This window comes from Sprattus sprattus (assembly GCF_963457725.1).
Source record: "Sprattus sprattus genome assembly, chromosome: 12".
NCBI lineage: Eukaryota > Metazoa > Chordata > Actinopteri > Clupeiformes > Clupeidae > Sprattus > Sprattus sprattus.
Genome location: NC_137910.1, coordinates 18224767 through 18296855, shown reverse-complemented (window position 1 = coordinate 18296855; position 72089 = coordinate 18224767). Strand labels below are relative to the sequence as shown.

The following is a 72089-nucleotide window of genomic DNA, read 5'->3' as shown; positions in this document are numbered from 1 at the left end:
GAAATTTTTTTTTTTGTTTCTTTGTTTTTTTGGGATGCCTCGAGGTTTTGGCTCATACGTAAAAAAAAAAAAGTCTTTAGCTTTATAGACAGTTGGCCTACTTTGTTTCAAAATGTATCTGCAATTTCGAAGGCTTCAGGCTTTCATTAGCCAGTATTTCGTTGCATGGCACACACAACGGCGGGTGCTCACCGTTCTCCACGCAATACGTAAAACCATATTTCAGAAATACCGGGTCACACGCCTGTAAAACTTCCTCTTTGGTTTTTCAGAAGAAGTCGTATCTGAGCTGCAACTCGTTTTACACGAAGTTACTCGGTTGACTTTTTGCCTACACTAGTCGCCTCTAGACATTCTCCGGTCATGTACATTTGAAATATCTTATATGCAAATTTGATTGGCTGAATGTTCGAACATAGAAAGGCCTACATGCAAAACCATTACCGGCTTATGTAGTTTAATGTCAGAACTGGGGGCAGGGATTCCCTTATGGACAGAGGGAGCATGGCTTGAAAAAAAGGTTTTACATTTAGAATTCGTCTCGCGACCTTTTCAGAAACTCTTGCGACCCAAATTTGGGTCGCGACCCAAGGGTTGAGAACCACTGCTCTAGTGGGTCTTAGGAAGAGAAATTAACAAATTTAGATTTAAAATATGGCACAAATAAAAACATATTGAAAACATCTGCTGAGATTTTGTTTTGGATGTGTGTGAAGCAGGAGCACCCTGACCTGGGAGAGAAAGCTTAGGAGCAGCTACTACACTTTGCCTCCTCATATTTATGTGAGGCCTCCTTCTCTGCAATGACTGTGATCAAAACAAAGCAGAGAAACAGACTGTGCCTGGAGAAGAGCTTAATCACAGCAGTTGCCTCCCTTTAAAAAAATAACCTTTTAAATAGTGTCCTCTAGTGGGTTTTAGGAAGAGAAATAAACAAATGTAGATTTAAAATATGGCACAAATAAACATATTGAAGACATCTGCTGAGATAGGTGCTCATTATAGCTAATGTCAGATATCCTCTGTTCAATTTTCAAACTCTCCCTCACTATATGACTTTTTTGATCGAGCAATATTCCATGACACCTGATACGATGTCAACGTAACCGTTTCAGAGTACTTCGTAAATTTCCCAAAAAGCTGAGTCTGTTTCTCTGACTGACGAATCAAAGTATGTACCTTGTGCTTGCCCAGCTCTGTGCCTTTAGGAACACCTGGAGGAAGCATCCGTTTGCCAGGAAAAATAAAATATCAAATCAAATCAAATATAGAAAAAGGCTCAACAATGTACAAGGTTACGTTTGGGAATATGTTGAGGGTGTGTGCAAGCATTCATGGCAACAGAATAGGGAACGGTAGGCTAATAAGTAATAAACAATACATTTAAACTGGGTTTTCTGTATTCATTTGTATTAGGGTAGATGGCTTTCTGCTGCGGATTTGCGCGCGCAGCCTTCAATGTTTGTATACAAGAAACCCATGTATAGGCTCATGAATGAAGTTCCAATATAACAAGTGTCGACATAAGAACAATACCTCAATAAATATATATAGGCTAGAAAAGATCAAATAAAAAACATCACTCAGGGCATAATTGGGCATTATTGAAAAACAACTACAAAAGGGCGCGTTATAAGAAAGTAATCTCTCTCTTTTTAGACACAGTACAATTAGGCAATATAAGTACAGTTACCAAGGAGAGTAGAAATACAAAATAAACAAAAACAAAAAACTCATAGGCTTCTTATGTACAAGTTGAACGGCTTCAGTGCCTTCAGGGAAACAACAGTTGTTAACTCAAAGTTACTCATCTCAGGCACAGGCGCCACCACTGATGAAGCAAGCTGCCCCCCGCGCTCAATGACATATCAATTTCCTAATATTGCAGCATAACTACACAGTCAGAAAAGCCATCTCCTTAGTTCAATAACATATTATTTTGTATAATCTTTAATGTGTCGAGGGGGTTGAAGCGTACGTCATGCGTGACTGTATGAGCTATGAAACTAGCGATTTAAAAAAAGTTTCAATGAAGAACATGGTTGCAAATATATATGTATACAACTGTGTAGGGCACGAAACAACCATCTAGCTAGAAAGCTACCATATAAGCCAATGGAGTGGTGGCATAAGCGCTAATTGTGCCATAAAACTACTGTTTGAAAGCTTCAGTTAAGACCTACATACTCTGCATTGGTCGCGTAGCACATTTCAGATCAAACCGAGTCATTATAAACATATAAAAAGTTGTGTAGATAGCTTTATTAATGTAAAATATTCCTCGCTTCAAGTAGCCATGTTTTTTTTTTTAATTCCCCTTTCTTCCGACAACGGTCGAACGACGCCCCTGGTGGATTAAATCGCTAAGTGTGAAGTTACTACTGGTCCTGACCACACGTAGAATTCTTCTCAACGAAAGATACACTTAAGCTAAGTGCCGCGTCGGGAAACCCGTCTGCAACGTAGGATTCCTCTTACGAACGATTTCAAGTGCTTTTTAGGCTAAGTGCGCGTTCGGGAAACAAGGCCCTGGCTAGTAACTCTCTGAGCCTGGGTGCACACATTAGAATGTTTCATGTTTGATGTTTCATGTTTGGAACATTAACGTTACTTGAAGACATCTCTCAAGATCGAGTGATGACAAAATAATATGCATGAATAAATACCCCATACCCAATAAATACCCCATTCAAATCGGACAGTATTTCCAAATATATTGCGTGCAAAATATGCATTTTAGATGTTTATTTTACAATGTTAAAATTCTGTACAACAAGAGAAAAGTCAGTGAGCACTCGAGCTATCTTCAACCAGAAAGTAATGTGTGCGCATCGGGGCAGAGCTCTGCCCTTGCGCGATACAGAGAGCAGAGGACAATTGTAAACGCGCGATCATCTAGTGACAAAAATAACATGCCGTCGTGCAAATAAGATAAATAACACAAGGCTATTTATTGTGTTTAATAAAAGAACAGGCTATAGACCTGTTGTATAGGAAAGGTATCCTGAAATGACTTCCGTTGTGATCTGGCGCTTTATAGAAAATAAAATTGAGCAAAGTTAACTTGACCTTCGAGGGGGGGCGGGGGGTGCCGTTGGGGGGGCGGAGGCTATTGGGCCATTGTGTGGCGAGAAAGCGTGGGGGGGTAGTGGGCCACAAAGACATTCCAGGGCCATTATGTAAGTGCCATTGTCTTTCTCTGAGGTGTCCCAGGTAACTCATCAATATGCATTTGTAGGGACACACATTTTTGAGAGGCACAGGTCACTCTGCTATTATAAATATGTAGTAGTGAAGCCACACACACTTTCTGAATGCTAAACTCACATATGTATAGCCAACACCTATGTTTACAAGGTTCAGAGTTCAAAAGTCTTGGTCCGAAATCTTTACAATGTTTTTTTTGTACAAATTCTGAGCAGCTCTGAATGAAGGTTTTCGTAAGGGTGATTTTACCTTTGATTTAAATTATTGCTGTCAGTTTAACGCATTATTAATGGCGTTAACGCAAACCCATTTTAACGGCGTTCATTTTTTTATCGCGCGAGTAACGCGTTGTAAAATTAACGTTCTTTTTGGCCTCGCAAATTGTGTTGTAGGCTAACGTTACGGTTTGAGTGATGGTGAGCGCGATACGGCGAAATGGTTGATAAAGAGCTTCTGAATAGAAAGTTTACCTTTAAAAGTTGTGTTGTGCAAAAGAAGCGAGCTTCACTGTTGTCTGAAAATGTCAACAGGCAGCTGGCTGAAAGCACAGAAGTAGTAGGCTTAGGCTACCTTTTATTGGTAACCTAACTGTTACGGTTCATTGTTTTTGAAATAAGAGGTCTGACTTCTATGTTCACAGCAAACTTGAAAAAAAAGAAAATATTAAGCCATGGTTTAACTGCACTATAGGCTGAGTCTGAAATGTGCACTTAATAATCTTATTTTTTTACCGCCCTGTTTGGCAATGTTGTTTTTCAATAAAATAAAACATTGCATAAAGCAAGCCAATCCACTTTTCCATGATAAGAGCATTAAAATAAAATTTGCGATTAATTCATTTGCGATTAATCACGATTAATTTTGAGTTAATTATGACAAAAATGCGATTAATCGCGATTAAATATTTTATTTATTATTTAATTACAGTGAGGTAATAACACTTAGTTCCTATGGCGCGGCATGCTACCGAAGGTAAATGATAGTTACAATGGTGGTACTTGGAAAGCCAAATATTTTCTGAGGTGGTACTCACGGTGAAACGTTTGAGAACCACTGTTCTATAACATAATCATATATGCCACTTGCGCATCAATACTTTTAGCTAGGGGAACATACAAAAACATCAAGGCATGTGAGACTTCCTAAAAAAGTCAAACAGGCTGTCCCTGAAGGGTTAAGATTGGAATTTACGGTAACGTGTGCCGTTGGTACGCTGCAAGAACGTTAGATCCAGTGAAATGATGAATACATAATGGGGGACCAATGCCAGAGCTAACAGGTTTGCTTCAAACGACAGGACGAATATAACTCGATCAACTACTCACATTCCAAGCCAAATTGCTTCGAAAATGTTCGGAACATGGATTTTTTTAATGTGTTTAATTTAACATCACACAAGTGGTTGTGATCACTTTAAACTCAAGACTGCGTTTTATTCGCCTTATTCACACATGCCGCCATTTTGAAACGAAAACGAGGCTTGGTTGGGGAACCCAACCAGAAGTCATTCTCTACGATACGAAGAGTAATGATGGACTGAAAATGGAGCACATATCTTCTGACTTTGCCCCTTATAACCGCGGCATTAATAGATTATTTTTAATTGACCACATATCTTCTGCCCTTGCCCCTTATAACCGCGGCATTAATAGATATTTTTTCGCAACTCACCGTCAGCATCATGTTTATTTACTTGGCTAGCTAGCAAATGGCAGCTAAGTTATACTGTCATAATTGCTAGCACGAATAAGTCAACAATGTGTAAAATGACAGGTGATTCATGGCATCTTTTTGTCTCTAACCGGGATGATCGTAAATAACAATGACTTTGCAGGCAGAAAGAGAGAGAGAGTGACATGGCTAGTGTGAGAGCGAGGGCATTTCCCTCCATGAGAGAATGATATCCCCTACTTGGTCAAGGTAGCTAAGTAAGATGCAACAGATTGGAGGAATTGCTTATTTGCTAAACCTAGCCTAGCGAAACCTGTTGAAATTCGCTAACTTTGACAAACTAGTGAGTCAACGACTTTCCTAACACAGTCAAACATCAAGCAAGTGCAACACAAGATGGCAAATAAGCTACTTCGGCAGACAGTATTAACCGGGAGTCTTAAGGCAAACGTACATAACGTGGTAATATGCCTACGGACCCTGGTATGGCAATAGCACAGAGGCCATTCTCCATATTAAACATCATTGTAGCGCTGTAAGCTGTTATTTTAAGGTTAGATTGCCAATCCTTACCCTTACCCTTAAGAACAATTGCTAAATAGCCTACTATTTGTTAAAGGCAGTTCCTCATGTTCAGAGGCTGTTCAAAGGTTGCTCACTTTCTGAGCTTCTACAGTATTCTGGCACACACATCCCATGTGTTTGGTGCATTTCATAATAGCCAAGTAAATAAACATGATGCTAATGGTGAGTTGCAAAAAATAATCTATTAATGCCGTGGTTATAGGGGGCAAGGGCAGAAGATTTGTGGTCCATTTTCCGTCCATCTTTATTCTTCGTATTGTAGAGATTGAATTCCGGTTGGGTTTACCCAGCCAAGCCTCGTTTTCATTTTCAATATGGCCGCAACGTGAATAAGGCCAATTGGTGAGCTGATTTTGAGAAATAAAACTTAAATTGCAGCTAAAGTTGTGTTTTCCGGTTTAGCTAGCTAAGGACACTTTTACGGATTTAAATGCAAGAGTTCAATTTGCATTAAATAATAGCTAGTTATCTATCTGATGTTATAGTCTCTGCGATTTAACTCATAAAATTATAATGGGGAAAGGTAGAAACCCCTCAGGGTGCTGTCAATGTGCAAGCTGCCAATCAAATGGTAATTTAAGCTACTGTATTGGGTACCGTTTATATTTGTAAATCTGACTGAAAGAGTCAGTGCCTTACCAGCCACGAACTTAACCGCACGTCACTACATACACAGTGGGTTATTTGGCCCAAATATGTTCATGTGCAAAGTAGGGCTGTCAACGAATATTCGAAGTTCGAATTCGAGTTGGAATAGTATCCAAAAACGCGAATTCGAACGTGAAAATTAATATTCGAATGTGAAAAAACACTCCAGCGGTACAAGTGCTCTATCTTTTTAGGCTATAACTTATAACACCAAGCAAGCCGCTCTCCTCCAGCTGTGTAGGGCACATTGTGGACTGAGCATGCAAGCCAATTTCATTACTGCATAGGGTGGGTTAGGTGCAAGTAGGCTATATCTGGAATTCCCCAAACCGATTTATTTGGTAAAGAAATCCTGCGACACACTTAGCAAACAATAAGGAAGTGAGGCGCAGTTGTCCATCTTAGTTAAATTGTCTCACATTCGAAAAGCCCTTTCCCACTCTGCTGATGTCAGGGAAGCAGTGCTGCTTGCGATGATCGTTCTTATAGCCTAATGTTTTTTTTTTCATTGAGAATAACCCAGCAGTTTAGCCACGGTTGCACAATTACAAAATCATATGGCCTACGTTCATAATTTTTATTCCTGGCGATTTCAATTGGTTGTCTGTGCAAGACAACAGACATGGACATTTATTCTTTCTTATTCACAACTGTTCTGAGCTGGACTTACACAGGCTATGCCATTCAATAAGCATCCGAAGTAGAGCTCAGGGGAGCTAGTAGTCTGGTTGGTGAAAGCAGCTGTAACGCAATGTTCTCGGCAAAGTCCAAACAGCTTTTTTTTCATGAATCCGAACGGTGCGTAGTTGTGCTGGCTCTTTTGCTGGCATGGTGGAAGACGTAGGCGACATGCATTTTTTTCTTTATCGATTTTAATAGGCCTACTCGATAAATGGTAAGCAAAGCAAGGAAGGTTACCAGTAGCATACTTTGTAACATTCAGAAGCGGGCGTCTTCTTCAGATTACTATAGTTTGCGCGCTTGCAGGTGTGGTGGTGAAATGCAAGCGATACAAAGTTGTGGCTTTTCATGATTAGGCCTACATGTTACTGGGCTGGCTTGCATGCATGGAGCATTGCCCTGCTGGAAAAAACACTTCTCAGAGTTGGGGAACATTGTCAGAGCAAAAGGAAGCAAGTTTTTCTTCCGGGACAACGTTGTACTTTGCCTGGCTGAGGTTTGTAAAAGACCATAAGGATTGAACCAAAGCGGACTGGAAGGTCTCCTAGTTCGTCTTCTCTGATGAGTCCAATTTTCAGCTTTGCCCAACACATGGTCGTCTGATGGTTAGACGGAGACCTGGAGAGGCCTACAAGCCACAGAGTCTTGCACCTACTGTGAAATTGGACTCATCAGAGAAGACGAACTAGGAGACCCTCCAGTCGGCTTTGGTTCAATCCTTATGGTCTTTTACAAACCTCAGCCAGGCAAAGTACAACGTTGTCCCGGAAGAAAAACTTGCTTCCTTTTGCTCTGACAATGTTCCCCAACTCTGAGAAGTGTTTTTTCCAGCAGGGCAATGCTCCATGCCACACAGCCAGGCCAGTAAAGGTGTGGATGGAGTATCACCAGATCAGGACCCTGTCATGGCCAGCCCAATTTCGAGACCTGAATGCCATAAAAAAAACTCTGAAATGTGATCAAGAGGAAGATGGATGGTCACAAGCCATGAAAAGAAGCCGAGCTGCTTGAATTCTTGCGCCAGGAGTAGCATAAAGTCACCCAACGGCAATGTGAAAGACTGGTGGAGAGCATGCCAAGACACATGAAAGTTGTGATTTTAAATCAAGGTTATTCCACCAAATATTGATTTCTGAACTCTTCCTAAGTTAAAGCATTAGTATTGTGTAGTTTAAAAATGAATATGAGCTTGTTTTCTTTGCATTATTCGAGATCTGAAGACACTGCATCTTTTTTGCTATTTTGACCAATTGTCATTTTTCTGCGAATAAATTATCTAAACAACAATATTTTTATTTGAAATTTGGTAGGAATGTTGCCAGTAGGTTATAGAATAAAACTAAAATGTACATTTTACTTTAACACATACCAATAAATAGTAAAACCAGAGAAACTGATAATTTTGAAGTGGTCTCTTAATTTTTTCCGCGGCTGTATATATATTCCACTAATTTGAACCATGGTTTTGTCGCATTATTGACGTATTGACGGCAACTGTGTAAAATAGGCAACCAGATATTCGAATAGTTCGAATTCGTGTTTTTTTTCCAAACGAACATTCGAATGTCATTTTTGAGCAATTTTGACAGCCCTAGTGCAAAGTAAACAACAATCAATTGTTTATGTTGACAACAACTCATGTTCTACAGGCACACCATATAATTCATACCAGCATACTAGTAATGTTATTAGAAACTTATTAGCAGCTTATCTCCGGACCAACCTCCACTGACGGCTTATTTGTAAATCTCAGCGTTTTCGCGCTTAGATTTTTCAAAAGTTACCGAGAAATAGAGAGTGTACTATCCGATAACACCGTTATTGTAACCAGCAAATATGGTTGATATGATTTGCGAGGCGTCTGTCAGCCAACTGTCTGACATTAGCACGTTAGCCTACGTTAGATAGCACTGGAAGTCCATTTTCCAGGCTCTCGCACACCCCCTTCATTGAGGCAGAGGTTAGGTCTGCCTCCCAACCCTCGCGATTCCCCCCTCTGTTTGAAAAGGACATGCAGTTCTATGCTAAAATTCAGTGATTTTGATTATAAAAATGATTGGAATCATACAAAAATGACATTTAAAGCACAGATAAGTAGATACATATTGATATATATATTTATTTTATCATTATTTGTTTTTTACTTTTAATGATAACTTTTACTTTTCATGAGGCTCTGCCTCCCCTGACCGCACATCCCTATGTGTATGTAATCTGAAGGGCTGACCCGTTTTCTACTGCCGGGCGCTACACTGCAACTGAACAAACTTACCACTCTCCCACTTCAGTTTGTTTTTAGAATGAGAGAATTTAAGGAGGAGGATGCCATTACTGTGGCTCAACTAGAGTCAGGTGCGAATGGGCCTTGTCCTGACAAGCTAGACTCAAAGAGTAATGTAAAGGGTTAAGAATATGTGTTCCCACTGTCACAGTTTTTCAAGAACATGGAGAAGCTAGGCCATGCCCGATGCAGCCTCTGTTGATTTTCTGTTCCAATAGTTGGCCCTTTTTTTTGCTTAATACCTGATGGAGATCTGTGACGTAATGTGCATTGGTGAAGTGGACTGAAGTGGGTGGTCGGGAGGGTATTGGGGTGGGTGGTTGGGTTGGCCTGTGCCCTTGCAACAATCACAGGAATGTTTATGATTAAACTGTTACCAGAGCACAAAATAGTTTACAACAGCACAAAGTTTTCCATAGATCTAACCTCTTAATTTTGTGCACCAGTGCACCAGATTGACGCATGGAACTTTAAAATGTGCAAAATGTTCTTATATATAATATATATACTTTTGACAGTATTTTGAGTGGAAATTTAATGTGCATTTGTACAGGTGTATTCGTGTACGTCGGGCTGGCCCTTGCAGTGGAACGACAGTTTTCAACCGCACCGGTTTATCAATCAATAATAATATTAATGTTATTATATTCGAGATGCAACACAAACGAGTTGAGCTTTCAAAACCAATGCTGTTGTCTGCCTTTCCGAGGCCCCGCGTTCTACTGGTACTCGTTTAAACACGTAGACAAATCAAGTAATAGCCTACACCTGTGTAAGTTCTCAACATAGCAGATATTTTAATAAATTGAAATCCATGAATATTGAAACCGCTGACGGATGAAGTCAGGATGCATCCGCAGGTTGAGTAATTAAGTGATTGGCTCTGTCCATTCGCGCACCTCACAGTTGCGTATAGATCAGACTTATCAACTCGATTACTATTGATCAAAACAGAACGAGAGTTCGGCTGTAGCCTACTTGAAACATACTATTCAGAACACATTCGCTGACGTGCATTGCATACGTGATGAATTGCTCAGAAATCTGCTTAAAACAACTAGTGAAGGTGTTTTAGAATAATATTTATGCCATATACAATAAGTGACTTTATGTAAACACCACTTATTAATGTTAGCTGCCTAATTATTTAGCGCAATGCTAGCATGACTCTACCGTAATTCGATTTTTAACCAAGGTAGCCTATTGTACCTATTGAGCCTGTTGATCGCGACCTGTTTACAAATCTGGTTAAAAAGATAAAGGTGAGCTGTTATTTATAGATACTAAATATTTCCCAGGCATCTAATGGCTTACAGCTACCTGTAAAGCATCTAAACGTACAGAGTAAGGTAGGTTGACTGCTAAATCGGCAGCCACCAGTCTTTGGATAGCTCTCATAAATCAGTTATTGTATATATGGCATTAATATTAGTCTTACCATCACACATAGGATATATATAGGTTCATGCACACACTGCTTAAATAAAACGTAAAGCCTACTATCAAAGTATTGTTTTTTTAAGATAATGTAGGCAACTGCTTGCTAGCTGCTTTATACAAAAAAAAAATCGAATTAAAGTGACTAACGTCTGGGCTGGCAAACTTGGAGACGGGATCTGCTGCTGCTGCTTGAATTCAATGTGAGCGCTTAAAACACCATTAAGCTTAATTGGATGACAGTTTTTTTTTATCGCAGACTTTTTTTTTGCCTTTAGGCGCTCGGGATTTTTCATAGGCGTTCGGGAAAACGGCTTAGCCGCGCGCCTACATTTTCTCTATGCAGGAAAAACCCTGCCTTAGGGGGTTTGCATAGTTGTCACCTTTTGTGAAGCACTGTCATGCTATAATTAAAACGTTTTGTCTTTTTGGTTTCTTGAAGATATCTTCACATATGGGTGAGCATGTAAACCTAACTGTTATAATCTTGTATTTTTTTGTTTACAGATCTTACTTGAGTTTATTGATGACAAACGGGATTTTATGGAATGGGCATGTTCACCAGGATGTAGTCTATCTAATAACACGTAAGAAAAGCAAATGTTTAACGTTAGCTGAATGTGAATCTGAGAATATTACACAATTTAATGTAATTTAATAGATACTGTGTAGAAGATGTACAGTCCAGTCCAGACATACACACGTAAATGTCAACTGTTCATTGGCCCTTTTTGTGAAAGAAAACCCACTAACACTTAAAGGAATCGGGGTGTTCATGTGTTACAATTATCCGAAAAGTGTGCAGCTTTTGCCGTTGCAGTGTATCTTTCTGACTTTTGAACAACAATGTTTTGAGATAGTTGTGGCCTAAAATTCCTGATTTCGCGCGAGCTTTTCCAAAAAGTTGAGATGAAAGTTGCTGTGTTTTTTTGGGGTGTTTGTTGTGATGAAATTTAGGGCCAATAGTTTTCCGCGAAAACGGAAAACGGACGGAATAGGCGGAATGGACCATCTGAAACGGAATGGACCATTGAAAACGGAATTGCAACTTTTCAAACGGGAACATCATTTTGTGCATCAAAATCGCCCAAAACCCCCTGCATTTTACCCTGTAAGACTGATTTTCTTTCAAATAAACACAACAACGATTGCAACAATGAACAAACATTAATTAAAGAACAAAAGCAGTCAGAAAATGTCACGTCTGCGCTGAACTCTGCTCCGGTCACGCCCCCCTTTTCAACGGTGGTCACGTTCATTTGCTCATCTTCCCAATCGCATTAAAAACAAGAAATGTTAAGTCTTCTGTTCTGTTGAATTGCTGGCAAACAATAATCTAAGAAGGGCACGTATTATTCACTGAGTTACCAAAGCAGTCTTTTTTATGGGGACTAATTAGCACTGCACTGAATTACATTAACATGAGTTATTGCTACACAATAACAATTACACAACTAATATTACTAGATACATATAAAAGTGGACATTACACCACGGCAACATTGATCTCATTCATATCTCATCCAGTCGAAATCTTAACAGGATTGAACCCATCTTTATTACAGCGTATCAACACAAGAACAGAACATAGCTAAATCTCCGCTTAGCATGCATGCTAACATTAGGTAGCCCAAAATGTGGTATTTAATACACAATCTATCACAGTAGCAACTTCATGAAAACCCTTACTTTCATTGGGTATGCACAAAATGCCTCACATACAGGTCGAACAATGATGATTTAAGCATTGGAAATGTATAAGGCACAGTACGGTCAACTACTTGGCGACAAACTGAACTCTTACTATCTTAACTGAGAGAGCTGCAGGCACGCAGACAGCGTTGCTAGGCAACATCACTATCAACAGAGTTTTTCATACAGTTAACGTGCAGAAAGGCATTTTACGGCTGTTTTTTTTTTTTACGCGGAAACACGGAATCGTGTCATGGAATTTGCTTTTTTTTGACGCGGAAAACTATTGGCCCTAGAAATTGCGGGAGGCAACATGTGGCCTTGACGTTTTTATCCAGTTTGAAGTCCTTTCATATCATCCTTTACAGAAAACTGATGTCTAATTGCGAAACCATTGGCTGTCGTTACCTTTTAGTCCAGAGAATGCTGATTGCTTTCTTGCCCTGCAATCAGTGCCGCTTGCTCTTTTTGCTTCCATCCATGTTTCCTGTTTCATGTGGCATGTTGGCTGCTGATGGACTGATGACACAGTTGTAGTTCATAGATCATTCCTCTGTCATACCAAATTCTGATTGTAGGAACCCTTTTCATAGTCAGCCCTTCTGAAGTGCTCACAAGGAAGGCTCCCTTTGCCGGTGCTGATTAAGGTAGGGTGGGAGATTCCGGCGAGAAACCCACAAGAGTATTTACTTTAGGAGAGTGAAAGAACAGCGTTGGTCATGATGACATCCATGGTTCTGTACCCTATTTGTATTTGTAGCTCATGGTTAATATGGCATGAAGGTTCTTGGAAAGAGGACTGACTGCTTTATGTAGTGCTGCCCCCTAGTGGTCTTCCTGGTGGTCTTCATTCTTGTCTTGGACATTATTAGTTGTTAAGTTGTGTATGGGCCATTCTACCGAATTGGTGCAAAGTCAGGTCGGAAATATTTAGATTTTTTTAATGTTTTATTCCCAAAACTTTGTCTGTATGTATATCATATCTAAAGAACACATATCTAGTAAAAGAACAGTCAATTTTGATATTGTATTTTCAGAATGTGTTGGAATGTTTTTCCTCTTCCAAAAATTGTCACTACCGAAACATCACATTTACTATAGTAAAAAAGCATTATTATTGACCTGTTCAGATTGTGTTTCCTTCCCTTCTCTGAAGAGGTTTTTTACAAATATTTCTTGAAGGTTTTCACAATGAAATCCATAAAAATGAAATTTTTACCAAATTTTCAAGTTCAATTTATACAATTCATCAAAAGTGCAATATTTCTTTGTAAAATGCAAAATACTGATCATATTGATTCCAGAGTTGTTGATTGATGAAATTGAACATACATTAATCCAATCAGTATCATAAAATTTTAGTTGATTACTCAATATACTTAATTTTTTACAAAACATCCAGTGTTTCGGTAGTGCTGCACTGTTTCGGTAGTGACATCCAGTGTTTCGGTAGTGACTGCACTGTTGGATGGATGTTCATTTATCTCCCAAAATCTTCCAAAAGGTGCTCTGGGCCGCCCTTTAGTCCACACAACACATTTATTTAAAAATTATGGGATTGAACTACTTACCATTTCATTTTGTCACTACCGAAATCATCAGGTCACTACCATATGTTTCGGTAGTGACTGTTTCGGTAGTGACAATTCTAGCTAACTTTAAGCATAAATAAAGAATTCTAGCAAGCACACGGCTTACGAACAAATCTTTGAAGTGGTGTACACACATACAAACATAGGATTTTGCATAAAACCCCAAAAGGTTTACTTAATTGAAGAAAACATGGGTTTCGGTAGTGACAATTCTTAAGGTTACACGTCGATTTTCAGACTTTGGAACACATTTATATAAAAACTATGGGATTTAGCTACTTAACATTCAACCAAGAGGGACAGGGATGCAGTGTCACTGCATGGTCAAAAATGCAGGGTCGTGGCTAAAACACAGGCTCAGCCAATGGACTAAAACTCTTGTGTTTTGGTAGTGACATGAAAACTAGGGACATGATTTTTTGAGTATAGTTTATTGATTTAAAAATTAAACCCACAATACATCTAAATATTCCAAGTTCTGTTTCAACCCAATCATAAAGATCTTTGAAATTAAATCATTGAAAAAAATCTAAAAAAAATTGAAAAGTGTTATTTACAGGCATTGAAATTTAGATGTCAGGGTTGGGGACAGCTGCTTCCCAATAGAAAGTACCCTATAAATGATGATTTTGTATATATTTAGCTTATCACTATCTCATTTATTGCATTGGGTTTATATAGACCATAACATTTTCTTAGTAAATATCTATGCCTAAATACCTAATTGTTTTGTAAATAGTTTTTATTGTTGAGGGACTGCATATTACACGAATTCGGTAGAATGGCCCGTATACATATTATAAGTGTTAGTTGAAATCTAGCTGGATAACTATTTCACTGCAAACAGACCTGCTTTGCAAACATCAATATCAGCACATTTGCTACTGATTAAAGCTAGATAACTGAGGTATTTTTGCATTATTCTGTGTTCGGCAGTGTTTTAAAAAGCTGTTTTTACATTTTTTACTGGGTTTCCAACTCGGATCACAAACCTGCATAGTAAATAGTCTATGGTTCTGTGTCCGCTCGCCCCCTGCAAACACACATGAAACAGACCAGGGGGCCCTGTTCGGCGTAGAACTGAAGCTAAGTTAATCAATCTAGCTCGCTAAATGAGAAAATCTAGCTCGCTAAATGAGAACAGGCTATTTTCAATAGTCAAATATGTGACTGGTGCAGCGGGTAGAGTTCATGGTGTGCATGCAACAGATCGCTGGTTCGACTCCCCTCAGCCCTGTACTAATTGTAGTTTTACATCTCCTTGTAAATCGCTTTGCATAAAAGCGTCTGCTAAATGACTAAACGTGAATGTATTAATAAGAAATTAAATAAATTGAACCAATGAAAATATATTGTGTGTATTTCTCTCTTCTTATCATGCATCCACCTTAATCATTTTCTACAAAAATGATATACTATGGTGTAGTAGACAGAGTACTTTATTCAGTACTGCACAAAAACTAGACGTTTGCAATGATGTAAGTTGCATTTGTTGATGACGTATGGTTAATAACATCGTCATTGTAGAAGGGACATGATAAAATCAAGATCTTAGGTAGGTAAAACAACTTTCGCTGATATCTCCGTAAGGGAGATGGGTTATGTGCTCAAATTTCCTGGGATCAAAGACGTTATGCATCCACTCGCAAAAAAGCGCAGACATTCAATGTTCGACTGTGGTGTTTGCAATAAATGACTCGAGAAGGTCGAGAAGGTCTTGTAAATTAATTATTCCTTGACGGCTGAATCCTTAGCGCTCAAGAACTGTGGGATCCCTCCTTTTGCTGGGGGTGTGGCAAGCTTAATCCAGGTACTCTTATGTTAGACTGCCCTGGAGCAGGTTAGTGCTAAGAGATATGTTACTATGGTAATTTTCAGAAGTTGCTTCACCGAACCAAAAAAAGGGGCGTTTCTTTCTTTAGCCTGGAATCTAGCTCCCTAAACCGCTTAGCGGACTACGCCGAACAGTACCCAGGTGTGACGGCCTGCTGGCCTGTGCCGTTCCATTCATGTATTCAACCCTCTGTTTGTGCCCTCTGGTCTCTGTGCAGTTGCTGATTGGAGGTGATGAACCTTGATTGGGTGCACCTGGCACGCAGGTTCACCTGTCTCTATAAAAGCTCTGGCTCCTCCGCCTTCATGGGAGATCCAACCTGCAGCAGACACTGCCTAAGCGGCTGTTCTGGGCCCAGCATTGGCGTGTTGTACTGTTCCTTTGTTTGTCTTTGACTTGTCTCTGTTATTTGTGAATTGGAGTTGACGCAGACGCTTTGTGTACGTGTCTGTTTGGATGATTGCACCGCAAGAGTTTTAAATAAAAACCATCTTTGGACATGGTGAAACTTACTCCGTCCGCTATTTGTTATGTCACTTCAACCCCTAGTTGTGACACCAGGTCAGAACAAAGGACACAGCTATTAAAACATCACAACTGGAGGTAGGCCAGTCCAGATTCACAGTAAAAGCCATGTCATTGTTTGGTTTCATCCACTACCCCACAATTCTGCCTCACAGTGAAAATTCCAGTGGTTTGGCTTACATCCCCATCCCAATCAGGGCCATCTCCACTGGAGCCTGAAACATGGTCTGGTTTGCTGTTCGATTCCTGTAGTAAAGCTTGTTGTCTTTTCTCTTGTCAGTCAATTTGTGGCTTATCTGAACTGCCACACTGAAGGTTTCCACTGGGTGCAGCCTTTGTTTCATCCTCAGGTAGGTAGCTGATGTACTGTTTTTGTGGTGTTAATCTTTGTGGAGTTAATAAGTAAAATACATTTGTAAATGCATGAGCCACGATCCACAAATATTCGAAAATGAACTTATTTGTTTTTTCATCCATAAACACAGAACTTCTTTCTTGTGCCTCTAATTTGAGAATTTGTAAATTGTAAATATACATCATTCTTTGCTTGTGCATTGTCATGAAATGCCATTTGTAAATCTGTAATTCTGCAGTGCAACCCACGTCACAACATCCAACACACACATTCATCCCAGCCTCCACTGACGTAATTTTGAGACATTCTTTTTTCACTTCTTCATGATCTATACAAAAGTCTTGGACCACACAAATGTGCTCCCCCATCAAACAAAGGCAATGGAGCGACCACAAGGTCTTGTTTTATTCAGGCCGAAGTGTAAGTAGTAGTCTAAGCAACAACGTTGCATCCAATTGTTGAGGATAAGACAATGTGTCAACAAACTTCCTACTACAATGCTGAAATGGATCCTGGATATTTATCTAATGTTTGTAAAGCTGTGTAGATGAGAGTATAGTGCTACACTTATTTAACCCTCTAACTCAGCTATTTGACTTGCAGCTAACTAGCTGTAACATTAATCCCACTGAAGACTTGCTAGGGTGAGCTGAAATGGAGAAATCAACACCTCACAAGCAGAATTACAGATTTACAAATGGCATTTCATGACAAATGCACAAGGAAAGTATCATGTATATTTACAAATTATAAATTCATTTATACAAATCAGAACGTTTATTCAAATGAGAACTTATCAGAATCAGAATCAGGTTTTATTGGCCAAGTAAATTTGCACAAACAAGGAATTTGTCTTGGTAAAGTGGCTCTCAATGAACACATATCACACAGAATATACAGTAAATCACAACACAACAGTGCAATGGTCTAACAGTCCAAGAAGTCTAAAAACGTATATACAAGGAGGAATAATGCAAAGAAGTATATATTATAAATCTCAAATAAGGAGTTCTGTGTTTCAGGGTGGAGAAGCACAATTGTATATCGTTGAGTATTTGTGGATCATGGTACATGCATTTACAAATCATTCTGAGACATTATTCTCTCCATAAATCTTTATCTGTTTTCCTTCTGGGATTTCAGGTGCCATATCATGCTATTGGAAGAAATATTTATGTGTCAAAGTCATCTTTTACCTTTGCTTGGTATGCCTCAATAGTCAGCAATTCTGATGGAATAACAAAGGTGAGAAGAGCTAACAGAGTACTCATGTCAAAATCGTATCAAATCACACTCATGTACACGTTGTATAAGAGTTGTAAGTATGGAGTTTGTTCAGCAAAAGAGTGTTTTTGCAGCCATGTTTTTTTTTGTGTATACAAACTAGACGATGCAAATATGGGTCATTGACCCTGAAGAGGCTTCCCCTGATGAGATTGATAAGAGTGCCATTTTTCCCTCACGTGTGAGTGTTCATTCGTTCAGGCCAATTACCTACACTAACATGGAAGAAATTATGATTTGATGTTAAATTTCTTGTGCTGTTGTTTGGGGGCTTCCCATAGTGCCCACACCTCTCACTGTCCCATGCAACTACTCATACTCAACAATCTAACCTAACCAATATAACACCTGCCTGACCATAGACCCTGGCAGTCTTAAGAGAGAGGAAAAATAAACACATGCTACTTTATTTCTTGGTTTAGCATTCCTACTTCCTCACCATAAACTTCTTCAACCTGGGCCAATTTCCCATAGTCACGCTACCATCCTCCACCAAGAAGTTTTATGGGAAGTTCCAACGACAAAATGGGTAAGCTGTGTGGTGCACTATCAGACTTTCCTCTTGATCCCCCCTGAAACCAGGGTGCCTTTAAACAGAAGTGTGTGAAGAACTGTTGCTGTAGCCCCTAAAAATATCAAGGTTATGGTTTCAGTACCCTGAGACCACACACAGTGATAACAATGCACCAAAAGTTAAATCACGACAATGGGCCTCATTCTCGACAGCAGTTGGGAAGACTTTCAGAAGGATTTCAGAAGGAACTCCACTTCGGTGGATTTAGGAAAACATTTGCCATTCTCCATAGTTTTTTCTTCTGTGCTTTCTTCTGAACTTCAGACGACTTTCAGAACACGAAATAGCAGTCGTAACTCTGCCGGAATCTTCTCAAATGCGATTCCACGGGCCATCTTGTGGTTATTTGAGGTATCGCGTTGAGGAATGACATTTGAAAAAATCCATATTACAGTAAAAGGGTTAACGGTTGAATTTGTGAGAAGAACCCGATGGTGATTGCGTTCACGTCAACTCTACAGACATCCTCGGATTAAAATAATTATGATAATAATAAATACTAGAATATTTGTATCATTAACAATTACGTTTCACATTTATAGTCATACTTCTACGAGGTAGTATTTATTGTTACACTAGGTCTATATGGCTCGTAGCTTGACTGTTCTCTCCCTTGTACGTCACTTTGGACAAAGGCCGCGTCTGCTAAGTGACTGAATGTGAATGACATGAACACTGCAAATGTAAGTGAATAAATAAATAAACACTAAACCCAATCTCTAAGAACTAAGGCATGAATGTATTGCATTTTATACTACTACTCGTGGCCAGTCTTCACCCCTATGGTGGCCATGAACAACAGGACTGACTGCAATTTATACTCCTACTCGGGACCGGTCTTCACACCTATGGTGACTATTTTTCGATAAAAAAAAAAAAAGTGACTACTTAAATGTGTTTTACGGACTTCAGACGTTCAACGTAATACAATACCTCCACCTTATTAATGAACACCTGTTACGAGGTGGATTCGGGAGATTGCCACAGCACACGTTTCTAAAATTGCGTCTCCTAATAAGGAGCTAGCAGGGCGTGTATGTATGCAAATCCACTTTCACGAGAACGCGCATCAATCTAAGAAACTAATCTGAAGGAACCCAGCTGAGAAGACTTCGGCTGCTCATGAACACATTTTCAAGCGTGCGGGAATGCAGCGGAAGCGTTTCTCTTATGTTGTTTTTGCGAAGTCGTGTAAGAAACATTTCTGAAGAATTACAGAAAAAGGTCGAGAATGAGGCCCAATGTAATCTTCCAATACAGCACTTTAGATGTTTTTTTGTTTTTGTATGCAGATTCTGGGAGGTGGTGCTGGAGTGGAAAAGAAGCTACCTCACAGTGGGCATAGGTGGCCAGCCTATCAGCTTTCAGCACCGCTTCATCTATGAAGCTTCCCTGACCTTTTACTGGGAACCCACAGAAGGCCCTTATGACGGAACAGAGATATTTTGTGTGGGGCCCATGATGATGACAATACTGATCAAGGAACCTTGCGCCCCCCATCGGGCTCTATTCATGACTAGGAATAGCATACGAATCACCAGTGACGCTTTCTACACCACCGGTCATGTGATGGTTTATTCCAACAACAGGCCCCCAAAGGGCTACTTAGTTTTCAGCAACGCCGCTCTGCTGGACGACGGCATCATCTTGCACATGGAGGACGGGCTGTTCTGGAGGTCGTATGAGACGAGGTTCCTGGAGATCAGGGAAGAGCTTCCCAACATTGGTGTGCGAGGAATCATACAGAGGACCACATGCTTGGATGACCACCCGCTGCAAGTAAGGGAGGTCTAAGGCTTTCTAAAATGTTTTACTATTATTGTTATTATTATTATAAATTAAACACAAGGCATGTCACTTATATTTCAAAATGTTAATGTGAAAAAACTCCAGGTGGAAATTAGGATCGAAATTGATTTTTCAATTTAAAAAATATATATACAGTATATACAGCCGCGGAAAAAATTAAGAGACCACTTCAAAATTATCAGTTTTTCTGGTTTTACTATTTATTGGTATGTGTTAAAGTAAATTGAACTTTTTAGTTTTATTCTATAACCTACTGACAACATTCCTACCAATTTCAAATAAAAATATTGTCATTTAGAGCATTTATTTGCAGAAAAATGACAATTGGTCAATATAGCAAAAAAGATGCAGTGTTTTCAGATCTTGAAAAATGCAAAGAAAACAAGTTCGTATTCATCCAAGCATGTGATCCCAAAATGTAACTTTATATAAAATACTTTGTATTTTTAGTTTTGAGCACCAGGCGCCTTACTTCTTGGGCTGTTTGGGCCTCGTTCAAATAAACACGAGACTCATTGCAATGGTCTACCTTTTCATCATTCTGTAGAAATTTGAAATCAAGCACCTGGAAGTGTAAAAAGAGTGCCTTGATGTGAATGGCCCATAAGGCCTCTAAATTCTTCCGCTTGAGAAGTTTTTATTTGTTCTTCTTCTGAGTCCAACTGTCCAGACCTGCGATGTTATGTCTGATGTTATGTTACATTCTGTTTATGTTACAAGATTACTGTTTAATATGCTCTTATCATCATTTTGCCAGATACATGAAATAGGACACATTTTTTGGTCTAAAAGACAGATAAAGCCCTGTATTTCTGTCTTTCTTTTCTTCATACAGGAGGTAGTAGATTTTGGGAAGGTCTTGTTTTGGACAGACTATGACTTGTTCATCGGGGGTGGTCGGATCACATCCCGTCGTGCTGGAGGGACTTACAAAGAGCTGCTCTACCAAGCACCTCAAGATGAAATTATCCTGACCGCGGCGTTCGGCTCCGACCCAAACACAGTGGGCATTCTCTGCACCTCAACATGGAATTACCATCCCATCCTCTTAATTTTAAACTTCCAGACAAGGCAAACTCATTTCAGCTCCTTTCTTTCAAGTGAAGTGTCCCCTGAAAACATGCCTTGGGGGAATTTACACATGCGCTTCTATGAGTCAGCCAAGGAGACACTGCTGCTGTGGAATCAAACAGTTCTGTGGTATAGTTTCCGTGACAACAACCAGTGGGGGATGCTGAATGTGCCTGGTTTCCCTTCCCTTGCGTCGGCTGTCCCTCCAGGCGAATCAATACACGAAGTAATGCTTGGTGAGGCTTCTAGCTTTGTCTAATTCTGCCCTTGTATCCTCAAACTGCAAACAATATGTTTGAAAATAATATAAAATACTGTGCCATATTATTTATGGAGATATATGAGGTAAATCTGTACTATAGTCAGTAGCTTGTTTTTATATTTGTTGTTTCTCCAAAAACTGGACAGCAGGCCTGGGAGGGGCAGCAAATATGAGCAGAGTAAAGGCTCTCCAGTGTATAAACAAACTCTCCCATTTCTAGATCAAAAATGGAACCTTATTGTAAAGATGACGAACAACCAGATGTTCTTCTGCAAGTTTGGTGTGACAGAGTTGGTCTGGCTGGAGTACTGGGTTCGTGGCGGAATCCCTGCTTCTCTCCACACGGACCAGAAGAACCAGGTCATCCTGGTGACAGAGCAGTATCTAGGAGAATATATACATTTCGAGTTAAACCCCTTCCCCCTGAAGTTGGAAACAATGGGCAGCATGATAGATATGACCCATCACAACTGTCCCTATATCACGTTCAAACACAGCATGAACAACTACGGCTACCACCTGGACAAAGGGCAGAAGTTGTTGTTCTGGGCACAGGTGGTCTACCCTGAAGGGAAGGGCGTGAACATCCAGGTGCTTAGGAGCAAAGCAGAGCTGCTGAAATTTGAGCTCTCCAACGACTTTGAGTTTATCCACAAGGTTTTCATGGTGAACATGGTGAGGCACAAACACGAGCTACGAGCACACATATCTCATATACCAAGAGTGTATCAAGAGTGTTAGTGTGGGTTTCTTTTGTTGCTTATAAAGTTGAAAGTTGAAATGGATGTTCCAAACCAGTTACAGCACTCTTAATTTTAGAACTAAATCGTATTATTGATATCTCTGAGGAGATAAATAAATTGGCAGTTTGCCATTTAGTAAGTAAGCCATTTCATTTAAAATTTCAATATTAAAACATGAATAAGAGGACAGTACTGGTTGCATGAGCAGTTAAGCTTAGCTTTTAGCTTTGTTATATTACATTTTTTTAAAACTGTTACAGAGTCCATTGTAAGATATGTAGACATATTAAGGTGAGTGTCCGTAAGCAAAATCTATAACAGTGTTTTCCAATTCAGAGAATTTCTCCTCACGGTCACGCTGTCTGTTCTGTGTGCTCTCAAAAAACAGTCACTTGCACGGAGCCATACCTTACTCCAGTCAATCAACACATTGCTTCTAGAAAGAATTGTGTGGGCTAATTTATTTGGCTGTTGAGCCACAACATTTTGCCAGAATCACAGATTGCACCTTGAAATATTATTCTAATAATAAGGCATTCCTCAGTTCGTCACAGATCTTTTTTTGTATTTTTCCTTCCCAGACCATCAAAATCAAGCAGAAAATGGACTACACATTGTCTGAGAACTATACCTTTGACATGTGAGTCCACACTACATCCTTACTTTTGTTGAGTTTAAAGTGAAGTGTGACCCTTTTTGTTGCATTATTGAAAGTGTAGCGTGACTGAACTGTTATTTTTGCATTATTGAAAGTGTAGCGTACCTGAACTGTTATTGTTGTAGTGTTTGAAGTGTAGCGTGATGGGACACTTATTGTGGTATTGTTGACAGTGTAGCGTGATGGGACTCTTATTGTGGTATTGTTGACAGTGTAGCGTGATGGGACTCTTATTGTGGTAGTGTTGACAGTGTAGCGCGATGGTGCTCTTAGGGCTGAAACACACCAAACACGTTTCTAAAAACTTGACGCTAACAAAACCATGATTTCCTAGGGTACGGTGCGCCTTCCGTGTTCGCCTTTTATCTGCTGTGCGTCGCATCTTTCTAGCTTTTTTAGGTGCGCTTAAAAGTTGAAATATTCTCAACTTTTCAGTGCAAGGCGCGGAGGCGCACCGCTCATCAATGTCGCACTCGGCCCTCGGTGTAGCAGCTCCGCTTCATAGGCACCGGGCAAAACAGCCTGGTGATCCTGCGTCTTTTTTGCACGACGCACTTTGCCAAGGAGTTTTTGAAGCATATACGTTTTTAGAAACGCGTTTAGTGTTTTTCAGCCCTTATTGTGGTATTGGTTAAAGTGTAGCGTGATGGGGCTCTTATTGTGGTATTGGTTAAAGTGTAGCATGATGGGACTCTTATTGTGGTATTGGTCATAGATATCTTAGATAAAGGCTAGATAAGTTGCCTGCGTTGCTGGCCGACGGAGTCAAATGTCCGCACAATGCGGCCATTTTGAGACGGAATAGCTCGCTCAGATAGGTGCCATAAATACACATGCACAAGCTATTTATGTAAAATCAATAGGCTACTAAAACTCAGCATACAGAATGGCAACAGGAGATAAATGTATACTTTTATTATCACCTTTTTAAAAGCAATATTACTGACATAATAAAATACAGGTGATCCCACGGGATCTCGTTTCAAGGGAACGTTCAATAGAACAGACTGCACAAAATTCTGGCATCTTCATTGGCAATAAAGTCAGCAATTTCCTGTGGAAATCATAATGTAGATGTTTAACAAACCAACCCGATTGGAAATCATGTGCAACTTCAGTTTTATTATGTGCAACTTAAGTTGTATTGAAAAGAAAGAACAATTATGCCTCGCCAATTGATGTAAAATAATTGAAACACAAAAGCCGTGATACACAATAAAGCTGCACATTTCAACATTATTACCAAGGTAATGACGTTTGTAAATCAAGTAATTTGTAAATCCGTCAAGATTTCCGCGAGATAAGAGTGTAAATGATTGTGAAGATCACTGACGTTACCTAACGTACCACTGATCCCTCCCGGAAGCTATACCGTCCTTAAAATAGCCTCCTGTGCGGACATTCAAGAGTCCGCCGTTGCACCCCCTTGGTATTGGTTAAAGTGTAGCGTGATGGGGCTCTTATTGTGGTATTGGTTAAAGTGTAGCGTGATGGGGCTCTTATTGTGGTATTGGTTAAAGTGTAGCGTGATGGGGCTCTTATTGTGGTATTGGTTAAAGTGTAGCGTGATGGGGCTCTTATTGTGGTATTGGTTAAAGTGTAGCATGATTGGGGATGGGTATCGTTTGGGTTTTTTCCGATACCGGTACTTAACCGATACTTTTAAAACGATACCGGTGCCTAAACGGTGCCAGAACCGATACTTTTTTTTTTAAATTAAAGACATTAAAGGCTTATTTATTGCCAAGGTAAATAGTTTTCTTCAAATTTAACAATATATTAACTGTTTAAGGTATACTATAAATACAAATAAATACAAAACACTTGGCTTAAAACCTTTTAGCTTCAAACTATGAACAATATATTAACTTTTAACAACTGTTACAACTTAAATAAATATAAATAAATACAAAACACACACTGTACACACACTTCACACGTCAGTAATTCTTTTGCAGAAATATGAGCATGTTCGCCTTCAGAGTAAAAAAAATATTATTTTGTTTGCATTTATTTAAACCCACTGGTTTCGTGAATGTGTACTGCCCCTTTAAGAGTTTAGGTTCAGGGCCTCTTCTCTCCCCCCTTTACACGCAATTTTGTTGTTGCATATGCTGCACGTCGCGTTGTTTGAATCTTTTTGTGCGAAATACAGCCACACTTTTGATCGTTTACCTTTCGGGATTTTCTCCGTTATATTGATGGCTAGCTCTGTTTGTGCTTGCTCTGTGCAAGGCTGTCTACTCTTCGCTGTCATTAGACTGTTGTAATGTTATTGTAGCGTCCGAGTTAGTGCTCTCTTAAGAACTCACATTGAGAAGGAATATCTTTGGATGAGACGGTAGCTCTCCGTTTAATAAAGCGTATCCAACTTCTGCTTAGAACAACCACACTTATCTTGAAACCGAAACCACACACAAGTCAACCCATTACCATGGCAACTCCTCAACACAAATCCCGTTTCCACTAGTCCCATATGGAATGCTTCATTATCACCAATGAGCGTGAGCGACACAGGCGAGAGTCTACACATTAGGAGATGGAGCAGTTTTATATGTGCCCCACGGAATCTGTTAGCAACCCAAAAATGTATACAGATCGTACTCAGAAAGATCTACGCCACTAACGTTACTTCTCGTTAGCTATCGCTAGTTTTGTTAAATTATTAATTTTTTAATAAAAAAAAATTAAATCTGCTCAGGCACCGAAAGGAACACCGAAATCTGCGTTGCATTTCGGTCCGGGTAGGTATCGGTTGTATGGAAACGGTGCCTTATTGGTACCGGTACTCGGTACCCAACCCTAAGCAGGATGGGACTCTTATTGTGATATTGGTTAAAGTGTAGCGTGATGGGACTTGTATTGTTCGCCACACAGGGACCAGTCACAGGGAGTGGTGAGGGTGGAGCTCGTCCCCAACCTGATTGCAAACAGATGTGACCTGCCAAAGAAAAGGGTGAGTGTTTTACCAAGTAAAAACAAGAGAATCCTTGTACTCAGATTCCAATTTCTAAAAAGGGCATGGCAAATAATAACATCTTTTTTCCCAAAGCGTGCAACAAGCAGTAAGTAATTGTAATTTCTACTGCTTCTCACGCTTGATGTACAGTACATTTAGAGGAAACTGTATATGTTCCAGCTAACTCGGTTCTCATTGCTTAGGGAACCCTTAAATATGCAGACCTAGGGTTCTTGAATGGGCGTAGAGTCAATAAGGAAAGTCTCTAGAGATCTTAAATGAGCCACTGGATTTTTTTTCTTAAGTTGCTTTTTTTGTTATCCATGCTTAAAAGTTCTGCCGTCAAAATTTGTGGCAGCATTCCATGTCTGTTTTCACAGGTGTCTTATTTGAGAGTCGGCTGCCCAAGAAATCGGCACATTCGTGTTGCCAGGTAAGACCATAAACTGGATGTTAACTTAAGTAGCGCGTAACTCATTCGTTGTAATTGTATTTCTTATTATAATTATTATTGTTTTTTAGAAGTAGTAGTAGTAGTAGCAGCAGCAGTAGTTATATAAATAGTAGCAGAGGTGTATTGTTATTATTGTTGTTGTTTATCACGTCTCAACGTGGTATGTGTTGCAGGCCCTGGGGAATGGAATGTGACATGCACACTTTCCATAACTACACCATCCCTGGGTAAACTAAAAATGCCACTGCCACACAGAAACACATAGATGAATGGATTAAAATATTTAGGGAGGCAGTCTCCCTTAATGTTAATGTAAATGACAAATACTCTTTAGGACAACTTCATGAACCTCAACTCCACAAGCCATAAATTGTTCTGACAAAAAAGCATGTTTTCTGGGATCATGATGATGAACCTTTTTGTTTTTTTCGTACAGGTTTGCTAATGATGATGACATGGTGAGTCTTGTGGGAGAGGTCTTCATATATTTTCCTGCTGACAGTAACATTTTACATTGACTGATCCTTATAACCGGCTGAGGACAAAATGGAGGTGTATGGGCTCGCACTCAAACCTAAAAGAAAAACCTTTAAAAAAAAGCTGAGTAGTCAAAAACAGAAGAATTTTAATGTTTGCAAATCATGCATAAGTGCTCTAGCGCAATAAATCTAAACAGTGCAACAGTTTTGGGTAACCCAATCCTTCTTGACAGTAATAACATAAATTCTAAAGCCAGTGATACATCGTATCTGTTAGGTTATTTGGTTATCCTGTAGGTTTTTTAATGTGATATTAGGGCTTGAAAGTAATTGTGTCATACATACAGAAATACAGATACTGTCATTTCTAACATTTTTCACAATAAAGTTAGATGTCAGTTTGTAATTTTTATTTTAAATTGTGAAGAAATTCACAGATTACAAATATATATATACATCTCTGTCAGTTATAATACCGGTAATTTAGAAAAGTGAAGTCCAATAAACAGATCCGATTTATAGACACCTGTTTTGCCATTTTTAAGGCATTTATTAAGTGGTGTTTTGAACTTGCCAATAAAAGCCAAACTGACATGGGTTTATTGTCACCAGGGGCTATCTGTGAAATGATTGTGATATTTATTTTATGCCATATTGCTAAGTAATATCTTATTACTGTAATGAATTTCAGTATGAACCAGCACAGTGACATCACACATAATAAGAAAAAATCTGCAGGTTCGTCTTACTTACACTTGTCTCCCTCTGACAGGTTATATATGACTGGAATAATTGGGGCTGTGTGTTGAAAATACACTTCCAATCTGTTTTCAAACCTGCCTTGGATCTGTAAGTCGTTACATTATTTATAAATCAAGTAACAGTTTGGGGCTTTTACCTTTAAAATCATGTGAACTGACAGTAACAGGATACAAGAAATTACACCAAACGTAAATGGATAATGTCATCATATTCTCTGAAGATATGATGGAGACGAATTTGTCAAAACTGTGGACGCTAACTTCGTTGTCTCTGAGATGTATGGCCGTAAGGACTTCTCTTATAATACAACCATGCGGCAGGTAAAGTCCAGTGTGTTTGTGTGTTCTTATGTGAAACAGATCATACAGTAGTTTATAGTGTACCAGTAGTAGTGCACCATAAGTTAGATCATATGTGCTGTGAATTTGGCTATTGTATCATATCCTCACAGGAAAACCATCGGCAAGATGAAGTTTTCACTCAGCTCATCTGACCCTTGGAGGCCACTAGTTAAAAGTGAATTTAAATCATAAATAAGAAAAGTTACAGTCTGCAGATGAGTTTCAGTGTATCTCTGTTAGGGCTTAACGATTTGGGAGAATAATCTAATTGCGATTTTTCCCCAAAATATTGCGATTGCGATTCAATATGTGATTTTTTCCCCCCAACAAAACGTACTGAATGATTTAAATATGACCAACACAATATAAGAAACATTTCTTTTTTTTTTTTACACCACGCGTTTTACCATATCGCGATTTAATCCAAATGCAACTAATCGTTCAGCCCTATCTCTAATATGTTTGATTTCTTTTGTTATGTTATGTGTGTGTATATTTGAGACAGGGTGGTAGCTCATGTATGGCTGTTTTGTTTGACTTTCTAAGGTTGGTTGCCTTCGCGAGGCGCAGACCAGGGATAAAATGCTGAAGCTCCCCCTACAACAGACCTGGGGCCCAGGGGTACGTTCAATGAACTCATAGCGGGGAGAAAATTCCCCAGTCAATAGTCGACTAGAACAGGGCAGATCTGGGTCTGATCAACAGATGCTACGGTGATGATGATGGTGATAATGGTACTGGTGATGATGATGATGGTGGTGATGATGATGATGTTGCCGATGATGATGTTGGTGATGATGATGATGATGATGTTGGTGATGATGATGATGGTGGTGGTGATGATGTTGCCGATGATGATGTTGGTGATGATGATGATGATGATGTTGGTGGTGGTGATGATGATGATGTTGGGGATGATGATGGTGGTGGTGATGATGTTGGTGATGGTGATGGTGGTGGTGATGATGATGGTGGTGGTTGTGGTTGTGATGATGATGATGTTGGTGATGATGAAGTTGATAAAGTTGATGGTGGTGGTGGAAAAATGTTTTGGTTATGATGATGTTGATGGAAGTAGTGGTGGCAAGGATTTCTAACTCTATCTATGAATTTACAGTAGAGAGTTGACAAAACGGAACAAGATAATAATGACCATTGACACATCACTGTAACCGTGTTACCAGAGTCAAAAAAACATCAACATTAACTCTTATCACTAAATAAGATCTTTGGCTTATACAGACTGTTGAAGTTTAAGTTTGCTTATGTTTCTTGTGTACACATCCTTCTCCCCTCTAGACCTACAAGACTTGTTTTATATTAGAGTCTGGTGTGGCACGGAATCTCAACGAGCCATACGAGATCATGAACCGGAGCTCGAGCAACCACTTGACCTTCTCTCAGGAAGACAGCGCTATTTACGTTTTCACCGTCAGGATTTTGGACCCAAATTATAGGTGATAAAAAAGAACACACTTGAATTTTCTGACAACCTGACTTTGCTGGTATTTTTGTGGAAATATTGCAGTAATAAGATAAAATCGCAACCTGCAATTGCAATTTTGGAAAAATCCTTGAATTTCTTAAAGCACAGTAAACTAGGAAAAGAGAAAAGCTTATGCCAAATCTGCAATTGTTTCCCCCTATATCCTAATGTGACAAACATACATACATACGACACATTCCACATACCTCCCTGATTTCCTCTGGTGAGTTTCAGTTCATGTGCATAACCACAAGGTGGCAGCAAATCCTCTCCCTCAGTAAATTTGCCAAGACTAGTGGAATTCGCTCGATATATTGTGCTGCAGTTGAATTGTTTTTTGTAACTTCACTGGGAGATAAGAAAAAAAGTGTTAGTCTTCTTCTACTAATGATTCTGATTTTGTTCATCCAGCTTCTGCGATCTGAAAGCCATCTTTGCTGTCCAGACCTATGGAATCTCTAAACCGTAAGAGACAGCTGACCAGTAATGATTCAGCCACATTCCTGACATTCAGTGATTTACCTTTTGACTGAGTCAACTTAAATACAACTAAATACTCTTTCTCGTGTTTGTGTGCGTGCGTGTGTGTGTGTGTGTGTGTGTGTGTGTGTGTGTGTGTGTGTGTGTGTGTGTGTGTTTGTGTATGTGTGTCTTCACAGGATATATGAGCATCTTATCCCTTACGTCACACTCAGCTTCTCCTTCATATCTCTTTGTATCCTAGGTTACAGTTACTACAGATATGTGAAAATATTCCGTGAATTACAAGAAAGGCCAAAAGTTAAAAAAACTTAAAAACTCTGTTGTATACAGCAGTCTGCTCCACCTTAATGTTGATATGTACATGTGTTGGAGGAGTGGTATTGTAATAGAGTGTGTGTAGAACAGTACAGGGCTTGATATTTGTCCAAGCCTCATAAGGTTTAAAATTGTGTTATTTTAAGGTTTCTAAGTCAACGTAAATATTTACATTTTTTTGATCAGTTTATAAAAATAGGTTTAATAAAGCTTGGTGTTAACAGTGTTTGGTGATAAAATGGTATTTGCATTAGAAATAATGTATTGTCATGTTGTATAAACAGTTTAAAATGTTTCACCCCTCACATTTGGTAACGCTGTCCTGTGTTTTACATGAGAAACGTGTTCATTGAAATAATATGATTTTATATTAAGTCACGTGTTAAATGTGCTTTCTGTATTTTGAATAAACGAAAGATTGAAAATAATTGTCAAAAGCATCTGTAAGCCTTTCCAATAGTACGATACGATATTATTTAAATTAAGACTAGCTCAAGTGATATCAAGTCGGTTATGAGTAATCCTTTGTTGCCGATGTGACGTGGATGCCCGAGGGTCTTCGACAAGATAATCATCATCAGCACTGCAACAGCACGGATGTCGTTCACCCAAGAAGTGGATCCTTCACCGTTATGACAATTAAGACAGAAAGAAATGTTACTTTTTGCCGCGACAGCGACACTAGTTTTTAATCGCATTACGTTGCCTGTGTTAAAGGTTCACTGCCGAACGAATGAAAAAACCTTACCGAAAACATACAGTTAATTCGACGACTATGCTTTTCTAATCAGATGGTCGCGACTAGTGGCTAACGTTAGCTGGCATTGTTGAGGTCCATAGAAGTAAAGCTAACGTCCGCTAGCTACTGACTAGTCCAGTGAGCCCGGTTGACAGCTAGCCAGCTTCGAGGAGGCTTGCCAAGTTACATTGCTGCCTTATGTTATTACAGCCATTAGTGGCATTCATTATCACTGACGAAGTCTACTCGTGGATGCCTTCCTTTAACCTAAAACTACGGACCCACTACAGCAACTGTCTTTGAAGCACTGAACCGATGGGTGTCTTTTAGTCATTCACTGTGGTATAAAATAGTGGAGAGTACGCTAGCTAGCTAATGTTAGCTGGCCGGTTAGCCATCTTAGCTAGTGAAAGGAAGAGCGGCTAGGTCGCTAGCCTGGGGGACAGACGTTCTTGCTGGGTAGGAGTGGAGGGAGCAGTGAGAAATCGACTTCGGACGGAGAAATTGCTGTGTGATGGCAAACGAGACAATCATTCTCAACGTGTATGACATGGTGAGTTACCCGTTTAGTTTCACAGGACTTTTGCAATGCTGCCGTCACAGTGTTACGGATCAAGAACTTTTGGGTGCTCTTCATAGCGGACCCAATTAGAAACCCGCTTATCTAACGGTGAATTTCTCATTAAAAACTGTTCTAGCTGATGTTACTAATACTTTTTGCCACGTAGGATGACTCATATTGATGTTAACCAAAGATTACAAAATAACCTGTTTTGTCGTGTCTGTATACTGTAGAATTTGAGTATAATGGTGTTGGGGAACATTTCTAAGTTGTGGAAACTGGCCTTATGTCTGGAATAGCGGATACTGTTTTAAAGGCAAAGTTTGAGTTGGCCAGGTAATGTTGATGAGAAATGTTGTTAAGATCAATACGATTAACATTGTCATCTTGAAATGCAGCGTTGTCATCTTCGAAATGCACTTGTGACCGTTATAATGAGCTGTACGTTAGTAGGGTTTGGCCCATAGAGTTGTATTCCAAGTGTATTGCCCTCCCTTTACAAACAGTACTGGATTGCCTGATTACAACGATTTAGTTTAGGTCATATGCTACGTTCAATAGGAAATGTGTTGATCTTTGCATTCCAAGTGTCTTCTCCTTATTTTCTACATAAAGATTAGATGGTAGACCGTATTGACCAGTGCAATATGATTATGAGCAGCTCCTGACCCAGTGGCCTGTGTACATGATACCCCTTCATCATGAAGATTGATCAGTTTGCTACTTGTTTATCATTTAATCTTCATCTTCATCATCAGTATCATCCCTCTCCCCCCCCCCCCCCCCCCCCCCCCTTTTCTTTCTCTGTTTCTCTTTTTTTTTTTTGTCTGTCTGTAGTACTGTTTCTTCTTTGAGCTTTTCTGCTTGAGGAGACATCTGACCATAGTTCCCTATTTGGAGATTCGTGGTTGGAGCTTAGACACACACACGCACACACACACACACACACCAGAGAGTCTTCTACTTTTGTGTACATAATGCAATACAGGTTACAGTACAACACACTCATTTTTGTGTTGACATGTGTAATCATTAGAGTCATCTCTTAGTCTCTAAGATCGCATTCTTTTTGATATAGTTACTGCTAAATGAGAGGTTGCATCATTTGGTGAGAATTCCTGAAGTCCTGTCATGGATTTCAGGTCCGTCTTAGGATCTGTGCAAGGACCCTTGACTTCCCTCTACTCCGAAAAGGTCGACCGTGAAGTGTCTGTCCACTTGGGATATCTTTCAGGTCTCAGTGTTACTGCGTGTTTGCCACTTGTGGATGTGAGACTGGATTTGTATTGGCCAATCAGGCCACAGATCAGAAATCAACTCACCAATAGCCATTATCCCACACTCGGACAATATTCCATATCCAGAGCAAAATTAATAATCCCAAATGGCAGATAAACCAAGCTAGGATTCAAGTAATATTATGAAACTTTAGAAACTATCAGATGAGATGTTTAGGCATCTACCATGAGTCATTTCCTTTTTGCTTTTTGCAACGCTAACCCGGTGACCAGCAAGCCATAGGACAGAGAGGAGGTGTGTGAATGACGGGGAAGGAAGGAAATGTATCATCTACCCCGGCTCATCTCTAATAATTAGGTTGCATTCTAAATTTGTAATAACATTTTATACAGAACATAGGCTAATAAGATAGATTTGATTATGAAATAAAGGAAATGTGTACTGAGTATCTGAGGAGGCTTTCTATGTTTTTGGGCGTTAGGTCTGCGCATGCTTATGCAACTACCAAATGAGTGTGCGCTAGGCATCAAAATAGCTTTACGCGATGCCCTTCTATCCTGTGAGTAAAAACCTGCGGTGCGTATCTATTAAATTAGGGCCCCGTATCTCTCTTTTGGTCAAAGGGCACTAGCATCTCTACATCGCCAATTCTGCGCTTTGCATGCCGAGCGGCAGTGCTGTCAAAACTTGAGCTTTCAAAATGTCATGGAGACACAACAGCATACCTCCTTATAAAGTACATGTACTTAGTCAATATCAGATAGCGTATTATGATAGGTGTGCATTTTATTTAGTTTTTCTTTTGTGTGTCTTTTTTTAAATTACTCCTACGTGTGCTACTGGGAAGTAAAATCTATTGTGGCGAGTTGTCTAAGCAGAGGCTAGCAAAATGTACTAAAATGACCTGTTGATGACCAATCATATGTAGCCTATAGTGTGCTGGAATGCAGTAATGCAGGACCATTACCAAACTGACTTTACTGTTGGGTTTAGGACCATAGGTTTGTATCAACAAGTAGGACATACTATTACTAGACACCTTACTCTTTTAGTTTGGAGGAGTACGTTTTACTGATTAGCAGCAGCAGCAGCAGCAGCTGCATATCCCCCCATGGCACTGAGTGAGGGACCAGAGAGCACGAACTCTGCTCAGCGTGTCTCAGTGATTTGTTTTGGTCTCTTCGTAGTCATAGGCAAGCAGTGTTCACTGAGGATGAGGGACTTTCTACTGTGTCTTATCCTGATTAGGCTTATTCCTTCTGCCTCTTGAAGCATCTAATGAAGGGGGAGTCGAGAGGGCATTAGCGCAGGGAGCAGCAGTTAGATCATACTGCAATTATATCTTACTGACTCTTTTTACGATGCGCTTGTCCGTCTGCTGGAAGACAATGGAGGTGGGTTTCCCCACTTTACCTTGCTTTGAGTTCTATACTAGGAGCCAATGGCCGTGTGATGTGGCAAACACTGCAGAAGCAGGGGAAATGAACATAGAGGTTGGTTCTGAGAGTGAAAGTAACGGGCCACTTCTGTGTCTGTCAAGCATGAGATCACGCGATGATCTGATGCATTTTTCCCCTCCTTCATCCATGTACACACATACTTGCACTCTCATGCACACACACGTGCTCTCTCTCTCACTGACTCACTCACTCAGGTTGGATCGATCTGTGCTGCGTCCTCTCATTGACCATTTCTGATTGCTCAGCATTTGATGTGGAGCATCCATCCACAAGGAGAAGAGTTCCAATCGTAACCCAGCCATGCCTGAAAGCCCCAGGGAGGATTTCTTTTCAAGGGTTAATTTATCATGTCATCTTGTTGAAAGCAATTGTTATTGTTAGGTCTGTTGTTGTCGTTGTTGTTCTCAGTATCAGTCATAGTTTGGGTCTTTGTTTTTACCAGGATGGTGGGAAATATCTTTTTTTTTTAACAAACATGAGAATCAATCAATGGACAGTAGGCTTTACACTAAGTTGCCCTTACTCACATCACACACATAACCACAGACCCAATGCAACCCCTCACACTCCCAGAGCAAGCGTAGAGTGAGTGTGTTTTTCGTGTTGATCTTTATTATGAATATTGTTTTGTCTGTGAACCTTGTTTATCTTCTCTTCTTGTTACCCCTCCTCCCTTCTGGTGAGTTTGATCTCATCCCCCAGAGACTTACTGATTTATTGACCCGCTGACCCCACCCCCCCCCCCCCCCCTCCCCGTATGGAGACTCATCACGGGGCTACTGTTAGCATGGAGAGCCAATGTAAATGTGTCGCGTTCGCCCGCAGTAACTCCAAACGTGCTGTCATGCTCTCCGCCTGCTCTGGCTCATGACAGCTAATTTGTCCTCAGAGGGGCGGAGCCAGCTGTCGCTCAAGTGAATGATGGCACGAAAGGCCTATGGCATCCCCTCTTTACTCACATTATTCTGTTCATGACCTTTGGTTTGCCATGAATTACAGCGTCAAGGGACGCATAGGCTTGTCTTGGGAATAGAATGAAATGGCTTTTACTGTGTTTGTGAAATTTGCAGTATTGTTTTTTTTTATATTACCCTGTTTGTGTGTGTGTGTGTGTGTCTGTTTGTGTTTGTGTAGACTCGAAACCAATGACCTTCAGTCATAGGAGGCATACATTCTATATAGGATGCCAAAAACCATGGACATCGTTCTACCCACTGTCTACAATTACCCTTGCATTGTCATGCCCCTTAAAGCTCCTTGGGAACGCTCTGTCCCTCACATGGGTTCTGTTCGTCCATCTTGGAGTTGACATTGAGCGAGCCACAGAATTTTACTGCTGCTCCAGATTGCCATTGTACTCATTCCCTGAGTCAGAGACACCATTCGATCAGAAATGCAGAGACAGGGAGTCAGTCAGTTAGACATGACCCAGAAGGAAGCCTGACTTCATGAACTGTAGAAAGAGTAAATTACTTGCAGGAATAAAACAAGAAGTTGAATAAAGTAGGAGCTTTTAGCAGGCAAGTTTTGCATAGAAATCGACAGATTGCAGCTAAATGATCTAAATGACATTGACAAAATGAAATGGTAAGTAGAGCTGAGAAAAGTAGAGCCTTAACACTTACAGTACAAGGCTAATACTAATACTAACATACCGGTAAATGTATCCTTTGTCATTGTGTGTCATAAAGACTGTGTCTTTATACTGTATATATATATATAATCATAAATGTTACATTGTTATATAGTCAACTCCGTGTCTGATTGCACAGTCTGTGGGTAATGCCTGCCTGTGAGCCCACTTGTTTGATGAAAAGAGGTGACTCAGACATGTTAATGCGATGCTTCTTTGGCAAGAATTCATATCCCTGAGCGAGCAGAGGAATCCAGCTTCTGAACAACCCATCAGTAGGTTATGGGAAGAGGGTTGTCCCACCTCCCTCCTGGACAGACCTGTGTAGATAAGTCTTCAAAGCTTGGCTAATTTTCTGGTGTTGTTATTGTTTGGTGGGGGTGGGCGGGTGGTTGAAGCCTCTGGTGTGCCTAGTTTGGATTGGAGCTTCCAGCTGGTTCCGTGCCAGATGGCTGTTTCTGCTGACTTGATCTGTTTCTTTCTGCCGATGCTAATGAAGTTAAACTGCTTTGGCTGCGCAGAGGCGAGACCCCGAGATGTAATTAGCGAAAAAAGGAACGCAAGAGTTGTCATGAACCCAAACAAACTTAGGACATTTTCTCTATGAAAAAAGTGAAAAACAAAACTGAAGAAATGGTGTGTTCAAGTCTTTTCTTTTATTAGTTTATGGAATATGGGCAGCTGCTCTTTCTCAACAATGTAGGGCAGCATCCTGCAAAATAAAAATGAAAACTTGGACCCAAAAGAAACACCAGCTGCAGAATGTTTAGCATGAAGCCTAATTGCCAGCATATTTTTCCTATGCATACTTTTTCAATCTGAAAGAGACAAGCCTTTCCAAGAATCCCTGTGCTAATTGTCTGTGACTCCACATGAAGGGAATGGAAGTTCTGCTCCATCTCCCCAAAGTGTGCACCCTGTAATTGCACTTAAACTCCCATCAGCTCACTTTCGGGTGTGGCTTTAATCTCCGCGCAGCCAGGCAATCCCCTGTTCATTGATGAAGGGCAGTTTTAATGAGCTTTGGTGTAATCGGGGGCAAGGGGATAAGAATCTTATTCTTCCACCACACAGACGGTTAAAAGAGAAGGAAAGATAAACAGGAGCTAGAGCAGCAGTGTCGTTGTGGACAACAGGGTGCTTGTGACTCCTCAGGTGCCTGTGTGTGCGATAACTCGCGTAATTCCAATCATGAGTCGAGTCTCTTAAGTAGGTGTGTTAGGCTGGCATGGGTGCGGAGGGTAAAGCTGAGTTTCTGAGCTGCAGGGACGCAGTGCGATGGAGAGCAATCCGGTGATCCAAAGTCAACATTTCATTAAGATTCATGAGGTCATTTGATCAGCACCCTGATGTTTGTCTACTCTCCTCTATCAAGGTCAGAGGTCGCGGGTGTCTCTCCTGTGCACTGTGCATCGGTTATGTGCTGCAGTTACTGCCCCAGAGTGCACTGTGCATCGGTTATGTGCTGCAGTTACTGCCCCAGAGTGCATTGTGCCTCGGTTATGTGCTGCAGTTACTGCCCCAGAGTGCACTGTGCATCGGTTATGTGCTGCAGTTACTGCCCCAGAGTGCACTGTGCATCGGTTATGTGCTGCAGTTACTGCCCCAGAGTGCACTGTGCCTCGGTTATGTGCTGCAGTTACTGCCCCAGAGTGCACTGTGCCTCGGTTATGTGCTGCAGTTACTGCCCCAGAGTGCACTGTGCCTCGGTTATGTGCTGCAGTTACTGCCCCAGGTATGTTTCTCAAAGCAAGCAGAAGGCTTGGATGTTTTTGTGTCATGTCTGATCATAAATGCACATCCTCCACTAAAAGGCGGAAAGGGTTGAAGAACTGAGGCATGTTCATGTTGGATTTACAGAAATTGTAGAGATTTATGATACATGTATGTAATGTAGTAAGAGTAGACCTACAATCATGACAAACCTCAAGGGCAGTATGAAAAAAAGCTGTTTTATGATTTTTCGTTTCACACGGCTGGTTTGGCATTTCATTTTTACAGTGAAGGTAAAAACAGCAAAAAAAACCTCTTGAAACAAACAAAAAAGATGAAGCGTATGTTTATGGTATCTTTGATTTACATTTGGCAAGACTAAATCACAAAAATGAACCGATTTCTTAACAGTTTAACACTCGTCAGTCCATATCCCTCGTCCGGGATATTATAATTGTTTTGTCCAAAACAATGTAAGGCTCCGCGAGTTTTCATCTTAGAGACATAAAAAGAACAACCACGGAAACATTGAACCCTTTTCTTTTAAAATATATAGGCCTACAGTTCAAAAATCAAAATAAAATAAGCAGCTATTCATATGATGAGGGCATGGTGATTCAGTGATCTCCATTGGGTCATGGTGTGGCGAGATAACCTCCAGGGGTAGTGGGCCACAAGGACATTCCAGGGCCATTAGGTAATGGCCTTTGTCTTTGACTTAGGTGTCCCAGGTAACACCAACTCATCAATATGCATTTGTAGGGACACAAATTTAGAGAGGCACAGGTCACTCTGAAATTATAAATATGTAACAGTGAAACAAGACACACTTTCTGAATGCTAAACTTACATATGTATAGCCAACACCTATGTTTACAAGGTTCCGAAATAAAAAGTCTTGTGAATAAATCTTTACAATGTGTTTTTGTTTTTCCAAGGGTATATTTACATTTGATTTAAATTAAACCTTTTTTTACTACATTCCTTTTACTTACATGATATTATTGCTGAGGTCTTCTAGAATATAATCAGATATTCCATTTGTGCATCAATGTTTTTAGTTAAGGGAAATGTACAAAAACATCAAGCATGTCAGACAACTTAGAAAAGTGTAAAAGGCATTGGACTGTAGAGTGTTAAGTTGGATTTGAAATTCATCATAAACTGTAGGACAATCCCACCACCTCACTCAGTCAAGTGGTTGCGTTCCAGACGGTTTTAAGCACCCAGTGGTCTTTTGGGCTATTTTGGATTGCTCAGCTTTCTGCACAGGTACAGAGGCTCTGAATGCCAGGTGTGACCAGCTTTACTGGGTAAGAGCCTCTTCGCATTGCAGATGCACAACAGCGCAGATGCTTCAGTGCGGTTTGTCATCATTTGCATGAGAAAAAGTGGAGAACCGAACAAGAGAGGGTGTGTGTGTATGTGTGTGTGTATGTATGTGTGTGCCGGGGAGGCTGGGTTGTTATTTTGTAGCTGTTTTGTTCTACACTTGTCCGCCTTTCATGATTCTTGAGACTTAGATTTTCTTTTCTGGCAGTTTTTGTGAAACTGCGTTGACAAGGCATTTATGTGGAAGTAAACTGCTTTGTCGGGATGACAAAAAAAACAATTATCCTTGAATGGGAAGGAACTCTCTAACAGTACTTGTTAATCCGTAAAAGGCATAATGCTGCCATGGTTACTGTGTAATTGTCCTAACAGGCGGACTGAATTTCCTTCATACTGTCAGAATTTAATTTAATTTTTTATGTTAATATTGTAACATTAGGAACCTTGAAGGAAGTGTGGAATATGTCATTGCACATCTTATCCAGAACCTTCAGGGGCAAAGAGTATATTTTAGCAATGAAAATGTATGTACTGGGTCAAACTATGTGGCTCAAGTCCTGGTGTTATTGTGTGCCACCATAAGAAAGCTTGGCACAGAAAAAAGCTTTCATAGACTTTGGCTCAGAACAGCTATTCTCTTTTGCCAAACGGTGCCTTTTCACCTGATATGTGGGCTAATTTCATGACCAATCAAGAATGAGCTCCAGATGGTCTTTTTATTGGAGCCCTTCAGCCTGGAAAGGTGGACCGTGGGGCCACTGCCCACCCTTGGTTTACCCCATTTGCATGATATAATGGACTGCCCAAATGCCAGCAGGAAACAGGTCAACTGTCTTTAGCTATTCTTTCTGGGTGGTTGGCCATTGAGGTCAGAGATACCCCCTCTCTCTGCCTGTCCCTAGCATTGAAAGCCAAGAGTGGAGTTGGCCGTAGCCAGCCTGGGCCTGGAGAAAGTGAGCGAGTAGCGGTGGTGATTGAACTAGGTGCCAGTGATCTGGTGTCACCTTAATCAGATTACGGATTTCATCCACGGTGAAACACAACTGTTTCTCTGTACTTTGCAGAGTTGCTTCATTACAGTTACAGCTATAAAAATACTTTAAACTTTTACTTTAAACTTTTACTCTGACTTTTACTCTAGTCTACAGAGGTGTGTTCTTTTGAATGTGTCCGGGCACTGTGTTGATGGTAGTTGGGGTAAGAGGGGTGTGCAGTGAGGCCTAGACGTGTGCTGTGAGCCTGCAAGAGGAGACTCGGAAACTTAAGAGGCTACAGCGGCGTCTCATTGGGCACACCTGCAGTTTGCCACTCTTAACATGTGCAGGGCAGCAAGTGCAGTGTCCCTTTTTCCATTGCATATGTCCAAAGGGGAGCCTCTGAGTGCTCTGAACCCAGCAGAATGCACCTTTGTTATGATGGCCACATGGGTGCAGACTTCAGTCTAATCCTCGTCACAGTCTGTGACAGAGCCATTAAGACAGAATTCCTAATTAAGCAACAAGCCTGTCAGAGAACCTCTTTATTCACACTCATTGAACGCCCTCTATTTCTCTCTGTCTGTCCGTCTCTCTCTCTGTCTCTTTCTCTCTCTCTCTCTCTCCACATATATTGTTACACTGAATGAGAGCAGCTGTGGAATGGGGACTGTGAAGCCAGTCCGCCTCATTCACGGCTTTTCAATCATTACCAGTGAGCCCTGTCTGACAGGACTCGCAGGATTCTCTTTCATGTATTGGCAGTGCTGGATCCAGGCCTCTCTTCACTCTTATCATTTCATCAGCCAGAGTGAGCTGATTGCCCTAGTCTCTCCCTCCTTCTGTTTGCTCCTGCCTGCGCCGTTGCTGGTGTTCAGGCAGGGTAAATGATCCTGCCTGTAGCCAGATTCACTCACCGGCTGCCAGGCCGGGGTTATCTGTGGGAAGCTGATACTTTGGTGCAAGCCTGCCTGCTAACTGTCTAGATTGGGAGAAGCAACTGGGCACAGGTCCCACAATAACTGAAGTAACACAATCCCAGAACTCTGATTCCCCCCCCATCCCCACGAGTTCATGCTTTGGCATGAGTGTTTGCGCAGACATTTAGAACCCTTGAAGCTAGCCAGCGGCGTCGTGCCCAGTTTTCTTTTCCCTCCCTGCCAAAGCGGAACTGTTACCCAGTAACACAGAGCGCTGGTATCTGTTCCCAGACGCAGTGTGACGGTGGGTGTCCACGGGACGCAACATCGTGTAGCTCTCATTGGGATAGAATGGAAGCGTCTTGTTGCCTGCCGACACCGGCTGAGGAAAAAGTCGGCTCTCCTGGCTGCTGAAAGTTGGGGATTTTTTAACTCTATGCAAATTAAGGCGACTTGCTGCCTGCTGAGAGCCAATCAGTTCGGCGTGTGGGTGATTTGGAAGTCAGCGTAGCTCATAGGAGCGGGAGTAATCAAACATTTCTAAACAAGATGGCGGACATCGGGACTCATTTACCGGGACATATTTTATGTGAATAAAGGTTATCTACACGACTTGTATACGTCTAATCGACTCGGTTTGTTGTTTATATGCTACACGAATGCTGTGAGGTCAAACAGAATATTGTAGGTCTTAAATTAAGCTCTAAGCTCTCAACTATTAGTTCGCTTGTCGCTAATACTTTGACCAAAAACACAATACCATGTTTTCGTGATTGAACTGGCTGATATATTTGGTTTAGATAGAATACATTCACAAATTACAAATTCAAGTAATCAGCGCAACATCTTAACTGAACTCTGAACTATTACTGTTAGCTTGCCGCGAAAACTTTAACCGAAAACCCATTGGAGCAAATAGTGGCTAGCTAGCGAGCTGATAATAAGTTTCATATACTTGAACATTGCTACAGCCAAACTGAATTTTCTGACCACGCCCCCCAGGCAACTAGTCGCATAGCGACTAAACGCAAGACATATCTATCGTGGACACTCACCATGAGTGTGCAAGGCCACATCACGAGATTTTATTTAACTCCAACTCTTCTCACTGATTCCCTTTCACTTGGCTGAAAGAAGTCATGTGTCTTCGAGGGTGTGTGTGTGTGTGTGTGTGTGTGTGTGTCTGTGTTTCTCTGGTCAGAGTTTATGGGTGCCTCATAACCTAATTTTTGACAGAAGTGCATTTGAAATCACTAATATGAAGATGTGACTGCCAGTAACGTATGTCTATGTGTTTTACATTACACAGAACCTGCTAACCCAGTATGTTATAGTGCCTTGTGGCTTCTGTCTGTTATGTGGGCTATTTCTGCCTTCGGCTTCTACATCAGCTGTAGCCAATTTTGTTCTGTCTTCTGTGAAACCGGTTATGGATGTTACCGTGCTAATTAATTGGAACCATTTTACCAAATTAAATAATAGAAATGTTTTCATTAGTCCGGAGAGGCCTGTTCACGACAGAGTTGATTGAACGAGAGGTGGTTTATTGTATGTGTATCAGATCTTCTTTCCTGCACTGGACAAACTATCTACATGCCTCTTGAAAAGTAAAAATGAGTGGAGGCTAAAAAAAACTACCAGAGAGGAAGGTCACTTAGCCTATGAAACCATGAACCAGTTTCTTTTTTCGTTTTCTGTCTTTGCAGGCTTATTGGATTTCATTAAAGCCGATCTGATCTGGATCACTTTTAACGCGGTCAGTTCTGTTGGCTCACTCTGATAAATGTTAATAGTTTAACAATGGGACCTTGTGCGCAGAAGTAATCTTTTGGATGGCAACAAGTGTCTGACTCAGAAAAGGCCTTATCGGAGGAAGCCAGACAGTGTGGTTGTGTGGTTGCAGTTCTGCAATATTTTGCAAGTCAGATTAATTCAACCAAACACAAGATGTGAGGCACTCCAGTTGTGGGCAGACAAGCAGCTCAGTAGAACTAATAGATGTGTTGTCATGCCTCTCTACCAGACCTCCCATCCACGCATGCAATCACATGCACATATCACACAAGCCCACACCACAGAGACAAACGCATGTGCTAACACGGAACACTAGACACCACTGTAGCGAATGGAGAGCGTAGTCACTCCACCCAGCCTGGGCTACAGGGTACCGAACCTGCACTCTTGTTGCGTCAGACTCAGCGTTTGTGCCAGCATTATGTGATCTTGTGACGACAGACTTATTTGATAGGTAGGTTTTGCGTGCCATATTCTGATCAGTCTTTCTGTGATTGGCTAAATGCTTTAATACTTTTAGGTCAAACACGGGCCATCGTGAAGGCATGGCCGTTAACTGTGAGACGTCGGACAAATTCTATTTTTCAAATTCCCAAACACGTATCTTTAAATGACTTGTCCTTTAATTCTCTATTGCTGGCTGACAGCTGTGCAAGTGTCTATCAGTCCAAATGTGTGCATCTGGTTGTCTATCTATCTGTCTACGGAGCTGACATTTAAAAAAATTGCAGTCAAGGCTTGTATTGGGTAATGGGTAAGTTGTTCATGGCAGTTAACTGGATGCATCCAGTGACATTTTTTTTGTCTCATTTAAGTCTAAATTTTAAAAACGTTTTCCACTTTTTCTCTTCTCCTCCAGTATTGGATCAATGAATACACAGCCAATCTGGGAATCGGCGTCTTTCACTCAGGGATTGAGATCTACGGCAGAGGTGAGTGTGGCCTAACAGCATAACTTCCTCCTTCGTCTCTTTCACCTCCTTCACATGTAGTTTGGATATTTGGACTTGTTGTTATTATTATTATTATGATGGTTACTATTGTAATTCATTGATTGTTTTAATGTTGTATTTTAAATGTATTCTTTGTTGAGTGCAATGTTTTTTTTTTCTAATGTTGAAATTCGCTTTGGTCAAAAGCATCTGCTAAATACCTTAACCTTAACATTTGTCCATCATTTATAATTAAATCATACATGCTGGACTTGGACAAAATGTGAAGGAAAGATGTAGTCTGTACTGTCTCACCTAGGTATGAAATGCATGTATTCCCACTACAACTGAACAGACATAATCTATTTGGAATGTTCAACTCAATTTCCAGTTCACTTCAAGGAATAAAATGGAATGGGATGGAATGAAATTAATGTAGAGGGTGCAGACCCTGCTTCTCTGTGCAGAAATTTCTTTCAGCTGATGGCTGAGCATGTGAGGTGGCATGTCCCAGTGTATAGGCCTACTGAATTACTGCTGTGACCAGTTAACATCCAGGACTGAGTCTCATTTAGTCTGAAAAAAAGGAGGGCATGTTTGGAGTTTCAGTGGATGCTCTGCTCTGAAAGGACTAATTAAGAACTTCATATGATATTATTTGTATGTCATTTTTAGGAGGTTTACTACTTACTATGAGTTAACTTATCCGGGTTACTCACGAAACCATGTACTAGGAATACCGCCTAGGTGTAGTACGTGTGACACTCCACAGTGCTGTTCAAATCTCAGGTACCATCTTACACCAGTGATAAATCTTTAAATGCATTGTTAGGTCTAGGTTAGGTCTCCCCCCCCCCCCCCATATGAATTAAAGTCAGGCATGAAAATGAAATAGGCTACTGCTACAATATGCCTAATTGGCTTATTCTTATACAATTTATTATTATTATTATTATTAGGGTATTATGTTTAGGTTACAGCTTTTCTTCGTTTTTCCCACGTCAAACATTTCATGTTATTCACGTTAACTAAGCCTGCTCCTGCGCTACCAGCATGAGTCCATAGCAAATTACTATGCTGACAGGACAGTGTCCTAGCGTAACTGCTAGGTCAGTTATCTGACAGTGTCAAACATCGGCAATGCTGTTAAACAATCAAAATGCTAAGTTTAATAATGGTTTAACAATCGATGTGCTCATTTTAGTAGCTAATGGATTAAAATGATAACGTGAACGTTTGGCAAAAACACACGCAGTCAGATAATTAACACCATAACGATAGCTGTCTAGCTAGCTAGCGAATAGCTAACGTTAGCTAGTTTAAACCAGAGATAACTTGCCCAAGCCTAGCATAACATCAGTGGTGAAAGTAAGACGGTACTCACAATGACAAAAATGTGAATAATGAGTTTGCCTATGACCATGTAGGCTTAGTTTATTACTTTAGCAGAGGAAAATTCAAACCTAACAAGTTCCATTTGGGAGACACAGGGGTTAACTGTCCCCCGCGCCCCTTGTCATTTCAAGCTAGCTGTAGAGAAGGCACTTCCAACACCGAGTCACCAGCAAATGGACCAGCAGTGGTCAGAAACAATGTACTGTTCGAGGTTTTACATATGGAGGTTTTATATAAAATACGGTAGCCGTAATGCTGCAAACAGGGCTGCTTTGTAGTTTACCAAAGTCGTACTAAAACATTTTGACAGAGCGCAACCAGAATTAATCTTTTTTTCCCCTTACAGCTAAAGCTTGTCACCATGTTCCCCCCCCCCCCCCCCCCCGATGAGACAATATCATCGTCCATCACCATGTTTCAATGTAAACATCGTCTTCTGCCAAATAAGGAGACATCGCCCAACCCTACTAGTTTTCTTGCATTTTCACTGATAGCTCAACAGTTAATTATCGGACGGCGTGTGTTATAGAAAGTTAAGTTAAGTTATAGATTGTTTATTCATTATTAAGGCTGGGCAAGTTAACGCGTTAATCTTGCGTTAATTCATCAATTAATTGACGCCGGCAATTATTTTAACGAGCGTTAACGCAAGTTTTATTATTTATTTTATTATTGTAAAAGTCTGTTGCCAATAGGCTTTTATTTTGACTGCTGCGCAACCGGAAATGAAAAGAATGGCCAGATAAACATACCTGGATAAGGGCACAGACATACAGTTACACTTGAAAGGTTGACCACACGCAAGTTAACACAGATACACGAAAGCTAAACTTCTCGAAATAATGTGGCGATTCATTGCCTGTGCATCACCTCCAGCAAAGTTAACGTCAGTGGGCGTTAACCAGTCAGCTGTTTAGCTAGAATCTATAAGTTCGTTGTCTGTGAATGATGCTAGCAGCAGCTAAGCAGCTGGCTATCCTAGCCTGTCACCCTACTGGATCTACCATTAAGATCACATCAGGATGACAAGAAAATCAACTATCGAAAATATGATTTTGAGCTTGTTGTGCAATGACATCCCCTGTCCTCCCAGCTCCCGATAAGTTAAGTTAACTAATTTGAACGTGCTAGCTGTCGCTAGCTAGCATGGGGAGTTGCCATTAACTAGCGAGCTACAAACGTCAGAGGGCTATGGCAGGAACAACGTCATAACCAGGCTGGTTAGTTACATTACAGGGAAACCAGCCATCAAGTACATGGAATTAAGTTGTAATATTGTCAACACAACTTTCTGGTGCTTCACCACACTCTAAACATCAATGCCCTGGCAGTGGCAATAAGCTTCAGTTTTGTATTTGTTTTCATAACATTGTTTAGGTTGAGAATTACACAAAGTATTTATTTTATTAAACTGCTACTATATAAAAATGCTGATGTTAAGTGTTTGCACAACAAATTATTAAAAATTGTAATCGTTGCCCAGCCCTATTCATTATTAAACTTTGCATTTTGATTGTTTAACAGAATGGCCGATGATTAACACTGTCCGATAACTGACATAGCTACGCTATTATTGTTGTTGTTTTAATTGTTATTATAGATTCTGCTGGGTAACTAGTGGTGACCTTTGTGGATTGGAGTGCAAAAAATGCAGCTGACATGACCTAATGCAGACTGCTGGAGGGGTGTTTACTGGTGTCTTAAAACAAGACTGCTTTCAAGCACCTACATTTGTGAAATGCTATGGCATCTTTTGTTTGTGAGGACTTTAAAAGTCCCAATTATCAGGTGTCTTCCCAGAGGTCACTCCAGTTAAAGAGGTGCAGACTGAGAGGTTATGAAGATGAAGCAGACGGTGGCCCCTATTTAAGAAAGGGAACGTGATATTTTTTTGCCAGATAGTTAAATCAGACTTGGGCAGTGACAGTTTTTCATTGGCACATTCTCATGTTCCCTGTCAGAGAAGAAATATTTAGCCACGCCCATATTCAAAATTCCGCGCCTCTGCAGAGAATTTTGTTTATTGCCAGAGTTTAGACAACCTGCCCGGCCGGAATCGGCAGTGTTATCCTTAAAATAGGGACCAGTGTCTAAAAAACAACACCGGCTTGGGACATTGACTGGTGCGAGTCTTCATCTGGGAATCAGAGAGAAGTTATAAGGAGGATCAAGAGGGTTAAAGCTTGGGGTAGAGCACTGTTGACACACACTCGTGGTTGTTGGGATTTTACACTCACTCGTGGTTGTTGGGATGTTAACACATTTCGTGGTTGTGGGGATGTTTACACACACACTCGTGGTTGTTGGGATGTTTACACACACTCGTGGTTGTTGGGATGCTTACACACACTCGTGGTTGTTGGGATGTTTACACACTCTCGTGGTTGTGGGGATGTTTACACACACTCGTGGTTGTTGGGATGCTTACACACACTCGTGGTTGTTGGGATGTTTACACACTCTCGTGGTTGTTGGGATGCTTACACACACTCGTGGTTGTTGTGATGTTTACACACACTCGTGGTTGTGGGGGTGTTTACGCACACTCGTGGTTATGGGGATGTTAACACACACTCGTGGTTGTGGGGATGTTTACACACACTCATGGTTGTGGGTATGTTTACACACTCTGGCTGTTTCAGGGCTTTGAGGTCTCCACTTGAGTCGTTGTGTTGGTATAGTGTGTTTCAAACAACCTAAACATGCTATTAGGGCTGGGCAATGTATCAAATTATTTTTGAATAATTAAAAATGTAGTTTTTGTACGTTCTGAAAATTGCCTAAATCACAAAATTGAGTGCAAGCACTTCTCTATGGGGGTGGTCAAATATGTCACAATGAACCCAAGGTCAAATATGTCACAATGAAACCCCTACTAGTAAGTGAATTTCAATGGGTCTGGTCATACCAGGCTATTTTTCCCCTTTACCATTATGGCATTTAGAAATTCGGTTATTGTAACATCTTGTAGCCTCTGTAAAGATTTGGAAATAAAGTAAAAATCAGTTTACTGTGTTTAGATTAAATAAAGAAAACCATTTTTGATTTATTGCCCAGCCCTACATGCTAATCGCTAGCACCGAGCACTGTGGTTGTCTCCAGATATAGCCTATATTGCGATGTCAGGTGTTTGTTGTTACCGCCTGGCTTGCTCGGCCTTCTTGTTTTTTGTGTTGTGCACAGGTGTGGGCTTGTGTGTCTCAATGCTAATGAGTTGCGCTGGCACACTGGTGTCTCATCAGCTAAAAGGGCTGCCTCCTCTCTCTTGTTTGTGTGGCCGTCCTTCCTTTGAACTTTTGACACTTAAGCCACGTCTCAGTCCTGACAACGTCCATGCATTACTGGTGACTGACTTGCTCACACTCTCTCAGGCGTCGTGCACACGAAGTCTAGTTTGTTTGCATCCGATCTGTTCATAATACCGATAGCCCTATCATACATACGAACACTCTCTATCCGCACCTTGTTTCCGCAACGATCGCAGTCCGGGGTAGAAAGTGAGTAGATTTGAATCGGTACGGGGGCTGGTGTTCGTCTGCACGGTTTCACGCAACCTGATGACGTCACTGCTCCACGTGATCTTTTCGCCATCTCCAACCATTATATATATAACTTGTTCTCCCATAAAATCTCACTCGTGGTGGGTCTCGAATAGGGATGGGCATAATTAATCGACGATCGATTAATTGATCATTAAGAATTTCGTCGATGACATTATTTTTTCATCGATAAAACTAATGCACGTTCTGTTGCGTAGTGTGAGTCTTGAAGGAATGCAATGGATTTCGCTATGTGGCAGCAATTAAAATTTTACCAAACAAGGGCAATGTTTGAAAAAACGCCATAGGCCTACTCAGTTACCTGCAAGTTTCCGTGTCTTTCAAAAGTAAACATGAAGAGGTCACGGCGTGTAGCGTGGAACCATTTTGATAAAAAAAAAAATGACTTAGTTCATTGACAACACTGCGAAGTACAACTCGGCCACAACTCAAATTATGTACCACTTGAACAACGCACATCCGACCATGGTTAGTGACAGTACACAACTAAGTAAAGTTTTAAACATTTGGAAGTGGAACCCACCATATTTATCAGCACTGTTGGAAATAGCTTACCATCCTACCAGCCTCCATCACTTAGCTTACCGTGGCTAAGTTAGCATCCCTACCTAACCTAGGATTGCTGGCGAACTTGGCTTGCAAAAGGTAGATTCCAAAAGGTAGCCAAGCTAGCAAACTGGTTGTTTTAAAAACGTGTGCTTTAACAGTTAGCTACTAGTTTTCAATACCTTCCAGTAGGGCTGCTCGATTATGGGAAAAATCATAATCACGATTATTTTGGTCAATATTGAAATCACGATTATTCAAACGATCAATTCTGAGTTTGAAAACATGAAGCATTTATTTACTGAGAACTTTGAAATTTCCGTTAAAAATTGTATTTTTGTGTACACGCTATGCGTTGGAATGCGTTGAACCGTCAAGGTTGACGGATCCCCATTCAAAGTGAATGATAGGTAGCTCAGACACCTCGCAAATCCTCTCAGTCAGACATATTTTACAATAATGGGGGTTTGACATTGTGCAGTGCTTATTTCTCTGTAACTTTATAAAAGTATAAGGTAAAAACAACCAACTTTTAGGTGCAAATGAGACCATCTACGGAGTTTGGTCACCCATCTTTAGGTTTTTTTGCTTCGCTTTTGAGACGTGACCATAATCGTGATCTGATTGGCTAGAGCCTGTGCTGTCATGAAGATCTGTCAACGGTCGATGCTGCTGATTGGCGGCTCACTGGCATGTCCCGCCTCCGGCTAGTGGCATATAACTTTGTGATGTCACACGCCAGTATAAGATTTAACTCCCTCTCACCGCGTTGAATGCTTTTGGGGGAAAGACTGAATTACGGAAATTAATCGTTTCAAGCCAATTATATGAGTTTGGAGATCGTTTGGCCCAAAAATTGATATCGCGATCAAAATTCGATTAATTGCACAGCCCTACCTTCCAGGGTTATTGTTTCTGGTTAGAAAACCGGGGAATGACATAGCTTGAAATTGGCACTGCTCAAGAATCATCTTAAAAGTTGACGTTTACTATCAGCTGTTATTCTAAGCACCTGGACTTGTAGGTTTAGGGCTTAACTATTAATATTCTCTTTACCGGTGAATAATTGAATGGCTTGTCGATAATACTGTTACTGGTTGTTTTAATGGAGCTTTGTTAATTAGCCTAATTCATTGTTAGGTAGGCTAACGAGTAAGTTGTGTTTATGAGCACCGGCTTCTAGCTGTCGGCGCCGCTGCTTAAGAGTACAGCAGCGCATATTTTTCAAGTGTAACCATTAAACGGATCCGGTTTAACTGCCACAAGAGTTGTCAATCTTGTAATAAAGATCTCATTGAGGAACACGCTGTGTTTTATCTTTTTTTCACTGCATTTTAATATAGCCTATAAATAGTGCATTTTTGATATTTTTTCTTAATGATTAATCGAAAATCGATCGTTAATTCTCCCGACGATCGATTAAGACAATTTAATCGAATGCCCATCCCTAGTCTCGAATTCACTAACATTAACCCAGTCTTCTGATTTTTGATTAGCCCCCTATCTTGATCTAATTCTTCTTATTCAGACGTAACATAACTTTCATGACCACAAATATAAATTGGCCAGCGATTTAATTTGCTTTTTTATTCATAAATGTATGTAAAATGCTCGGAGCAATGCATCATGGGAAATGGGATGACAGACATGTCATGTTACTGTTCCAAACTCTTTATTATCAATAGAAAAAATAATTCATTTTCGTATATCCTTTAGTCTGACCACTGATATTAACTATCATAATGTAATGTTGTTAATTGGAGCTTGAATGTCTTGTGTAATGTGTTTATCCTCGTGCTGTGAAGTCCCTTCTTCTAGGTTTTTCACGTTTTTTCAGTTGTGTAAATAAAGCGCTAAAGCGCCACCCACAGGCGTGAGGTATGTACTACAGTCGGTTCACCACAATCTGCTGCCTCCGTGTTTACGCAAATCTCTCGTTGCCAGCCTCCGTATTTACGAAATTAAAAGATTCGATTGGTGTGAAAAGTAAATCCGATTCGGAGGCCCTAGACTTCGTGTGCATAGCACCTCAGTGCGGGCACATGATGGCAGCACTCCGATCCCATCCAATTCTCTCCATGGGGTCTCCATGGGGGGTTAACTGCTCTATCTCAAAGCACATGGCAGTGACCAATCTAGTTCTTGGCCGCGTCAGTTCAAATCAAATGCGGAATGTTTACATCTGCTACCGTTGATTATACAGTAAATACGTTGTGAAATGAAACAAAAACACACCACAGTTAAAGTTGTATTAGTATTGATTGATTCACATCGATATGAATGGATTACATGACTAACAACTGGTGGAAAGTAATATGAAAATATTTGTTCACTGAATTAGCGTTCTGTCCCAAACAGTTGCGTTCCAGTTTCAAAGTTTCAGTTTCGCTTTCAGTATTTCAACGTGAATGAGAGGGAGCACAAGAACTGAGCGTCTAGCAGCGTTTATCATATCATATACATTATATATGATGCATTTATATGTCTGTGGGCACGATCTCAACACATGCGCTCCCAGTCCAATTACCAGCGGAATCGAATCGTGTGTCCAGGGGTTTACATCGGAGTCCAGTGGGACTCAAGTCGGACACAATGAATCTAGTTCTGGGGAGACACATGTGTCCAATATCCAATTTAAATCGGAAATTGGACACATTTTCATATTACTTTTCCACCCGTTGTTAGTCATGTAATCCATTCATATCGATGTGAATCAATCAATACTAATACAACTTTAACTGTGGTGTGTTTTTGTTTCATTTCACAACGTATTTACTGCATAATCAACGGTTTTGTTTAATTTCACAACGTATTTACTGTATAATCAACGGTAGCAGATGTAAACATTCCGCATTTGATTTGAACTGATCTAGATTTGTCACTTCCATGTGCTTTGAGATAGAGCAGTTAACCCCCCATGGAGAGAATCGGATAGGATCGGAGTGCTGCCATCATGTGCCCGCACTGACTGTCTTTCGTATTTCATTTAGCTCATGAAAACGCCTCCCTTGTTTGATGCGGTTGTTGCAAAGGGTTTGTAATGGAGATGAGTGTGGATCAGTGCTGCATGTGTGGATTAAACAGTTAATTATTACATTTAACGTTGATAACCAGAGAGAGAGAGAGAGAGAGAGAGAGAGAGAGAGAGAGAGAGAGAGAGAGAGAGAGAGAGAGAGAGAGAGAGAGAGAGAGAGAGAGAGAGAGAGAGAGAGAGAGAGAGAGAGAGAGAGAGAGAGAGAGAGAGAGAGAGAGAGAGAGAGAGAGAGAGAGAGAGAGAGAGAGAGAGAGAGAGAGAGAGAGAGAATTTAATTGAGATGGGGGATTATCAAATTCAGGGAGGTAGAGGGTAAAGATCAAGAGAAGCAAGAGTGGAAGTATGTCTGTGTGTGTGTAGCAATAAAGTGAGCGCCATTGAAATTCCAATCACACCACATCGCAGCAGGCAGCTCAATTACAGAACACAGGACACTGACAGGGTACATTAGCACACAGAAGGTGAGAGTGATAGAGACCGACACGACCAGAGGGAGTCAGACAGAGAAAGCGAGGGAACAGAGTTGAAAGAGTGTGTGTGTGTGTGTGTGTGTGTGAGGGAGAGAGATACAGAGGGATGGGGAGGGAAGAGGGAGGGAGGGAGGGAGAGAGAGAGCTGAGTAGAGAGGATGTGCTTGTGTGTGTGTGAAAGAGAGAGAGGCAGTATTTTGAAGAGAGATCCCCCTCTTAATCCCATCTCAGTTTCCTTACTGACATTGTGGGCTGGTTGGAGCTCTCAATCAAGCCTTTCCTCCAGTATAAGGCGTCTTGTCCTCTCCCTGACTCGGGTGTGACCCCCTGCTGTCCGGGTGTGACCCCCTGCTGTCCGGGTGTGACCCCCTGCTGTCCGGGTGTGACCCCCTGCTGTCCGGGTGTGACCCCCTGCTGTCCGGATGTGAACCCCTGTTCTTACGACATGAACCCTTCCTGGGCATGTTGGACACTAGTCACACATTAAAGCCCTGTTCACATACAGATAAGATACAGATCAGTTATTGATAACATATTGCCATTTTCACATCGATTCTCAAGTCACCATTCACAGCACAGTTTGTCTTCAATCCCACACGAATACGAATCCTTGCTCGCATTTACACTCAAGCCCTGGCAGAGTGGTTAATTGTACTAGGTCGCCAGGGGATACATTAAGGGTCTGACTTTGCTTTATTCACGCCGTCAGCTCCCCTTCTAGGTAGGAACTGGGTAGGAAGTGGGTATAACACATCTGTAACACGGTCTGTTACTAGGAATAGGATTTCAGGAGACCATGATATTTTATAAATCAAGAGTATATTTTGTTCCAGTAGATTTGCATGGTCAGGCCTGGTGTCACATGCTCCTGAAATGTTATTAGCTGATGTCATGACAGTCATAGCCTATTACCTATTTACCTCTTTATAACCTGAATAATTCAGAACTAAACCGTTCAGAACACGTGCCCCAGACCAGACGAGCCCTTGGCCTTCATTGGCCCTCTCATCGGCTCTCTCATTGGCTCTTCTGGTTTTCTCCCAATCACAAGAGACCAGTAATATACTATTAAACAGCTTATGACCTTCATGAGAGATAAAGTAGTTGATCCATTATGTTATCATGGGGTTGTAAATGGTGTGTTCAAAGTCTGTACTGCCCAGAGTGGAAGACACACAAGGTTTCTTAAAAAAAACTGAATATTTTGGACAAAACTACTGGGTGAAACTACTTCGACTGTACAAGCGAGGTGCTTCAGAGGTTGAATGGCCGTTCACTGCTTTAATGACTGTTCAGTACTGAGATAGTTTGGCATCAGTGAGATGAAGCACCTCTCTTCCTGTTTTGTCGTCTTTGCAGAGTTTGCCTATGGAGGCCATCCGTACCCATTCTCAGGGATTTTTGAGATCACGCCGGGCGACGCCACGGAACTGGGAGAGACCTTTAAGTTCAAGTGAGTATAAGGGACGATTAATTCAATCCAATTCTAAATCAATTCCATTGATTTAAAGCCAAAACAATCAAATTGTCTCAGGGCGTTAGTCTCAACGTGCTTAATACTATATGCAAGCTACACTGACACAGTTTTAAACACAAGGGTCACATAAGTGGTTTTAACCGTCTCAGAGGAAAGCAACACCACACTGGTTTTACTCGGAGCGACGATAAAACGCTTAATTTGTATATTCTCCTGTCACATACTTGTCTGGGAATTCCCCGCCCCTTCACTGCATTTCATTTGCTCAGTTAGTCTGGCAAACTACTAAATGGAGGTCCACTTCACTCACGTAATTTGACACGCCTTTAACCAATCAGACCAACGATACTATACAACGATACAACGATCGGTAATAAAGTAAACACATATTTTTTCTGTATGAATTGTTTCAGAGCAAGTTTCTGTTCTATTTTCAAAGAAAACTTGCCTTTGAAATCATCCAAGACAGCCGCGAGAGCAGTTTATAGTTTGCTGTGCTTTTCTCTTAGGTTTCGCTTTTGATACTAGACGTGGTTATTTTAAATCCGCCAATGGCGCTCCAGGTAGCCAAAAGCCAGTTTGTGATTGGTCCCAGAGATCCTGAGAATGCTGTAATGAACGGCAGTGCAATCTTTGCCAGAACCTTTTCAGAGGCAAAATCAAATTGGCCGGAGAAGAGGGGCGGGACTTCCCAGACTAGTCACATACCTCTCACATGAAGGATTGACATCACATCTCACTTCAGTAGAGGAGAGTTGACGGCTATGAATGACTCATTAAGCAGTAGAAGCTAACAGCCTCATCCTAGTTATATGAGCTCATTCTAGAGTTATGGAAGAATCTTTTTGATGCCACAGCACAGTCACACCCGTGTCATATGTAGACAGGGACCAGCCAGACCCACGTGATCATGCCACCAGCGTCTTCTGTCTTCTCACTCTCTTCCCTAGCGCTCTCTCTCTCGCTCTCTCTCTCTCTCTCTCTCACACAAACATTCACACACACACACACACACACACACACACACACACACACACTGTCCTTTGACTTTGTGTTAAGCTGTGCAGTTGAGAGAAGCACAAGATATCTTTGGCTTGGGTCTGGCAGCGAGGGAGCTAGTACCCAGCCTTAGGTCCTGTATTGTAGGAGCAATTGCAAATGAGCAATCAACCAAGTGACAAATGTCTGTTGCTTACATCATTGCAGCTGGAGGAGTTATAGTGCAGAAAACAGATCCACACAGAGATGTTTTTCAAGTAGTCTGTAATGTGTGTCAGGCACATCATTAAGGCAGCACTGGAATCCACCATGGTGGATGTGGTTATGGGTTTGTAATTTTTCTCAGAGTTCGTTTCAACTCATAAGCAGCTGTTCATTTTGTCACACATGGCACACACACCCACACAGACATCTAGTTTTTAGCAATGTAGGTGGGTGTCTTCCTTGGGAATGGTAGCCTAAGTACAGAGTGAGTGTAAAGTGTGTAAGTTCCAAGAAATTAACTTGTGTGTCTCTCTCACTCTCTCTGTCCCTGTCCCAGAGAGTCGATCATTCTGGGCAGTACAGACTTTACGGAGGAGGATGTTGAGCGGATAGTGGAGGAGCTCGGGAAGGAGTACAAGGGCAACGCTTACCACCTCATGCACAAGAACTGCAACCACTTCTCCTCAGCGCTGTCTGAGGTAGGCCCGCACCAGTCACCATAGCAACCACTAGTGTGAAATCTGCACTCATAGTAGCAAAACCCCTTATGCTAACGCTAACACTAAAATTGAATAACAGCAACACTGAACAACGCTCATTCTAAAGGTTACGTTAATTCTGTATGAATTGTAGACACGACAGCTCACTATGAGCTAAGTTTCTTTTTGATCAATACCAACACTAAACACCACAGTGCTGGATACTATTGCTAACACTGTACACGTAATATCAAAACCCCTCATGCTAATGCTAATGTTCAATCTGTAAAACACACTAAACACAACAGCACTGGACACCAGTGCTATCACTGCACAACTTATATCAAAACCTGTCATGCTAAGGCTAACGTTTAATCTGAATAACACATTAAATGCCACAGCACAGGACACACACTAGTGCTAACTATGCTCATTTGATAAGAAAACGCCTGTAAATGCTGTGTATGTTTATAAATGCAGCAGCTCGCTTGTGATATGCTAATGTTCAATCTTAATAATACCAACCCGGACAACACCACATGGTAATACCAACACTTACTGCCTACACAGTATACATAGTATAGCACACTTACCCAACCAACCACCACCATGCTAATTGAGAATACTGTAGATTATGAATACCACGGCACACTCTGTGCTAATGTCAAGGAACCACAACACAATGTGCCTAAATGATAACCCACAGTGTGTTATGCCTCAATAATAACTTTTCATGCACATCACTAATTACAGTGCCGAAACTCTACTCACATAGTCATCACCATGGAACACTCTGCCCAAAGGCGACCCAACACTTTTATCAAACCCTTTAGCGCACTGTGTCCTAAACCCTAACTGTACACACACACAACTGTACAACACACTTCTGCCGCTGTCAATGCGCTCTTGGTCTGGACAGTTTAGGAGTGGGTTTTTGTAAAGGATCTAGACAAGGTTCTTCCTGAGTGGCACAGTGTGTTGAAATTAATAAATTGAATAAAGTTGGAGATAGGAATGCCTCTGTCTTCTACAGGTTTTTCTGAAAGGGTTCAGTCCTTCAGCATCCATATTTTGTTACACAACAACGAAAAAACAAATCTTGCATCTTGGGAACAGGTTGCTGTGGTGCCCATCTGCCCAGGCGATGATCTTAAGCCACTCCCACTGCCCACATCTTGCGTGGCAAGGCATCAGAGCCCAGACAGATTCAGCAGAGGAAACCACCCCACCCCCAACCGTGAAATGATTCTCACATATGATGATAGTCAGACTTTTGCATCATCAGTTAATTTCACACACTTTCAGGAAAGACAACTTGAAGACAAAGAAGCATCACTGTATTACCAAAGACTTCCTGAACAGTTGTTCTTTGATCGTTGAGCATCAGCAGTGGTCTGTTGCTCACGGAAGCCATGCCCATGACCGATAGATGAGTATGAAGGTGTGGCCTGGGGGTGTTCGTGCCCAAACATGTTGCCCACACACATACACACATACACTGACACACACACACACACACACACACACACACACACAGACACACACAGGGCTGCAGACGTGTTCTTGTTGGAGGGTGTTTATCTTTGCTGCTAATCTCCTGTGGGCCTCTCCCCATCCTGCCAGTTAGCGAAGCTGCCTGTGTCTGTCACCTCTGCAGCCTGATGGCTCTCTTGTCACTTAGGCCACTACTGTCAGGCAGCACAGTGATGTGTGCCCTGGGTTTGGCTGAGAGGATGCTGAGCCACAAAGGTCACATCATCCATAGAGAGAAAACCCTGACTTGAACTCACTAAGGCTTTGTTAAGGCAATAGTGTTTTATTCTATCAGAGAATAGACACTAGGGTCCTTTTCACTGGTTGTGGTGTGGGGTGGTGTGGTTTCACCTTTACATTTTCATCCAATACTTTTCTCAGCTGGGTTCATCTCCATTGGGTTGTCAGCTCCATAAAACAACTACAGAGGACATAGACTGTTCAGAATTGTTTTACTTGTTTATTTATGAACTTCATTTTTACCTAAATGCCGACTGCAGGCCACAGAACAGTTACGGTCTCAGAAGGCCACTACACACAAAGATGGCCCTGTCACACAGATGGGTCTGTGCATTTGAATCCTTTTCGGTTCCTGTATCATTCTTTGTGACGAAATAAACTGTATGTATAATCTATATAAACTCTTACACCCTCACTCACCACATTCAGATGTGTGTGTGTGTGTGTGTGTGTGTGTGTGTGTGTGTGTGTGTGTGTGTGTGTGTGTGTGTGTGTGTGTGTGTGTGTGTGTGTGTGTGTGTGTGTGTGTGTGTGTTCTTGTGTGTGTGTGTGTTCTTGTGTGTGTGCATGCCACAACCCATGTGCATGATTATGTGAAGTGCAAAAAGATGGACAGTAACCAGTAAAGTAGATTTTTGTCCACAGTAGCTTCCAAGGCGTTCTAAGCTTGGTCTTGAGTCTCGTGCCTCTTCACTAATCTCATTTCATACCAGCACATGTGGCTATGATGCTATTCTGCTGCTGTGGGTGGGAATGAAACCACACACATCCCTCCCTTCCCGTACTTACATCATCACTCACTCCCAGGAATGCACTTCAGGCCACAGCATTAAAGGGTTGGCTCAGACTAAATCATATTACCACTGATTTCATTCTCATGTTCCATAAAGGTCTTGCACACACACACACACACACAAACACACACAACTTTGTTGGCGAGTCCACTGAGTGTAGTTCCTATTATGTAGTGTAGTAAGCTGCTATTTTGTGCTGTAAGTATGAGCAATATTTTAAATGCTGTTGCCCTGGATGACGCCCTGACAAAACAACTAATTTGATAAATTCTACATCAAGAATAAGGGATGATGAACATTTGTATGTGCATTACACAACTGTACACAAGCAAGCCTATGACTGTTTGTGTGTTGAATGTGTAGTATGTGACTGTCTGTGTGTTGAGTGTATAGTATGCGACTGACTGTGCGTAGTATGTGACTTACTGTATGTAGTATGCCACTGACTGTGTGTAGTATGTGACTGTCTGTGTGTTGAGTGTATAGTATGCGACTGACTGTGCGTAGTATGTGACTTACTGTATGTAGTATGCCACTGACTGTGTGTAGTATGGGACTGTCTGTGTAGAGTGTGAAGTATGCGACTGTCTGTGTGTAGTTTGTGACTGACTGTGTGTAGTATGTGACTGTCTGCATGTTGAGTGTGTAGTATGTGACTGACTGTGTGTAGTATGTGACTGTCTGCATGTTGAGTGTGTAGTATGTGACCGACTGTAGTATGTGACTGCGTGGCTCTGAAGCTGTGGGACTAGGTGAATAACATTGTAGAGGCGGAGAACACTTCAGGTGCTCAGCTGGTTTAAGGCTGTAATGTTGCAACAGGAGTGGCCACAGTTGTGCAATTGCTCTAAAACTGTGTGTGTGTTACGCAAGTGTTGCCACTTCCCTATATTGTTCTGAAACCAAATAGTTAGTAAACTTGTTAAGTCAGTTGTAAAGCTGACTAGATATCCAGTGGCAGTATAACTCCGTCTGTCTCTGGCCTTAACTTTTCAGCATCCATCCATTCAGCCAGTCATTGCCCTTTTGTCTCATTCACTCGCTCCTTCCCTCTCCCTCATTGACTCATTGACTCTTCCTTCACAATGCGACACACTTTCTATCATTCCCTTTTCAGTCCATGTTCTGACTTTCTCCCTCCCTTTCCCCCTCATCCACAGTCTGCCTGTTCCCCATCTTTCCATCAGCCCCCTTTTTGTCTCATGCCTTAACTCCAACTACCACTTGTTTCCTTTTAATGCTCGTCCAACTGAAGGGTTTGAGTTTGAAGCTTAAAGGTTTAATTAAATGGGCTGCACAATTTTTGATGGTATTGAAATTGTACTTTTTGTCATTTCGTCATTTAGCAGACGCTTTTATCCAAAGCGACTTACAAGGATGTATACACATTTTACACTGCACACTGCACATCTGGAGCAATGAGGGGTTTAGTGTGTTGCTCAAGGACGCTTCGACTGGGAATCCAACTAGCAACCTGAAAAAAATTGTACTTTTATGTTGTGTTTTAATTCCTCCAACCACAAACTGTCGTGCCCTATGAGCCACACATGTCTTGTTTTCCTGTTGCTGGTGCTGATGTTAAAATAATCTTCATCCTTTATGTTTTACTTTCTAAGAAAAGGACGCCACTTTCGATTGCATGCTTCTTCAGGTTGGTTTATCCATAAGGCCTATAGTGCAGTTAGTGCTGGTGCTAGCCTGTGTTTGATGTGGTAGAGTTGTGTTGTGTAGCCATGGGTGTACCACCTTTAGTTAAGTGCACAACATCACCTCTTTGAAAGATCAGAGTTGGGAAATTAAAATGAGCATTCACACCAGGGTGAACAACCAGGTCAAGGGAAGCTTAGTTCCTTGATGGGATTGCATTTTGCTGGGGGGCTGACGTGATTGGGTCAAGTGGTGTCCTCCAGCACCGCTTCGCTGCATCTTTACCTTTAAGCATCTCTCTAGCTCTGATTGGTAATGGTTGGTGCCATGTGGAACCCTTCGGTCTTAAGACTGACATAACCATGGCATACCAGGGGCCAAATACTGTCATTTGCAAATGACGTAATTTTGGCCTGATGATTGCCAAAAATGACATCATATTGCATCATCAGAGTCTTAATTCAAGGCTCTCTTGATCATGATTTGGTTATCAATATCATAACGGAGGACTTCGGTTAAGTGTTGCCCAGGAAGCAGGAGCCGCCGTCTCTAAAGCATCAGTCATGTCCCCCGGTTCCAGTTCTGCAGGCCTCAACGCAGGTGGGGTCCTTTGATGCCTCTTAAGAGAGTTCCTGTAGAGAATCTTTCTCAAAATAGTCAGATACAGATCCTAGTCCAGGGGGCTAAACGGTGTACTTTGATGCACAATGACGAATGCTTTGAGCAGGTTCTATACACAAACTTAATCCCATTCCGTGGTTTAATTTTTTCTTTAAATAGTTGATCCAAAAATGTGTCATCCACCATCTGATCACTTGTGTAGTAGAGACTGCTGGTAGAATTGTGTTGTTTTTGACTGAGAAATTGAAAATGAAACTGGTAAAATCTTTACTTCCTATATTCCTGAAAAAGAATGCAAGGAAATGTTCTCTTAAACTCAATTTGCCAAAACATTTCATGATGACCAGTTGTTAACTTGCATGGTTTATGATATCTTTTCTCTATCTCTCCCTCCCTTGCTTTCTCCCTTTATCTGTTTCCTGTTTCCTTGCTCTGTCCCTCTCTCATGCTCTCCTGGCCTCTCTCTCTCTCTCTCCCTGTGTTTATCCTTCCCTCACTTCTTTTCTCCCTTGCTCTTTCCTCTCCTCGCTCCATTCCTCTCTGTCTCTCTCTTTCTCCATCTTAGATCCTGTGTGGCCGGGAGGTACCACGCTGGGTGAACCGGCTGGCCTACTTCAGCTCCTGCGTACCCTTCCTCCAGAGCTGCCTGCCCAAGGAGTGGCTGACCCCGGCTGCCTTGCAGTCCAGCATCAGCCAGGAGCTCCAGGGAGAGCTTGAAGAGGCAGAGGATGCCGCCGCCACCGCCTCCACGCCTACCTCTGCAGCCGCCGTGGCGCCTTTCCCCCGACCCGGCCGATACCAGCCACGACGGTAGGCCACGCCCAGCGTACACCCGGAACCCTCCAAACCCCGCCTCTAGCCACACCCAAACTTCACTCGGTCACCAACCCCTTGGCCAGCTCGCCTTGACGGACAGGGCCGCCTTCCAGTGGGAGCCGCCCTGGGAAAAACACTTGGGCCAATCGTCTGGCCAAACCAGCTGGAACTGCTCAGAAAGCCACAGCACCCCCTGGTGGTAAGGGATCCATCTGTAGGCTCAGTATGAGGAGGAGCCAGGGACCAGGGACTGGCTGCAAGGACTATGTACCTGATTTCCTGTGTTTGTTATATTTTTATTTTGTTTTGTTCTGCTTGTTCATTGAACACTCGTTGTCAGAGAGACAATGATAATGATGATCAGACAAATGATGTCAAATTCATGTTTCTTTTAATGGCCTTCTTTTTTACACACTCAGGACTCTTTGGTGCTGAAGAGAAAGACAGACTTCAAAACTGTTCTGAGTTTTCCAACACGACACTCCTTTAGTCTGAAGCTATGTTGACTTTCCTCTTTGGTTTTGTGTTCCATTTGGGGTGGGGGTGGGCTCTTGAGATTGTGTTATTTAGGTTGCACCTGGTCCTTGCAATTTTGACAACTCTGGAATGAGCTTTTTGTTTACAAACTCTGTGTGTGTGTTTGTGTGTATGTAGTGTGTGATACGCTGACATTAAGCCACCTGGGGCAAACCACCTTTTTTGTCAAAACAAAATACACACACACACACCAACACAAGCAGCTGATGTATCCCCACTTTTGTGGTTGTGCCTCAAACTTTTTACCATTGGCCCGTCACAACTGGAGCTCTGTTTCTTCTCTCTTTATACCTTTCTGCATCGCCATGCTCCGGCTGACGGGCTCGATGTTACCCTGCAAAAATGTCAGATGTTTTACACTGCTAGCTTTCTAGTCTTATATCTCCGAGACAATATTTGTATCCTGTTTTAAAATTATTAAAAAGAAGATATTGAAAATATACCCCAGCCTGATGTTTTTCAATACTTTTTTTGGCTTCATAAGTGTTTGGCTTCTTCAGAAAGAAGATGGCTGCACCAGCCATAACACTGTTCATAAATGTCTTTGAAACTCCCCTTAGCTTCTCGTGCACGCTACATGTACTTTTTGTCAAACTGTTTTCATTTAAATTTTATTTTAATTTAATGAGATATCACTGTCAACACCTGTAAGTGAACACATTTCATTGTTAGCATTTTAGAGAATCTATTGAGTCTCTCTATTCGTTAACTGTCCGGAGCGGATCAATTTTCAAAATCTCCTTTGTTGTCTGAAGTGTTCGATCCTTAACCCTTAGTAGAGACTTTGCCAGTGGACCAGCATAAACGTGACACGTTGGCTGGGAAATATTAGAAGAGAAACAGAAATCTTGTTTAGACAACAGTGCAAAATCATGACTTGCTGTAATCTAGAGCCGAGCACCAAGATGACATCTAGTGGTTGATGGCTGACATGAAAAGTATGAACAGTAAGAACAGTAACAGGAGTCATCTGTCATAGCCATGTGGTAATGTCAGACTCTGATGGGACTGTAATTGGGATCATGGTGAGGTTTCCTAAAGATGCAGGAGCCTCACTGCAAGCCATGCCCACTTTTGGGAGGGCAGTCAAGCCTCCAGTTACTGTGGGGACCTGGGTCGACTTGCCAGGCATGCTGAGAATGGCGCTGAAGTTCTCAAACACTGTTGAGATACCGTTAGGAGCCATGCCCATGCCTTCAGGAGGGAATACAGTGATGCTAGCAGATGCCCTTGAGCTAGGGTGCTCTGCATCTGACAAGGGGAGGGCAACATTTGGGTTCTCAAACAGAACAGTGCTCTCTGGCCTTGTGCGCCTGCAGCAGGGGAGGGTGTCCAACAGCTCTCTGAGGCTCTTCGTCAGTAGCATGGAGAGGAAAGGGTTAATCACGGGGCTCAGATACAGCAGCAGGTTGGCCACCAATCCAAAGTAGAAAAAGCCGTCAACCTCAACGTCCAGGGTGGCCAGTAGAGTGGTCAGAGCAAACGGTAGGAAGAGGATGCTGTAGTTGCTAAGGAGGGTGGCCAGCATAGCAAGGACCCTTCGTCTGTCTGCCGGTGGGACTGAGGTGGAACAGCACAGCGAGGCCCTGCAGGAGTCCAGGAAGAAGAACACGAGCAGCGGGAACGGCAGCAGCAGGCAGACGGAGAACGCCAGCCGGAACCCGAAATAGAGCAGAAGGACGATCCCAACCGGCGCCAGCCAGATGGCCAGCGAGATCAGAGACGACTGCTTGGCTCTCCGGCAGCAGCCGTGGCACCGCTGACTGGCCACCAGCAGGTGGCGCTCTTGTGCCACGCCGACCATGAACACGATGTTGCTGGCCACCCCGAAGTAGAAGATGAGAGAGGGGATGTCTGTGTTCAAAGTGACGGTAGTGCTCCCACTGATGGTCTGTGGTCTTGTGAAGAGATTGAAGATGTCCGAGATCAGGAGGTTAATGGTCTGCACTGGGGTGCCATTGCCACCCTTAACCAGCTGGCTCAGCATATAGATGGCCAGGCAGATGGCAGGAAGTCCGAGGGCGAATGTCACCCAACCCACAATAAGCGCCACTCTGTCAAAACTCACAGCTGTGTTGTTCCTGAGGTTTCCATTCACAGGATTAGTCCAGTTATGTTGGCTGTTGTCTTGGTGCTCCATTTTCTACATCATATTTATAGTAAAAATAAAAATAATATCTACATGATGATATATAACCTAAACCTCTACACAAAGATAACCTTGCAAACACACAGTTGTGTATGTCTTGTTCAATAGTATTAGTCCTATGGGGTAGCCTGTTCAACACAATTGCTCTAGCTTAACATCCAGGATAGGGAACACACTACATTAGTCTCTCAATTTATACATTTTTATTTTTTAAACTACCAAAGTTTAACCTTTGTATCTCTGCTGTTTGACATACACACTTAAAACATACCTCTCTTAACTGTTTTTAAGATGATCTCTTCACACACAGTAACATAAACATGAGGCTGCATCGTACAGTTGCCATGACCTGTGGGATTCAAGTGGTACTAATTTCCCAGCCTTAATCAACAAACTTGTTGTGCTCCGACAGACAGACGATGAATCTTCAGGTTCTTTCCCACTCACGGTGGAGACATCTGAACCTCTTTCTCTCTCTGTCTCTCTCACCAGCCCTGGACCTGGACTATGTCTGTGTGCAGAGATCACATCTGTTTCCCCACAGTCCCCATTCCTGAGATGACCAGAGTTTAGACGAGTGTGACAGAGGTCCAGGTATAGAAGCAAGTCCTCCTCGGTTTTGCCAGCAGTGTTGTCCCGAGGCTCTGGCTCAGGCTTTGCCTGTCCTATCTTTATGGAGCTGCATCATTATTAGCAGCTGAACAGCAGTCTATTCATTCTGCTCTTAGCTGGAACTGAGACACACAATACTTACACGCACAAATACTGCGGTTTACTTATCTAGATTGTGCTTTAGGGATATTTGTTTGAGTAGTATACTGTATGTGCTGTGCTGTGTTCATGGCAGTGCAGGGTCATTTGGTCATCAGTAAGTCAGTGTGAACACAAGAGAAAGATAAAGAGCAAAGGCAAACAGGTTTTATAGCCTATGGGTGCAAACACTACAGGCGATCAGGTGAAGCTGCTCCTCAGTGACTGGTCCCGTGACCACACCACTAGTGTCCCTAAAGGACCCTGTGTATTCCCCTCAAATCAAAAGGATTTTTTCCAGAACAACTTCTTGAAATTCATGGTTGATGTCATTATCTTTTCATTCCTAGTTTTGAAGGAGGATTTGATCATATACCTTCTATAGTTGTGTGGCAAAAATGGAACAGGAGGAAGCTGTGGAGTTTTAGACTGGAGAGTGCTTCATAGCACACACTGGAGACTGGAGAGTGCTTCATAGCACACACTACATAGTGTCATCTGAGAAGTTGTAAACAAAGCCAGCTGAGGAATCTCTCTCTCTCTCTCTCTCTATCTTTCTCTCTCTCTCTCTCTCTCTCTCTCTCTTTTCAGCAACATTCTATGCTGTGAGTCACAGGTGAAAGGTCTTTGGAAGCATTGTATATATAAGAGAAATCATATACAGTCCCGCTCAGCAGTATTGGCACCCCTAGTGAATATGAGCAAACAGGGTATGAAAAAATATGTCTGTGCTGTTTATCCTCTTGGTGTTTCACTCAAAATATTCACAAAAATCTTACCTTTACATTGAAGTTAAATTATTGTAAGAGAAAACAACGGTTGAGATTAAATAAATATTTTTTACAAAAACATGTGTACCACTATTATTGGCACCCCTAGAAAAATCTTATAATTGAAATCTAACTGAAGTATATTTCCAGTCATGTTTTACATTTTTAAGTTCACCTGTTTAATTATGAACTCTTAAGAGGTTAACCATGACTTCCTGTTCCACTGATGTACAAATATGAGATGACACAGGCCAAATTCCATTAGTCATTCATCACAATGGGAAAGACCCAAGAACACAGTGACGATGTGCAATAAAAAGTTGTTGAGCTGCACAAATCAAGAAATGGACACAAGAAAATCTCGTACCAGTTGAAAATACCCATTTCCACTATCATGGAAATAACAAAGAAGTTTAAAGCGTCAGGTGATGTTAAGAATCAGCCTGAAAGACGATGTGTGTGTACATTGACCCCACGCACCGTGAGGAGGATGGTTCAACTGGCAAAATAATCTCCAAGGATCACAGCTGGAGAATTGCAGACATTAGTTGAGTCTCGGGGTTAGAAAGTCTTAAAAAGCCTGTGCTGTCAATCAACAACAAACTAGAGTGCCTACAGTTTGCCAAATGGAAGTCAGACTTTCAATGGGACTGAGTTAAATGGTCAGATGAGACCAAAATAAAGCTTTTTGGCAAAAACAACAAAGGTGGGTTTGGCGTAGACAGAAAGATAGCCATACAGAAAAGCACCCCATACCTACTGTGAAGTATGGTGGCCGATCTTTGATGTTGTGGGGCTGTTTTTCTTCCAAAGGCCCTGGACATCTTGTTAGGACACATGATATCATTGACTCGATCAAATACCAGCAGATATTAAATGAAAACCTAACAGCCCCCTCTAGTAAGCTTAAAATGGGCCGTGGTTGGACCTTCCAGCAGGACAATGATCCGAAGCATACCTCAAAATCAACACAAAAATGGTTCACCGGCCGCAGAATAAAGGTTTTGCCATGGCCATCACAGTCCCCCGACCTAAACCCAAAGAAAATCTGTGGGATGAGCTGAAGCCGAGTCTACAAGCGTTGACCTCAGAATCTGAAGGATCTGGAGAGATACTGTATGTAAGAATGGTGTCAGATCCCGTGCCATGTGTTCACCAACCTTATCAGGCATTATAGGAGAAGACTCAGAGCTGTTATCTTGGCAAAGGGAGGCTGCACAAAACATTTAATTAAGGGGTGCCAATACCTGTGCACACATGTTTTGAAGAATAATATTTATTTAATGTAAAAAAAACAACCTTTTCTCTCAATTATTTTACCTCAATGAAAAGGTAAGATTTTTATGAATATTTTGAGTGGAAGACCAAGAGGATAAACAGCAAAGACATATTTTTTCATAGCCTGTTTGCTCATATTCACTAGGGGTGCCAATACTGCTGAGCGGGACTGTACATGCTTGATCAATTGTGCAGGAAAATATTTATTATAGCAATGCAAACCAACTTATAAAGCTTTCTAAGAAACCAGAGAATAATTCAAACGTGTTTGCTTGTACAGAGGATGCAGCAAGCAAGGGTCTTCTGCTCCTCATGTTGACATAAGGTTTTTATGTTTGTAATTCATCAGCCTAGCCATCACTTCCTGGTGAGGCCCCTTCTCGTGTTCTCTGTATCACCAACTACAGCCACACACACACACACACACACACACACCACAGACTGCAGGGTGTGGGGACCATCTCTCCTTTTCATTCCAGTCGGTAAGATAACTATTTGCAGCATGCTACTGTGTACAAAGTTAATAGAATATTCAGGATGTTTTGTCATATGGTGCCTGCTAAAATGATAGGCTGTAAAATGATGTTGATTGTTGATGTTTCCTTGCAAATGACTGTCCTGACTCTCCGAGAGTGAGTGAGTGGAAGAAAAGCACTGACTTGGATTTGTTTGCTGGAAAGTATTTTTTACAACTTGTTGAAGTATCAGCAGATCATACTATTTAAGCTATTTAAGTCTAGGCAGAGTAAACTGTGATTTTGATTTAACAGTGCAGAAGATTGCCAGAGGGCAGAACGTAAGCAGTTATCTATGTTGTACTATTTTGTAAATACTTAAAGAAAATGGGTAATATAGAATGGGAAATAATATTAGATTTTCTTTCTTTTTTATGTGATTTGTATAACTTAGAACTACCTTTCTAGCGTTTCATCTCATCTTCATCTATCTACGGGTATACATTTAAAAACAGATTAAAAAGAGATTAGAGACATAATAAGGCTGTCCACAAGAGCGAGCCCACGAGACAGAATGCAGCATCAGTTAATTGTCCTGGTTCTTGTCTTGACCAGACGATCAATACATGAACTTAAGGTTCCCTGTCATTAGCTCCATTTTCCTTTGGATAGTTTCCTGGGATCCGATTGAAGCCGTTTCATAACCTATGGCTATGAAGGGTTACTCTCAGTTTGTGTGGAGATCACCAATTGTATATTTTCTAGAAAAGCACGAGATGGACAGCATATTAAATATTCTTCTTAAAGGCGTGCCCTGTGATATTGGTGAAAGGTTGTTGATATTTCAGCTCAGAAGCCAATCAAATTAAACCCCTCTCTTCCGTGCTCCTGATATTGATTTGTTGGACACAGAGCCAGGGTTGGTTACAACCACCAGAGTGATTGTGTGAACACACATGGAACAGACAGAGGAGCAGTTCACTGAATTTAACAAAAAGAGTATTGCATTAGAATCGTCAACTTGTATACCTTGAAGGCGACAGTCTGCGAATCATATGTGTGTGTATTATAGAGTCTGTGTTTTCCTCTTCTGAGATTCCTATTTACTAACCCGATCCACAATCTCTTTTAGTTGCATTAGCGTTGGACTGCTCAGGACGGAGAAGAAAAAACAAACAAAACAAAATGGAGAAATTGTATAACAAAACCGTGGAATTCTTCAACATGACAGATTTTAATGACCTCAATGTGACTATGTCTCTTCACTCCTGGGTGATTTTGCCCATAGCTCTGCCTACGTTGTGTGTGGCCATATATGGATTATGCTCCCTGATAAAGGCTGATCATGTTGCCCCGGTTTACGTCATCAATCTTCTCATCTCTGATGTACTTCAAGTATGTGCCAAACCAATCTGCCTCAGCGTACCACCTAGTGGGGTAATATATGAACTGGTGGTATTTGCCTTCACTGTGGGGGTGTTGGCAAGCACTGTCTTTATGGTATGCATCGCTGGAGAGAGATACGTCATGATCGCCCACCCCCTGTGGTACAGATTTCACAGGACTATCACACAATCACTCCTCTGCTCTTTCGCAGTGTGGATGGCCACTGTTGCAGTCATGGCTGGTACTGTGTTAGCATCTGTAACAGAGGTAATTGGGGTGGAGAATGTGGTTGTATGCACATCTGTCGGGTGCCTTCTCCCTTACCCATTTGTCATGTTCTTCTTTGTGGGGACATGGAGGGCTCTGTCCAGGTCCCAATCTGTCTCTCCTCGTGAACAGCGAAGGATTATGGGAACTCTGGCCCTTGTTCTGATCATCTACACTGCACTCTTCCTACCTAACCTTGTTCTGATGGTGATACTGAAAACCTTTCCTGGGCTGATCACAGACACTCTCTTCCAGCGCCTTGTGGTGTGGTCTAGCACTCTCCTGTCCCTGAACCCCATGGTTGATCCCATACTCTATGTGTTCATGAGGAAGAAGAATGTATTTGTCCTGCCCTGTCGTCGATGTCGCCGTTGTGGTCATCACAAACAAACAGAGCAGGGAGAGACAGAGTTTTCCCCTCCGCTGTCTGCCAGTATCAGCGCTGGTGAGACGCACGTCTAAAAACAAGGTTCACAGGAGACAAACTTGCCAGAGCCATGGAGAACATAGCATCTATTATCAATGTCTGCACTGAAAACAAAGTGGAATATGTAGCAGATGATAAAGTGTTTATTCTATGTTGCCCTCCACCTGTCATCAAGGTTCCTGCTTCCACATAGATAGCTTTAATGGTGTGATCTGCCACTCAAACTCCCCACTCAGGTTAATATGCATTAGAGGATATGAGCTCATTGAGCGTGAAATATGTGCAGTGTTTATAGCTTCGTCGGAAGAGAAGGGGACTAGCAACCCTAAGCTAACAGGTTCATTTCCTAGAAGTACCTTAGTCCACATTGAATGAATGTTGCTTTGGATAAAAGTGTCTGTAATGTAAATAAATGTAACATACAAAACTTCACGTGTTGAGCTATTTGTTAATGACCCATTGCTTTGAGGTGCTCACTTTCTTGTCCAATGAGTTTAATTTGGTGAGAAACACCAAACATTACGTAATACTGACATTCACAGGGATAACTGATGACTGACTGACTGACTGACTGATTGACTGACTGATTGATTGATGTGTCTGAGGGTACAGGTTCGAGTACAGTGCTCACTACACAGGGTACATCCGTGACCCGGATAGGTGTGAGGTTAATGGTGGCCTGCAGCTACAGTGCCATGCAGTCAGTTGGCCTCACCACCCGATGCCTTGAGAGACGTGCTGGCGACAGACACTAGCACCCATGGCTTTTAGCCTTGCTGCCTTGCTATCAAGCCTGTCTAAGGGTGTGGTTTTGAATCCAGCACAAGACTGAGGTTTTCACAGTGCTGGGCAGCAGTGTACAGTTTTTCAAATGAAAGATTACATCACTTCCTGTCTTACTCAACAGGATCTCATGTTACCTCAACTGAATCTGACTCAGGTAATACAACACCATTTTGAAAATACCACTTCAAGACAAATCTTCAGTCATATGCCATTTCAAAGAATGAACGTTGTTGATAATGCGGGGTGCCTAATAAACTGTCCTGTTCCTGTTGTACTTGTGTTCTGGTAGTTGCTTTTTAGGAAATTCTACTTGATTCTACTGTTGATACAGGCTACAGTTGAATAAACGGGGTGATTCAATTCTGTCTTGAATGTGAAGTTTTTCCATAATTATAATCTCTTTCATTCTGGCCACTATTGTGTCATAAGGTTCCAGGAAATGTCCTCATTGTGTGCTTGCACGCTCATGCTAATTGTCTCATCTGTCCAAAACATGAAAGCCTGTGTCCCTCTCCTGTGAGTTTTGTACATGGTGATGTCATTAATTGGACCATTAGACAACAGAAAGATGAACATAAATAAAAGCAGTATGCCATTATCCAATTGTATCTCATGGATAGAATGTCATGAGCAGGAAAATAACTGGTTTAAAGGTGGTGCTGCAGGGCCAGGCTTTGGCGTCATATGAAGCACAACACTGGACATGTGACTGGTTGATTTGGGTGAACATACGGTCCCGTTTCATTTTTGACTAATTGACTTTAGTGCTGCGCTGTGTACATAAAGGTGCCGTCCATGATTCTGGTGAAAGGTTGTTGATATTTGAGCTTAACAGCCAATCAAATTACACCCCTCCCTTCTTTGATCCTTGTTCGTTCTGAGTCATTATGTTCATGTCCCATTTATAGAGCCAGGACTCTTTCTAAACACCAGAGGATTTTTGAGCGCACACACTGAATGGACAACTAGAGGACCAAGAGAAGCAGTTCGTTGAACTTGCCAAAAAGGGTATTGGATAGAATTGCAGACTGCACCTTTTATACTTCTATCAGGCTAATTAATGAATGAAGACATTGCATTAATACAAGTTTATGCTGTTAGAAGATCTTCGGTGTAGATATAAGCTAATGATTATTGTTAGGGTGTGTAACGTCTGAAAGTTAATTAAGAGCACTGTCACAGCACATGGCCTTATATAGTCAGTTCATATTTGCTTGTTTGTTTATTTCCAGTCAACTTTAGACTCCCAACTTTGTTCCTGACCACCATCCTGCGTGTCCTTACTGCAGCGGATGCGGACTGCTCCAAGACAACATTGCGTCTCATGATGGAGAAGTTCTACAACCTCACCCAGAAATACTTCAATCTCACTGACTGGGTGGACATTTACTCCTCCATGTCTCTTCACTGCTGGGTGATTTTGCCCATAGCTCTGCCTATAGTGTGTGTGGCCATATATGGATTACTCTCCCTGATCAAGACTGATCATGTTGCCCCAGTTTACGTCATCAACCTTCTCATCTATGATGTGCTTCAGATATGTGCTAAACCAATCGCCCTCAGTGTACCACCTAGTGGGGTAACATATGAACTGATGGTATTTACCTACTCATCAAGCCTGATGGCTTGCATTGGTTTTATGCTGTGCATCGCTGGAGAGAGATACGTCATGATCACCCACCCCCTGTGGTACAGAATTCACAGGACTATCACAAAGTCACTCCTCTGCTCTTTCACTGTGTGGATGACAGCGTTTGTTATAATTGGTGGTATTACGATGGCATCTGCTGCTTTCGCTGTTGAGATTCACAGAGTGGCGTTGTGTCTGTGTATAATTAATCTTCTCCCTTACCCATTTGTCATGTTCTTCTTTGCGGGGACATGGAGGGCCCTGTCCAAGTCCCAATCTGTCTCTCCTCGTGAACAGCGCAGGATTATGGGAACTCTGGCCCTTGTTCTGTTCATCTACACTGCACTCTTCCT

General features: G+C 41.5%; 2 protein-coding genes across 2 annotated transcripts; both read left to right on the top strand.

Annotated features, from left to right (window-relative positions):
* Positions 1–17898: 17898 nt before the first annotated feature.
* On the top strand, positions 17899–25982 carry LOC308373003 (cation channel sperm-associated auxiliary subunit epsilon-like; the record flags this gene model as incomplete). The annotated part of the gene is made up of 7 exons (XM_080848388.1): positions 17899–17973; positions 18215–18321; positions 19659–20145; positions 21011–21482; positions 21729–22183; positions 22833–22891; positions 25787–25982. 7 exons carry the CDS (start codon positions 17899–17901, stop codon positions 25980–25982), a joined length of 1851 nt encoding a protein of 616 aa, XP_080704514.1.
* A 5276-nt stretch (positions 25983–31258) lies between these two features.
* desi2 (desumoylating isopeptidase 2) lies at positions 31259–61815 on the top strand. Its single transcript, XM_080848737.1, has 5 exons — positions 31259–31480; positions 43414–43486; positions 53851–53944; positions 55509–55650; positions 61051–61815. Exons 1-5 carry the CDS (start codon positions 31442–31444, stop codon positions 61297–61299), a joined length of 597 nt encoding a protein of 198 aa, XP_080704863.1. The 5' UTR covers positions 31259–31441; the 3' UTR covers positions 61300–61815.
* Positions 61816–72089: the final 10274 nt, after the last annotated feature.

Bases quoted from the DNA above. Each gene is read 5' to 3' on its own strand.
- desi2 (XM_080848737.1), top strand. From the start codon at position 31,442: ATGGCAAACGAGACAATCATTCTCAACGTGTATGACATG. The intron at 43,487-53,850 runs GTGAGTGTGGCC...TCGTCTTTGCAG, and splicing joins GATTGAGATCTACGGCAGAG to AGTTTGCCTATGGAGGCCAT. The intron at 53,945-55,508 runs GTGAGTATAAGG...TCCCTGTCCCAG, and splicing joins GGAGAGACCTTTAAGTTCAA to AGAGTCGATCATTCTGGGCA.